At 45.5% G+C, this 72,089-nt stretch overlaps 1 protein-coding gene across 2 annotated transcripts; it reads right to left on the minus strand.

Annotated features, from left to right (window-relative positions):
* Positions 1-7,084: 7,084 nt before the first annotated feature.
* On the minus strand, positions 7,085-49,314 carry DOK5 (docking protein 5). 2 transcript variants are annotated; one of them, XM_084271584.1, is made up of 9 exons: positions 49,205-49,314; positions 29,021-29,128; positions 19,503-19,617; positions 19,283-19,402; positions 18,343-18,532; positions 16,871-17,006; positions 10,978-11,040; positions 10,664-10,784; positions 7,085-7,733 (listed from the first exon to the last, which is right to left on the minus strand). In XM_084271584.1, the coding sequence occupies exons 1-9, from the start codon at positions 49,268-49,270 to the stop codon at positions 7,666-7,668; spliced, it is 987 nt and encodes a 328-aa protein (XP_084127710.1). In that variant the 5' UTR covers positions 49,271-49,314; the 3' UTR covers positions 7,085-7,665. The 2 variants fall into 2 exon arrangements, with proteins under 2 accessions (XP_084127710.1, XP_084127711.1); XM_084271585.1 differs by lacking the exon at positions 10,978-11,040.
* Positions 49,315-72,089: the final 22,775 nt, after the last annotated feature.

Here is a 72,089-nt window from a genome sequence, read left to right on the forward strand (position 1 = left end):
TGTTTCCTGCTAGCAGGTCAGCTGGACAGCTGGACACAAAACTGAAGAATAAAGGTGTTCTTACATCCTGGTGAACTATGCTGTGGTGATCTAGGAAAGAAGAGATTTAGGTTGGGTATTTGGAAAATGTTCTTCAACATAAGAGTGGTGGATCACCAGCATAAGTTGCCCAGAGGCATCATGGAGGCCCCATCCCTGGAGACATTCAAGGTCAGGCTTGATGGGGCTCTGAGCGACCTGATCTAGTGGAGATGTCCCTGCTCACTGCAGGGGTTGGACTAGATGACCTCCAAAGGTCCCTTCCAACCTTACACATTCTATGATCAGTGCACCTGGTTCTGCTACAAATGAAGACACACTTCAGAGACCACTGAGCAGGGAAAGAAATAAAACAAAAGCAATCAGAGAGCGTCAAACCTTCCAAGATAATTAAACTCTAATTAAGCATTCTGTTCTCACTTTGAACCATAGATCACACAATTTAAGTAATTTCCCACAAGGATTTGACAGTCACGTGTGGCAAAGGAAAAGCAACTTTGGATTGATTTTTGTTTCAGTCTGTAAGCAAGTAAATTGAATAATACATGGGATAAACAAATGCTGGAAGTAACAGACCAACCACCCTCTCCCCCCAAAGAAAGTTGAATGGAATTTTGATTTTATATATTGCTGCTTGAGGTGGACCCTGGCCTTGGATCGATCCTTATCGGCTCACTGCAGAAGGTCAGGAAAGGTCTGCTCCAGGAGCAGGTTGTTTTCTTACAAATATTTGCCACCTTTCTGGAAGAGAAGAAAAGATAGATGTGCTAGAGACCTACCATGGCTTTCAGGAAGGAAAATGATTCAACCCCTCTTAAAAATATACATTCTGCTTTTCCTTTGGCTTGATACTGAAAATGCCTTTTATAAAAACACGGATGTCTCAAGAAGAGAGGGAAGAGAATTAGTAAGGACGTGCAGTGAACCCAGGTCAAGGCATGTCCCTTGACAGCGTTTCTAGTAAAGCATCTCTGCCTGGGTGCAGCAAAATCGTTCCTCTTTCCCAGCCACGGGAATGCCACCTGTGCCTTGGAGGGACCACCTGTGTGGGCGAGTCTGGCTCAGTCCCCCCTGGAATGGATGCTTTGGGTAAGAGAGGGAAGGTTTTTCCTTAAGAATTTCCCCTGAGTTTGTATCCAGCCTGTACCTCAGTGCTCTCCAGCCCCGTATGGATGACCGCTGGTCCTCTCCTGGGAAGGATCAGCCTCTGCAGGTGTCCTTTTCACTTGTGTTGGGAGCTGCAGGGTCACAGAATCACTGGGTTGCAAAAGACCTTTAAGATCATCAAGGTCATTTGGTTTAAGGAAGGATGTCACTCTGCTGGGGCTTTTCGTGGACATCACCCATCACAGCAACTCCCTCTCCTCCTCCCTCCCTCCCTCCCTCTGTCCAGGGGAATTGCAGTATCAGAGCTCCTTTAAGCCTACTCCAATACACTTACAAGGCACAAGGACATCGGTTTGGTCTTCATTTTGAGACAAACACATGAAGAAAAGGGCAGGTGACTCACAGGAACCAAGGGGACATTGGAGCAGAGCTCCTGAGCAGCTCCAGCTGCAACAGGTCCCTCTGACTCCTTAACTGCCACAGCTGGCGGAGGAGATATAAATCTCACTTGGCTCCCTTCTCCCTCCCTACCCTGGGGAACAAAGTTCATGTGTTAAACTGGTGCTAAGTGTAGGTACGCTTCCCTTTTACCCAATGTGCCAAAACTGGGGGTCATACATCACTAATAGTGTCTGGCTTTCACCTGAGTTGTTACATGTTTATGGAGAAGTAAGTAATTATGCTACTATTTACTTGGCTTTTATGGACAATATATTCCAAAAGGATGCATTGCCTTCAGCACAAAGGGGTTTCTATATCACTGGGTCTGTGTGCAGTTTAATTCATTATGTAAAATTAAGCACTCTTTGTTCAGTCAAAATGATACAATAAACTATATTAGCAAGTTAATTTCTTTTACTTCTCATAGTCATTTTGTAATTTCTTTTACCCAATGATCTTCAAATTACAGGCAATACCTGATTAGCAGCTTGTATCATACAAGCAAGATTTCATATGATACAAGTAAATGGAGTGTCCACCTCTGTGGTGGAGTATGTTAGACTCTTTAAGTTTGTGGCAGCATATAAAAGTGTAGGACAGGAGGTTAGAGAAAGTCAACCTAGAAAATTGAGAGACAAAATTCAAGCAGTTGCCAGAGTTTAAGTGTGGCTAGGGTGCAATTGTCTTAAAGAAAAAAACCAAAAACCCAAATGCATCTTAACGAGCACAGGTAATTAAGAGTCTCTTTTTTATGTGTCCTTTAAAACATAATTTGTCCAGGAGGACCAGAGGTCGCCTTCACACTATTTTATGTGGTCCTCACTGTACCGTTTCTGAAAACAGCAAGACTGTGACTACAGGTTTGTCCTGGGGACTCCTGCCTGCAAACATCCCCATTTTGAAGTTGTGGGAAATCAAGTGGGAATCCCAGGCTGGACTGGAAATAGAGCCCAAGCCAAAAAACCAGCTCATCCAGACACCACTAGTTTCCTCACCTGAGGATACAGAACCCTGCACCGAGGATGTGCCCTGTACCAGCACCGGACAGACAGGACAATCACCTGCATCCCTTATATTCTCTGCTCAGCTGTGATGAAGTGAGGGTGACTGTGACCTGCTGTCTGGAAGCTGGATCAATAATCCCGCCAAGCAAACAAACATCCCCCAGACCCACCCTGTGCCAACACCTTGGGCAAGATGCGTCAGGAGCTGAGCACGGAGGGGCAGGACTGGTGAACAAGCTTTGGCTTCTCGAAGTGATATAAGCAGCGTGAGAAAACTGTGCAAACCCAGCTGTTTGACAGCTGTATCTGCTGTCTGTAACCCAACAATCTCCATAGATGTGTGAGGGAAGAGATGGAGCATATGGGCTCGATGCCACGGAAAATGTAGGAGAGGCTGAGGAGGGAAGGACCCAGCTGAATGCTCCCTGCCATACTTCTGATTCTGCCTTTTGGTGTTTTCCTCACATTCCCGGGGCTGGAAGAGCAGGAATTCATTTCACCAGAGAGACTATAACTTTTTAGATGGCACAGAGCAAGACGAGCACCGCACGCCTTTTATTTCTAAGAGTTCCAGAGTATTTAAAAGACAGACAGGTGGGAAAATATACACAAACCCAACCACCCTGAAAGTCTCAGCACCTAATTCCCTTTTTTAGGCTTGTCAAGAAATAGAACTAGGCTAAGTACTAAAGAGAAAGCACAACAATAAACTTTTTTCCCTGGCAAGTTTCCTTGCTGGCATTTGTAAATCCACCGAGCAAGTGCAGTGCAATCAATACAGCAGAGGCCCAAGTTCTAATTAGAGCCTTCTGTTTGAAAACAGCTTTTCTTTAAACGCTACGTGGCTAGTGGTAGTGATAGAATATTCCCTAAAAATAAGAAAATGGTTCATTAGTGTTCATGGAAACAGAAGATCAATCTGCCCTTGTGAAAGTTAATGAATACACAGAAATATCACATTGTGACCCCTGATCCCGATGCCTGAGGCAGCAGTATTATTATGCGCTCACCAGAATTGCTCAGCAACAGGACTCAGATACAACTCTTATTGCATTAATTTTATCTGTGTGATTATTTAAATTAATGACATTCTGGCTGCAAGTCACAAACTTCAAGAGATGTTCATCTCCTTAAATATTAACGATGCTTCTTTGCTGTCAGGTGTAAAAAGAAAAAGCAAAACTAAATGCTGACAATTTTAAGAATAAATATTAGCAACAGTACAAGTATGGAAAATAGAATCGTTTCACTTGGACAAATGCTGAAACAACCCACTGAAATGATGACTACCCTCCCTCCCTCAAGGAAGAGAAAGTTGCTTTGTTAAATCTTGGTCAAGCAAAAAGTGTAAGATCTCCTTTATTAAAAAAATAAAAGTTTTGAAACATGATGACAATACCTTGAGGTCTTGAGTGACTTTCAGCAAGTCCTTGTGTGACTCCATCTCACTCTATAAAACAGAAAAGGAGAGGATGTCAGCCAACCCATTCCTCCCAGCAGCACAACGATTTACGATAGTTACACTGCCCTCTGCTATTTTAGATAATGGCATTTGCATTCTGCTACCTGGAATAAGAATGTCTAAAAATGTAATTTGAAATCTTGATATTATGATTCCCCCCCCCCCCCCCCAGAATGCACTTGATTCCAAGATTAGCCTTTTAAGATCATTACCCACCGAGCTCTGCTGCAGTCTGGACCGTCTCCATCTACCCACTGTGCTATTACCAGTTTGCTGCTTCATTCCTGCTCTAAAGATAGAACAACTTTTCTTAGCATGGATTTAAAAAGTGGGGTAAGCAGCTCCATGCTTTCTCTTCCCATCCCTTCTTCTTTTTACCCCTAAAACATCTTCTTCCATCTCTGCAGCTATGGCTTGCAGGTCGGTAACTGCTCTTCTGAAAGGGACCAGTGCGGCCAGCTGAGAAATCGCACAGCGTTCCTTAGAGCTGGATGAATAGGAGAGGTTATGCAGAGCCAAAGACCTGCTCATTTGGAGGACTTTGCAGAACAGTTTTCTGCCTTTGAAAAAGTTGTCTAGGAAGATCTGCGGACATTCGAGAAAGAACAAGGTTGACAGGTATAAAAGGATGTGCTGGATTTCGGTAGAGCAATTGAAACTAGTCCATAAAATTGTCATCCTCCTTACATACAGGACAAGCTCAAAAATGCCTGGTGAAGTCCTGTGAAATTGGAGGGCCTGTGTGTAGGGCAGAGATTGGGGAAAAACACCAGTCCTTGAATCCCATGGTGAGCCTGAGCCCCACATCTCCACAACTGGATCTGCAGCATATTTTCTGAAGTACGTCTCTTCAGAGCATCACTAAGGTGCCCATAGGATTTCCACCCTAATTCTTCATCCGTCTTCACCGGCACATCAGGTTGTGGTTGAGTCACCATTCCTGGATGTATTTAAAAATAGGGAAGATGAGGTGCTTAGGGATATGGTTTAGTATAGGACGGAAACAGCTGAACTTGATGATCTTAAAGGTCTTTTCCAACCTTGTGATTCTATGATTCTGTGATCAGGTACCGCTGGCACACACAATGGCATCCATCATCATATCAGTGTGGTACACATGCAACTTCTTGATATGGTGTCGTAAACACAGAGTAACTCAAAAGCAAAGTTATTTTTAGGCCTTTTTTTCCTCCTTCCCAGGCTGTTTCACTAGAAAGAATAATATCAGAGCTAGGTGATTTACCAACCCTTCATTTAAAGGCCAAGGTTACAGTGGGCTTTTCAGTCGTCTTTGTAATTGGACTGTTCGACCAGAGATAGTTTTACCGTATCAATCACCGCGTGAGTGAAAGGTGAATAAAAGCATTTACTGAACTGTCATCTCCATGATAAAACAACAGATGCTGTCAGCTCTAAAGGGAATACATTAGCAGAAGTAAACCTGAAAGATAAAGACCTATTAGTCACAACATGCCTTTCAATCACTTATTTATGTTAGCAGTTCAACTTTATTTCAAAGCGAACATAATCCTTATTTACAGTGAGTTAAGCTTATCTTTGCACTATGGAGTATCTCAAACAATGATGGCATACTGATTTTATCCCCTTCAGAAACACATTTACCTTCACCACGCTCATCGGTTTGCTCTTCTGAAAGCCACCTCACCTCCAGTTCTGTTAGTACAGCCCTTCTGGATGCAGAAACCCAAGATCTTAGATCTTCCCAGTGTTTTAATTCACAACCAATTAAGTTTTTATTGTACAGGTACTAAGCCCAAACCAGTTGGAAGAGCTCTTACCACAGCGGCTGGTTACTTCAGGACACTGTAACTTGGAAACATCTGCTCCTTCCTTATTCCTGGAGAGAAACTCTGTTTGATAAAGCAAGTAAAGACATTACACAGTGCAGCTCCGGAGCCGAACCACCCCGATGTGTTGGCACCAGAGCAGGGCACGGCTGCTTGCGGTGCCTGAGTGCGTTAGCTCGGGACCAGCCACCGTATGGGATTCCGGCGCAGACCTTGCTTGCCCTGAGCACAGCAGAAGAACTGCTCCAGCTGTCTCAAAAGCTGAACGCTCTTACATCCCCTTATGACATCTGGTTGCTTTGCAGCAGCACGGCCTTGCTGCTGCTTGTTCCAGCTGTAACTTGCTATAGGCCTCACGCCCCATGCTAAAGGGCTGCTGCCTCACTTCCCTGCCCATTACGCCTTCGAGTAGTCAATTAGCCTTGCTTAGAAGTACTTGTCCCTATCATTTGTATTGTAATCTTGTATTCCTGTGTCCTTCCTATCCCATTTTATAGAGCTTTTAATAAGCCCACTGCTTGCTGCTCTGTCCGGCAACTAACCAGGGCACAGAACAGCACACCACTCCAGACCCCCTCCTCCAGCTCTGAACACTGTCAGCATCACCAAGCACAGCTCACTGTAACCATGAGCATCGAGTGAAATCTGCTTTGAGTCATCATGTGGGTCATGATCAACACCATGTCCTCCCAGTCTGCTCTGAAACTTCATCTTCAGAATTAAAAGCCAAGCTTCAGATACTTGCTACTCTTACTCAAGCCATAAGACCATTATCCCCACTAGATGAGAAAATTACCCTGTGCTAACTCATTCCCTACAAATATGAGCAAGTGTACCTCACTCTCTGCAACCCTGCTCCAGCCACTGCATTCTTCTGGGACAGCTGCTGAAGAATGATACATGCCTGGATAAATGCAATTGTCCCAAGCATGGGATCCCAGACTAATATTAAAAATATACAAAAACCATACACCCCTTTAATGCAACAAAACCAAGGCCACGTCCTTACGCTTGTCAGGTGAGCAGGAGCAAGGAGACGATCAGTCTGACTTGCAACCTGACAAGGCACTTGTACTCAGAGCTTGTTAACAAAACCATTTAATTACTCCTCGCCAAGCAGGGTGCTTCGCAGCACTTAGGCCATCACAGCTCTCGTCTGCAGTTGTCCATGAGCCAACAGCAGCCACAAAAAGCACTGTACCATGAATTAAGTGGGACTTTTTTTTATTATTATTATTTTAAACAGTTACAGAGATGGAAATAAATACAGGAATAGAAGATAGGGTGCTTTCAAAAGAAATAAGTCAAGTCTTTATCAGGCTTCAAACAGGAAAAATTGTATCCAATAGCTGCTTAAAACTGGCCACGTTTCAAAGGTCAAGGATTAGGCTAACATAAAGCAAGTAACCCAAGAGAAGCACTACCACAACCGAGGAGACACAGCTGCCATCAGCGAGCACGCTGCTGGAAGAAACAAGAGAGACCCACACGACAGCAGGGAAGTCTCGTGTATTTACAACATACCTATCATACAAAAACATTTGGAAATATTTAGGGAGGGATTTCATCTCTGTCCAGCCATGTGATATAAAACACTGGAGGGTTTGTTGGTTTCGATCCCCTCCCCGATATCTACAGAATAGTTTTCGCTTTTGGCAAAGTTTAAAAAAACCCTTTGTATTGCAAGTGGTTTTACATCCAACCTTGACTCTGCCATGCTTCCATCCTTGCTTGTCATCACCACCATCATCCACTGGGGCAGTTTGTCAGAAGACAAAGAGTTTGTAAAGTTCTTTACAGTCCTTTATCGATGGTCTGACCTGTAGGTTGGAAAAGTGTCTGTGCGATGGAGCTTCACGGGGCTAGAGACATCTTCACCCAGGGAGATGCAAAGAGACAGAACAACACTCAGTGAGACACAGGCACCTTATTCAGCATTTTATAAAGAACTGTGTGAACTACAGTTACATACAGCCTTCCAATTAAACCCACCCCTGCTTAATCTGCTGCTCCATCTCAGAAACACCTCCACTCCAATTTTCTTTCCCAGTTCCTTCAGAACAGAAGGTAGTACAAAGAGCTCTGACTTTGCCTTCTAAACGCAATACACACCTCAGTTCACAGCATCAGCATCGGTCCTTTTCTGTCCTTTAGAAAAGAGGACCAGGGCCTATTCAGAAACCATAAATTCCAACTTTGACAGAAGAATATTTTTTGCATACAAGTTTTCAGGTGCCTCTACCACCAACTGAGCAAAACACTGCTTCATACATACGGAATTTCACAACTCAGGGTAACATTTCTTTCATATATCCTTTCCCAGTAGCAATTGAAGCATTTCAAGATTTTGGGAGCCCAGTCAAGATTTCGGGAGCCCACTCTAACAAGAGGTGCTTGGGGTACCACTGAAGCACTAGCCCCAACTGCAGAATGACACAAGGTTGTCTTTCCCAGCTACGATGCTGGCTGCACGGCTCACTTGTTTAACAAAGACTTTTACCCCTTTCTCCCAACGACAATCCCCTAGGATCCCAGTTTACCAAGCAAGCTATTTTTCTAAATATAAAACAAGCGGTTTGGACCCATAACAGACCCTTTATCTTGTGTCAACTCAATGCTGAATTATTGTTCTAATAAAGCCCTCCACGGCAAAGCACGGTGAGTGCAACCCACTGCTTGGGGCAGGGGGCTGCCAGCATCCCAGTTCCCGTGTGCCACGGGCTGCCATCGCCAGCATCTACCCATCTCCTCCTTTAATAGGGGGGATTTGAAGGGGCGCCCAGGGGCTGCTTTCACCACTCAGCCCCCCCCCCTCGCCGGAACATCTGCGGGGCTTCGCTGGGGCTTTTTATGTGCTGCCTGCCCCCTCTAGTGTTCACAAGAGGAAATCAGGGGAAATACTGGCTTTAGTGATTTGCTGGAAGTGAGAGGAGCAGGGTGGGACACGGCTGCACACGTCAGGGCTGGAAGCACTGGCAGTTGTGAACCACAGCTGGTTAGCTAGGGCATAAATATCTGCCACAGGTCGTTCCTTCAGAAAGTCCTAGTATCCAAGAGGAGGAAAAAAGGAAACAAAAGCCAAAAAAAAAAAAAAAACCAACCCAGAGAGACTCTGGAAGTTTTCCAAACCAGGATATTCTAAAATATCTGTTTAGGGATTCCTGAACTCTTGATGCTGGTAAATAGCACCTCCCTGTCAGTGCTGGGAAGCCCTGCCAGCGACCCATCCCGTACCCTGATGGCCAAGCTGAGCTTCGCTTTCTAATGCCCTGTGGAGAAGGAACCAGCTTCAGTCCATCTTCATCATCCAAGTGTGTCATCCAGCTAGGCTGCTATTTGGTATGCTGTGAAAATAAAGGCTCCTTCTACCAAATACGTGTTTATCCAGTTTCCTGACGGCTCTTGGGAACAAACCCCCATCCTGACCTCACAACTCATCACCAACTCCTGTGCAAACGCCAACTCAGCCAACACACGCAGCTTCGAGGGGCAGAGCATGTGTTGAAATACAAACGGGTGGGTCGGTTGGTCGCTTGGGTCTTAATTCTAAAAACACACCTGGCTACAGAGATGCTGACTTTGGGCCAGCTCCTCAGGGGTACTGAGTGCCTCCAGCTCCTGCACCAGAGATGCTCTGGGAAAGCCGGGCATGAAGCCCCATCAGTGTGTGTGTGAGGTGCTGCAGCTCCCCTGTCTCGGGAGACTTTTCTAAGCGCAGTTTTGGGGCACCCTCTGCAAGACCGGGGTAGCGGCTGCTCATCGCGCTGCCGAGAGCCACCGCCTCCGCACCCCTGCGCGCAGTGACCGCTAGATGTCCCTTGGTGACCACGGAGGGACAGCCGGGTGCGGAGACATCCGGGTACGGTGACAACACCCTTCGTCCCGTCCTCCCCCGTCCCTCTCCGCAGCTCTCCGCAGCCTGGGGAGGATTTCAGGAAGAGGGGAGGGGGCCGAGCTGCCCCTGGGGTGACAGCAAGGGGGGGCTGGAGAAAACATCTGCCCATCTTCAGGCCCCACTGAAGCACCGACGCTGCATCACACCAGTTTTCTAGAACTACTTATTGTGGGGATTTCCTGTTACTTTCCCTAATTCAGCTGGGTTCCAGGACACGGTTGTTTTGGCTGAATGTCAGCAAGTACACAAGGGGAACAGCGAAGACTGCATCATCCTTAGCGTGAGGCAGCACCCAAAGGAGAGGGGAGACAAACGGTTTTAGGTCTGGCAAAACATGGGGTGCCATTAAAAGAGTTTCATAGCAGGAGGGACTGGGCAACCTTGGTAACTTTGACTACCCTAACAGTAATTTCTCTTCATTTACCTAAAAGTGATCAGAAAACTTGTCAAAGGAATGATCCCTCTGGGATGGGAAGTAAGAGCATCTCCTGGTGAATCACAGAATCACAGGATCATAGGGGTTGGAAGGGACCTCCAGAACTCATTGAGTCCAACCCCCTGCCAAAGCAGGGTCCCTAGGACAGGTCGCACAGGTCAGCATCCAGATGGGTCTTGAATATCTCCAAAGAAGGAGATTCCACAACCCCCCTGGGCAGCCTGTCCCAGGGCTCTGTCACCCTCATTGTGAAAAAGTTCTTCCACATATTGGTGCGGATCTTCCTATGTTCCAACCCCTCTGTCCAGTTTTCCACCTTAGGGTGGGATGCACCCTTCTCCCCTTTGACCTGGCAGCAGTGGCAGCGGGCTCAGACCCATCATCAGCTGTCAACAAGATGATGGGTACTGAAACGCTTCAACAATGTCATGGTCGACTCGCACACCGACTCCGTCCACCCCAGCCCCTTACCTTGCAGACCGTAGAGCTGGCCAGTGCTGTGCTGTCGTGTGATGTGCTGCCAGTAGGCACTGCGGGGCAAGGGCACCATGGTGCTGAGGGACACGGCTCGCTCGCTCATTTTCATCTGAAGCTGCAAAGCAGTAAACTGATGTGAAGGGGATGGCTTGAGAACAGCATGACCACTGCTGAGAGCCAGCACAGCCTCTCCCTCCCTCCATCCACACACTTGGCACAAGCAGCAGCAGCTAACTCAGGGGTTACTCTCCATGGGCACACACCACTCGGGTTAGGAGGCCACGCTGCCGATGCACACCAAAGCTCACCTTGGTGCTCCCCTGGTCCTGGGCTAGCACCGCTTCCCCTGAGGGGACTTGTAGCTCAAGCAGCTGAAACAGAAACCGGGGATCAGCAGAAGGTAGGAGAGTGCTGGCGTGTTCCCTCTTTAGCCATGAAGCCATCAGAGGGTCTTCCCAGCAAAGCAAAGACACTTCCCAATGCTAAATAAAGCCTCAGCACACCGAGAACCTGACTGGAGATGTTTCACACAAGTTGTTAGTTTTGAAGCATTTTCTATTCCTCTCCCCTCTCCTACAGCTGAGGAACATGCCAGCCGGATGGCACAGGAGTTCGATGGGAGATAACTGCATCCTTCAGTAGGTTCCCTGACTGAGCAGCATGTCCAGGTAAGCTGAGGGCAGAGCACAGGGGCTGCAGTGCACTGCTGGAAGCCCCATCTCCCACACAGGGCCTTTTTGTACATAGTCACAGCCCCTTCTCAGTGGTACTATACTTAACACATGAATACATGACAACTGACTATTTTAAGGCACTTTTTCCCAATTAAATCAGTAAGATCTATGTGCAAACTGCTAAAAATAATTTGGGTTTTATCACCAGCTTCACAGCACAGCTAAAAACGCTCCTCCCAAAGCTCAGGAAAACATCAGTTCAAACATACTGAGGCTGCACTTAACTCTTCTCGTTTACAGAGAGAGCTTTTTATAAACAGAGCATATTTTACATTTGAGTTTCACAAAACCTGAGGAGAAAGAACCTTTCACAGGCAGGTCAGCATAGTTTGGAGCAACACCAAGCAGGCAAAGGAAGCACAGAATAGAGGTGAGGGCTGGCAGTGTTCAAAGAGTCCCATTTCCCAGTCATTTAGAGGTGCCATCTACCTTCAGCCTCCTCTCTGTACAGTGAGCGTCATGTCTGTGACGTGATGCAAACACAAAACCAAACCCAGATCAACTCCTGGCCTATAAAACACCCACCTCCCTGTCAGCTGGATGTGAATCACCACACCCCGCGCTGTCCCACCCACAGCCTATTCATTACAGCTCCTTCCCAAAAGCCCCCAACACCCTCTGCGATGTCATCACACGCATCTTGGCGCCATGGAAACAAATAATGCTGGGTCTTTTACTGGGAATAAAAATCAGCAGAGCATTGGGAGGATGGAGTCTCCTAGCTGGAGAGAGGTTTTTTTGGTGGTTCCATTTGTTGGCGGGTTGGGTGGCAAGCTATGGCTCTTGTTTGAGCAAGAGTTGGGCTGTTAGGAGGAGTGGGCAAAGCCAACTGAGTATCTTGGGAGAAAGAAAGACACAGCTAGAGAAAGATTAGAGAAAGACAGAGGGAAAAAAAGGCTGTCCCTCCTGAACTCAGTCAGTGGGGGTACACATTACAAACCCCACAGATGGAGATAAGAATTACTGTGGTATGTCCTGAATTCACAGCAGTTCATCAACACACCTCAGACTGCGAGCAAAGGCAGCTTTAATGATGATTGATATCGTTCACACAATTAACCTACTGTATCTCTGTGGCAATGAAAAGAGTAGGAATGACTTGGTAATGACCTGGCTTTATGCTGCAGAAGCAGCTGGCACCGCGAGCAGGTCGAAAGCACTCAGAATTGGTGTGCTGGAGTATGTGTGAGCAGAAGGCTGTGAGCAGAGTGCCTGGCAGGACACACGGCATCACGCATCGCTGACACAACGGTGTTGTTCTGTGTTAATATACAGTAATTTATCAGCCTGAGGGTGCCGAATCTGCAGCCTCTTGCCTTCTTCTGCCCAAGGGAAAAGGATGCTGACACCTGAAAGGAGATCGGGATCCCCAGACCAGTTCTTGCCTGCATGTGTGGCAAGGATGAAGGTAAGCCATGCTTAAACAAAAGAAGCAGTGGAGATGCAAGAAAAACTTGCATGAGAGGCACTGTCTGCTATATAAATTAAACATCAAAACACCAAAACCAAGTGAAACCCAAACCAATTATTGCACTTGAAAGCACACTCTTGGCAACACTGCCTCAAGCCAGGTGTGACATGGCTCCAGGAGAGAAGGAGAAGGGAGAAGGAGAAGGGAGAAGGAAAAGGAGGAGAAAAAGTAAGATTTAACATTTGCCCAGTTCAGTTGGTTCCTCAGGCAGGACAATGAAATGTCCAAACATTTTGCAGAACAACTTGCACCAAGTAAACCTCGGTCTTGGGAGCACCAGTTAGAGAAGATTGCGCTCAGTGTGTTTGGGAGGGAATTTTCTTCTCAATGAAGCAAATCTACGTGATCAATCACACTCCACTAGAACAAGAACTGCTTAAGAAACACTTGCTACACTCATTACAGCAGAACTACAGAATGGTGAACTAAATAAAAACAGCCCCAGGAATCAGAGGGAACTTCTGTACCACTGACATTTGCATACTATCCATCTCACATTAATTCTCAATATTCTTCTCTTATTTCAAAATAAGCACCAAGACTAAATTATGGATCCCTATGGAAACATCCAGAGGTGACAGCAGGCTCCAGCTGGGATGCTTGCACTTCAGAGGGTTGTAGTGCAAAGCAAGAGGGGAGTAAGAGTCAGGGAAGGCTGCTGGTGAACGGGCTGATAGACCTTCCCCTGGGAAGTTCCTCGTTACTACTTCAGCGAGATGTCAAGTTGTAATGTCTTTTCTTTTTTAAAGCAACCTGACGTGAGAATGGGCATAAATGACAGCAGTCAAGTCACAGCACTGCTCCCTGTGACAGTTTTCATGGCAACCACACACTCACAGAAATATAACTTGAATGGAGATTTTTCTTTCCATTGTCTGGCAGCGCAGAAGCGAAAGGAAAGAGCCAGTTGGGTGAGATGAGTTACCCAAATGGCCAGAAAGGCTCCACGCCTCGCTAAGCAAAGCCAGCTCTTTCATCCCTCTCAGAGAGAAAAGGGAGAGATCTTTGCAGTCACTGGGAAGGAAAATAAATGAAACCCACTTGAGGAAGCATCACAGGCTCTGGTCAGCATATGCTCAGACCAGCATCAGCAGCACATTACCAGAAGTGTCAGGGGGAGGCTCCCAGCCCAGGAACCACCATCACATCAATTTTCCACGTGCATTTCAAGAGCCAGAGCCAGTTATAGTCACGAACTGAACCAACATGCTGTAATATAAAGAGAATGACTGCTAGGGAGGTGACAGACACATTATAGCCCACGTTCACAACAGTACTTGGCAGCTTTATTTCGCTCTATCAGCATAGGACATTCAACTCTTTTTTTTCCCCTTCTTTTTCCACAGGTCCTAGGAGCCCTCAGGTAGCTTAACACCATCATCCCCTCAGGCTGGGATAATCACTTCACTGGCATAGCAGTGGTCAGGATCACAGGAGCAAACAGACAACATTCAGCATAGACTTAATCTCTCAGTGTCACCATCTCCTACTTTCTACCTTAATTTGCCCTTTCTGTAAATAACAGCTCGAGCTTCACCAATATGAAAATTCACGCAGGGTCAATAATTCCAGGAGATAGAAGCAATATAGACAGCTGAGCATGAAGTGCAAGCATCTCAGATGAGCTCCTCATTGAAGCATCCAGAAGCAGGAGAAAATACTGGGGAAAATCGATCGATCTGAACAGAGATGTATTTTACAAATATCTTGTAATCAGCAAAATAAGCCACCAGAGTTCTACACCAATATAATGATCCCCTGCCTAAACTCCTAAATCTGACTACCCCTGAACCACGGGGAAGCCATCAAGCCTCACTGAGTCTTTTGGAACCAGACAACGTTTCTACGGCAGACTCAGGCACCTCATATTCGGGGGCATATGGACACATCGGAAACAATTACATTCTGCTACTAAATTACAAGACTTTTGGGTAGCCAGGAACACGTTCTTCTCCCCCACTTAGCACTCCAAGGTCTATAAAATTAGATTTAGGGGTTGTGGTTGGACGCAGTGTTCATGAAAAAGCTTTTAGTGGTTGTGCAGCTGCTCTCTATTGAAATCTATAGCAACTGTGCATCTGGTGAGTCTACTGGCACTTGTAAGATGGAAATTTTACAGCACAGCATCAGGCATCATCTATTAAAGATGCTATTACATAGATGTAAAACCACCAAGCACGAAGCTGCCTGGAAGCCCATTCACTGTCATTACTGAGCTTACCTCTGCTTTCTGAAAGCGAAGTTATGCTCTCAACAGGTTACTCGATCACTTCTGATCCCAGTGTGCTACAAATGCTTGCTTGTTATGCTGACTTAGCCTAGGTTAATTTTAATCTGATTAATATAGTTAAGACACAGGACAGAGACTGTCTGAGAAAGGCTCCAGGCTGGGACTTCATCCTCAGACACACAGCAGTGTCCCATGGGCTTTACAGAAGTGGCCACACCATAATGAAACCAGCCAGAAGTTAACAGAGTAACTTCAACTGAAAACTGGTATATCACACTACACTAGTGTGAAATAAATACATCCATGAATACAACACTAACGAGCCTTTTTCCTGTTGAAAGTAAAGACATTGCATGACCCATAATGCTAGAAACAGACTCAAATTTTCCTCCCTTTCCCATTTCAGTTATCCCACCTGCTCCACAAACGACAGAATTACTCATCCACCTGTGTGCTCAGTTGAAGCACTCACTTATCCAGTCCCTAAGACTGGCTGGGACACTGGGAAGTGTTTCCTATTGCTCCTCTCATCCTTATTTCTCCTCTTCATTGGACTGTTACTAAGATAAATAACTTCCCTGTCACGCATTTGGCTTCCGTTCTGTCTGAAGTCCAAGAAAGCGGAAGAATAAAAGAAACACAAGTATTTATGACAATTTGTTCCCTTCCTCATTCCCTCAACATCCACTCTCATTCTTAAGTTTTCAGAAGCAGGAATGGCATTTTCTGTTTCATTCCAGGTGGGTCATACAGTTAATACTGGGGTAATTCATCACTACAACTCACCCCTAAAACCAAGAATTACTGAAATGATTAGATGTGGATAACAGCAGTGCTCATGCATAGAATATGGGGAAGACAGAAGTCTGCAGATTACATAAACCAACGGCTACTGCCTGGAACAAGGATGAGGTTTATAGCCAGGCTCTTCCACAGATGTCCATACTGGGAACGTAAGGCATTTCAGCAGGCCTGCTATCTTCAGGATACTGATTTTACTCTCAAAGCCAGCCTGTGAGTCTTGGGATGTAAAGATCAAGTGTGATATGGGGTGAACAGAACCTTTTCACTCCACAGGTTTTATTTAAAAAAGAGAAAAGCTGGCAAGGCCCTGGAACACATTAGGTGCAAGTGCCATCAAACTGCCTTCCTCAGACATCATGCTTTTGGAGAAGCCACGCTGCCTGTTCTCAATCCATATGCTAGTTTTAGACCTTACACTATTTCCTACCAGTCATGTGTGTCATAAAACAAGTTTTAGACACCAAAAGCACTTGTGGAAAACAGACATTCACTGAGACACCAGACAAACATCTAGTCCTCCCCCACAGTTTCATCTGAACCATATGACTCTTTCCAAATCATCCCCGGAGTGCAGACATCAATTAGCAAAGGGAAAACTGAGCATGAGCCACAACATTTTGCAAATAGATTGATGAGAAATGCTTCCAAACAAACTCGTGAGGCTGATTAATCAAAGGGACCCAATGCGAACCTGCACTGACAGGAGCTTATGGTCTCTGTATTAATTCACACTTATCAATAGCTTTGCAAACACCAAAACCAAGGACTGTAAGTTTCTCTGTTCTTTCAATTCTTGAAAGGTTACAGACACTGCCCTAAATATTAAAATCCAGCAGAACTTCATAAAAGCAGTAGGAAACTTGCTCACTATCTGTGAGATAGTCACATCTAAAGTCACATTGGAGAAACCTATTGTCTGTTGGTACCCAGTGCCAAGTAACAAGCTTAAGGAGCAGCCATACCATTGAATTCTTCACACTCTGCAGCAAGCGCTCATGTTGTTCTGCTATGGCCAAAGCAGCTGAGTGAACCTTCTGATAGATGGCTTCCCCATCTCTGGTCTGAAAGATGAACAGTCCTTCTCCTGTGTCACACATCCTGCCAAAGCAAGCACAGGGGGGGATCCAAGGGTGAGGTTTAAGTTAACAGATCCCCATGAACGTGCAAAAGTTGCCCATGCTGCTCTGGAGATGCTCTCAGACAAGCCATAAGAAAACAAAGGCTGTTGAAATACAGAACAAAGTTATCTAAAAGTCTTTAGGTACAGGTCTTACCAGCCCTAGTTCAGTCTATTTTAGTCTGTATTTGTACTGCTCTCGCTAAACAGGGACTCAGCCAAGTACCACTGATCTGTCCTCAGTGCTTAAGCTCCAGAGACTTCATGCGCAAGACCCAGATTTTTAATATTTAGACCCCATCTAGAATCTGTGCCAGGTCAGATTAATTTGTCTGCCCTTTTCAAACTTTTAACACTACCTTTAATTAGTTTTGTGGAGTTTTATCTTCCACTTGAAGCAATAAATACGTATCCTCAGCATCCCAGCTGCACTGTCTTATCACGGCTAATGCATGACCAGCTAAATAAGAACGTATCCTTCCCCACCCCAGAGGACTAAATTCTGCAGTAATGGGGAGGATAAACATTTAAACGCCTCTTCCCTTTCCAGATAAGTTAATTGTATGATCTGTGTCCCTTTTACTATTGTAATTCTTTAATGTGCCTGTCTAAAGTAATGCATTCGCATCCTTTAGAAAGGGCTCGATAGTTTAGCTTAATAAACAAGAGCTCCAACCTCAGCCACACAAAGACTTGGGCTCACTGAGACTGAGCTGCAGGGAGCAATACAGAAGAGCAGCTCTAAGCCAAGGAATTGCATTCCAATTTCTTATAAATCCACTGGTCCAGCAGAAGGAAAACAGGAATATAATCAGGGGAGAGCAGAAGCCTCTTCTCCAGTATTTCAGTTTGCTTTTGGGAAACAGCGTGGCACTCACTGCTCTCAACTTCCACCTCCACACGACTCTGCACCCAAAGGCCCACATCCCACAGACCCCAGAATTATGCTCATCCCTTCTTCTCAGACATGTCCATCCAAGCCCCTGGCTCACACTCAGCTTTACTCCAGAGCAACCTACGCTGCCAGCCTCCACCCTGCAACCCCAGGGACACCCCAACTCTCCCACCCCTGCCCTCAGGCATTTTATTTGGCAACTGCTTCCATTCAGGCTGCAACCAGGGATTAAGAGGGATTTTTTTAGCTTTTATATTTGTTTTCAACCTTCTTTTAAATTCTTTTTTTTTTTAGCAGAGGGTACAGACTAACCTCTAGTCTGAAAACAAGCTCTCGTGTCCTTCAACCACCTTTGCAAGGGGTCCAGAGCACCACCCAGCACCACCCAGGAAAGCAACGCAACGCGGCAAACACACACCTACCTCCCTGCTTCAAAGGTGAACCAAGATGGGTCCCGCCCGTAGCGTCGGAGGGCACTTAATGGCCAAGAGATGAGTTTTACTCTGGGATTCTGGATGTCCCAAAGACAGATATTCTCAAATGTTATCTGCAAGGTACATTCCCCATGCACATCTAAATTAGGGGATGGCATCAAATACACATTGAATCTCTCTGGGAGAAAAACAAAAGGTTAGTCTAAAATCCCTGCCCATTAAATGTGCAAGACATCAAAGGAATTTGCTATTTTCCATCTCTAATACAAGATCTTATTTCCACTTAGAACAAATAATTCAAAACCAGTCTCAATTCCTTCCAGTAACCCAATGAACTCCATGTTCAGGGCAGTCAGAACCCTGCACTCGAAAGGCACCAAATATTTGTGCGTGCACCCAGACACTGGTGAGAGCTGTGCCCCCATAATCCTGACATTTGCAAACAATTAATAAAACTGTGTGCACGAATAAATACAGAGCGACTGCATTTATGCATGGAATTAGTTCATTTGCATAGGAAAGTGAAGTAGCCATGGGCTCAGGTTTTGCATGCAATTCCCATTATTTATTATTTGCTTTACAGTGCTGCCAAAGAGCCTCGGTCATAGACTGTAACCATTGTACAGAAACCACACAACAAAAGATAGTCCCCAGCTCCACGAGCAGCTAACTTGTCTGAGAAAGAAAAGTGCTGTTCCCAAATGTTCCCAGTTACCTCACTTATTATCACTGCTAGGGATTAAAGGAAAAAAAAAAACAAAGCAAGCAAGAAACCCCTCCAAGCAAACAAAACCCACCCCACAAACTGGAAGGGGGGCTTGGAAAAATGATTTTACTCCAATTTATTTCTCATATTGATATGCATCTTCCAAAAGACTTTAAAATAATAGAATTAAGGATTTTAGAAGATCAACATTTGTGTACCTACCACTCTGCTCCCTCTCTACTCCAGATGCCAACAAGTCAGGCTCTCCAAGGCTAATGTCATTAATCCGTGTCCCAAGACACTCCATCTGCAGCACCTTGCACCACTCATCTGCCTCAAGCTCTGTATAAATGCCCAGAAAATCTGTGTGTAGGTAAAACACGTTTATAATTCCACAATTAATGCTCTTATGTCTCGCAATGCACGTTGCCAGTTTACCCACCTGACTCACAAGCAAAGGTTTTGGATGTGTCATCACTAAAATAAATCCCAACCGCGTGCTTCTTGGTGCTTTTCGGCAGTCGCAATATGTTCTTCACGTTATTGAGCTCTGTGACCTGGAAAAAAATAAAACCAAACCCACAGTTTGGAGTTTTAATTAGGAGCTTGAAAAGACATATATCTGTTATTGACTGGGGAAGGAGAGGAAAGAATTATAGCAGGTTGCAAAGAGCAGAGGAAAGGAGAGAGAGTATGAATGTGTCTATGATCGCTCTTCAAGAAATCCAGCCTTGACACAATTCACCTTAGACCCCAGATGATGAAGCAGCCACATCCTCCAGCTCTCTCTGAGCTTCAGTGCATCACCATCTACAACCACCATTTTAGCCAAGGGGCAGGTAGAACCAAAGCTCACTCCAGCTTGAGAAATATTGACTGCAAGGACACAAGAAAGACCAACCTGATGTAACAGAAGCAGAGAGAGGCCAAAATCTAAAGGCTTCACCCATTCGAAGGGGCAAGTCCAGATCAGTACAGTTTTCATTGTGCAGAACAAGACTCTAAGAATGGTGAAAAGCTGCTCTAAAAAGTATTTTCTGGTGGAAGGTTTAGGGTTTGTTAGAATGGTCCACTTAAAAAAAAGTCACAGTTTTAGTTATTAGAAAGCTTTTTAGCTTTGAAGACTCACAGACCTGTAAACACAGCTTTCTGTTGCTTGGTTGCCAACAACTGATTGGGAAGTTAGTTTTCAGGCCAAAAAAATAAACATGTATCTGTTACCTTCTACATGGCTCCAGCAAACACATACTACAATTGCCTCACATCTCTAGCATTCACGTTTCACCCTCACAACCTAAGTAACACTCCTCAACTCGACCAAGGAGGAACTCTTCATCATTTAAACTCCTCTCAATACAGAGGCTAACACCCAAACAGGGAATGAGCAGGTTATGTTTAAATACTCATTATCAGAAGACATTTCGCTGGTTCTTTGATGTGGTAGGGGTTGAAGAGAGAGGGAAAGAAGGGGGATTTAAGAGGGATGCTCCCAAAGCCGCACAGCCTAACAGTGTCACCACGTCAGTCTTGTTAGTTTTGTGGAACAGTCTCATGTCAAACTGTGTCAGTGCTAAACAAAGAAATGCAGCAATTCTCTTGCTGGGGAAGTATGAAGAGTTATCAGTGTTTCAGGGTCCAGCAACAGAATCCGTTGCTGTAAAGCATCCTGGGTTCACCAGCACACCCACTGCATCCAGCCCTCCAGCCCTCTGTCACTTTACTGACGCCAATTTATTGCTGCTTCTATCAAGGGACAACCCCCAGAACGTCATGTCTCCAGGCAAGACCCCTGAATAGGTAATCCTGTGTGAACAGAAGGAGCAAAGAGCACTTGGTGGGCAACGTCTCCCAAAAATAGGAACAATAGGTCCAATATCCAGAAATTCATTCTCTGGGCAGTAGCAGAAGGAAACAATGGAAAGAACACACATGGGGACCACACACACCAAACCTTCTGTACTACTGCCAAATGTAGGACTCGGGTTTTTCTACCTTCCAGGTTCAAAATTTTGAGAAGTGTCAAAACCAAGACTTCCTAATTGTGCTTAGTTTTGTATGAGCTTTTTTTTTTTACTCTTCCAGGAAGCCCTGCGATGGAAGCACATCCCCTGCTGCTAACTAGACACCGACAAACTCATTGTTAAATATGACAAATCTGTCAGAACCGATTCCCATCGTGCTCAGCACATGACAGGTCAAGCACAAATTGCCAGCTGCCAAGTTTAACTCTCATCTATTTTTCTCATGTGCCAAGAGAAGATTCAAATGCAAGAGGGGGAAAAAGAAAAAGTGTCAGACTTTTTCATTCAGGGCAGTGACTGCCTGGATGGCTGTACAGAGCACGTGTACATCTTCTGCACGTGCTGAGGGAGCTTTGCACCTATGAGTACAAGAGTCAGTGGAAGCAGAACACAGCCATTCATGTTGGTGAAGAACCGTTTAGCTATCTAGGGTTTGTCCAGATGGAAAACTCATTTCTTAACATCAGGCACATCACACTCCTGCTGCTGGACAGCCCGGCAGCTGTCTCTGCCACAATGAATTCTGAGGATGCTGTGACAGGGTTCAGTGAGATCAGGAACGGGTTATACTAGCCATCGACCTTCTACATCTCACCTTCACCACTCCCAGCATCCCCATGACCACACTTTACCCCCTACACTGTCAGGTTTTAATCTCATCAGGGCTGCAAGCACAGCCTGATCCCCTGCCTGAGCTTCTGAGGTCTCTGCACCCCGGTACAGAGTTCCATCACCCATTTCCTCACACCTAGCAGCCGCAGCCAGGTAGTGCGACCTTCTTTCTTTAGGCCTCCCAGTCGAGACATGATTTACCAAAACTTCCAAGGCAGCTCCTCCTTCATCCTCTGGCCCAGCACAGAGACCTCACTTCTCCTCCCCCCTGACAGTCCCCACAGTGGGCTGGACGGAGCCATGCAAAACTCAGGGTGTCGGATGGTGCGGGGTGACCTGGTCTCATGACAGTGTAACTCACAACTCCCATGTTCCCCTTCAGAAACAGCTAAATAAGCAAAAAGCATGAATATAAAGACACTGGAGTCCTGGAGCTAAGAACAGCAATATATTTCTTCTTCTCATAAACTCCTCTCCAAAGCCAGTTAGTTACCGCAGTAAAGTATTTCTCTGTAATCTCAAATGCAGAGTAATGTGTTCCAATAGAGATTTTACAAGAGTCAGCTCATGCTTGAAATCCTAAAGTTTGTCCTTCTGAGCAGAAAAATCTGTTTTCATTTGGATATACCTTCCCCCACAATTCCTTTTTATTACCGTGCTCCTCCTGAGCACACGGTGTCACAAAGACGACAACACAGATCATCTACAACATTATTTATCTTTCTCTGTGTTGTCTTCCCAGTATTCACAGTGCTCTTGTTTGCTTTCCTGAGGTATCAACCAGCAGTTTATTCACCTCTCTAAGCCAACATGGGAGGATGAAGATGGAGAGCACACGAGTGTGCTGCTTACCTGGGCGCTAGTGCAAGGGCAACTGATCCTGATGGGCTTTTCCCTGGTTCTGCAGTATGGGTGTACAGGGAAGGGAGGAAGGAAAGAGGGTATGGAGATGGGGTGAAGACAAACTACTTAACTCAAAAGGATCATTTTCTTTCATGCATTATAAAGCCCTTTCCTAAGCCCCTGCCTCGCCACTTTGCCCCCACCCCTGAACGCTATATGATGGGAGGAGGGACAAGACAGGGACCCAGTGTAAGTCACCCTGTGCCCTGTGTGAGTGCCTGCACTGCAATCACAGCAGCTGTGTCCCAAAAACATCCCCCAGAGCCCTGGCTCACAGCCTGGTCAAGTAACATAGTAGGGGAATTCACCCCTTGGGTGGTATCTTGGAGAAACACTGAAATCAATAGTATTGTGTCACTCATTTCACTGATCATCGAATCCTTTGTAACTCATGTTTTAGCTCTGAACTGGGAGGGGGGGAAAGGGTATTTATAGTTGGAGAAATGCTTGCTACAATATTTGGCAGCTCCTGAGTGATTTTGTGCTGTGCTTGATTGCTCTCATGTAATGGCATTTCACAGAGCGGTCTGAGAGTCTGCCCGGGCATCAGAAGGTTTCCTGATGGTGTTTGCCTCTATGGAGCCACAAATGCTGACACCAAAGCATCTCCCTTTGAAGAGTGACAGGCAGGTAGCCCCCAGTTCCCACCCAACCCCAGTGCAAATGTCTAGAGCAATACGCACACACTCTGGTCTCCTCCCAGCCGGTTTCAGACTGAGCTTTTCCTTGGTACCAGACCTAGCAGACACAGGGAGAGTAATAGATGGACAAAATCTGGCACTCAGGGACTCTCCCTGAAGTCAGCGGCACAAGTGGTGGCAGGCAAAAGAGCCCCTTGGCTTCAGCCTGTGCATCTTCTGTCCTGGGCACAACCTTGTGGCACAGGATTCCTGGGTCTGGCAGCAAGACACTGGACACACAGGTGCCCTCTCTTCCCTTCTGGGGTTGAACGGCTGAAGTTGCCTTCAGCTTTCGGAGGTTAAGAGGTACCCCAGCACGGCAAGGGAAGGGTCGGCTTAAGCAGGGAGCCAATCCTGCAGCCCAGGCTCAGCCGGAGCAAGAAGCTGCCTACAGACCCTTGGGTGTCTGACCCATTCTGGCACCCAGCAAGGTGCTTCAGAATGCCAGCGCCTCCCTGGGTGCCCCCACAGCTTTCCTGCTGCTCTCCTGGCGCAACAGACGGTTCAGGCTGTCTGGCACGTACGCCCCAAATTCACACTGAAGAAGTGGCAGGCTGCTAACATCCCTCTACCACGCTTTTGGCAAGGAGTCAGGAGCCAGCACCAAACACCTGCAAATATTTGAGGCTGAAGTTCTCTCTCTCTCTCTCTCTCTCTCTCTCGTGTTTTTGGGCATTTTTAAAATAACTCTCTTCCTGCCAGGCTCTGACAAACCAGTGTTTTCATGGTTCATTTAATTCATGTCTATTTTCTTGTCTGAGATTAATAAGTAATGTGCATTTATATTATTATTAGCAATGGAATAGGCTGCTCAGGGGTGTGTGGAGTCTCCTTCTCTGGAGATATTCCAGACCTGTCCGGACGCCAACCTGTGTGACCTGTCCTAGGGAACATGCTTTGGCAGGAGGGTGGGACTCGATGATCTCTCAAGCTCTCAAACACCGGTATGCTTTCAGCACCGGCACAAGAAAGGGTGTTTTCTGCCCGCTCCACTGCCACATTCAGTGGTTTTCAAGTATCTTGTGTTTCAATCTTAATCAAACACTTCAAACTTCTGTCCTGGCTCCTGAAAACTCCCTGTATGAGGAGTGCAGGTCAAACACTTCCCAGGACACAGCGGGGGAACGTTTAATGGAAAATGATGATGCTGCATTTCCAGCCCAGTCCTCCTTAGTAATTTAGATACATACAGGCAAACCTTGGATATGTACATAACATGCTAAAACTCTGCATTGTTTTTAAATATTAATTACAAAATATAAACCCGTGTCTCTGAATGAAGCCTCCGGGCATGCCCCTATCTCCTTTACTCCAGTGGGAAAACCCATCAGTTGCCGGTCTTCCCTGCTCACACATGGACTAGAACCCCATTCTGCTCATTCCAGGACACTAAAGCTGGGAACAACGGCCAGATTTAGCTTCAGAGCCTTGGTTTCTCCTTGCTCCTTCCCTCACAGGTGTGTTTGTCCATGTGAGAGGGCACGTACGTGCCCTAGGGACTCACAGCGAGCCTTGTATACCAAAAAGAGATACCAAAATGCCCCAAGAAGTTACTTTACATCTTTTAAAGCCTCTATCTAGACATTTCATTCATAGTAAGTGATAATATTCATTAAAATAAATGTTTAACAGCCAGTTATTAGCAGAGTGGTCATACTTTAAACATTTAATTTGCTACCAATACAGTTTTGCATTAGCAAGACTGGAAAACAATTACAAATTACACAATTCAATTTTCCAAATGGATTATTCCATAACTAGGCAGAAAGACTGTTTAAATTACTTCTGCTGTTTCAGGGCGTGATTAATACAATCGGATTAAAACTTAGATTCCCTCGAGGAATCAGTATATTCCTGTCAGCAGTATGCAATTAGTTGGGTTTGTGGGGGAATATTAAGGATCCTTCTGGCACGCTGCAAAGTCAAAAGTCACTGGGAGAAATAAGAATTTCTTCCTTCTCCAATTTTATGTTATTAAAGCATATGGTAATCTGTGGTTGATTATTTACATTTACCAAGTGAGAACTAGACAGCTACCTGAAGGGTAACTCTCTGCACAGATTCTGTAGCCTGGATCCTAATTATTTTCTCTCCCTTGCGGGACCAGATGAATTAAGTGGGCAATTTGCTTTGTGTATGCAAATTTCCAGCTCACTTCATAAGCTACAGACTGCTCTCAGGTGACCTGTATTTTAGGACACTTTAACCTTTCCATGTTGAAAAAGCCAGATTAAAAAGCACTGAAAGGTCAGTACTGTATGAAAAGAGTACTTATTTCTTTCGTTGTTTTAAACTGAGCAGAGAGGACATCAAACCACAGCCTCTGGTGCAAGGCAGCAGCAGATGACATGTGGGTCACTCCAGTGGGAACAAAAGGGGCAGAATGACCACTGAGACACCTCAACAACCCCATGAGTCACCCAGACTTGGGCTGGGAAAAGGAAAGACTGCACTGGGATGAAGGTGCTGAGGACATGCTGTGTGGCCTCAGTCCACGGCGACTGGTACCACCACGGTGCAGCAGCCAAACGCCATGGACAGACTTTCCACTAGTAAGTCAAAGTAACATTTGCACTTCAATTCACCATAGAGAGGAAAAAAAAATAAATAAATAAAGAAAGAAAGAAAAAAAAAGAGCAACCAAATGAAACTACTTAACGCTTCGGTGAAGGAAGTAGGTGCTATTGAAAAATTAGCTCCATTCATCATTTCCCTTTTTCCTACCCTTTACAGTTTTCTGATGGATTAAACCTTCCCTGAGATGGATAGGGCGAGCAGGGGCTCCTCATCTTTCTGGATTTTGCTGCTGCTCACGGCAGCGTTCGAGCACCACCTCAGAACCCAGCTGGGAAGTGACCGGCTGCATTTCTGACCCATCAGTAATCGGCAAGCACAGTTTTCCCCTTACAGCATCATCCACCAGCCCCGTGATGCCTTCGCCCTTCGATTCATTAGCACAAGCGTTTGACACGCCGATGCCTGCCACACTAAAGGGGCCGGCGGGGCTCCTCATTTGCAGGATTAACTTTATTGTCAGAGACAGCAGAAGCAGCATCCAGTCCAGGAGTGACAGCACAGAAAAGCCTTTACACACCATCAAGCTGTTATCACCACAGCTGCTCCTGCTGACCACGTGTACATCAAGACAACAGCAACGACTGCCCTGGGCTTACAGATAATGTTTTGAGTACCAAAGTTCTGTTACTATTATTCAAAAAAAAACCCAGATGACAAGTAGTGCACCTTGAAGACTCTGCCATGTTGTTTTTTTGTTGGTGTGGGATTTTTTTATTAATAATTATGCTTTCTATAAGAGTCAGATCAACTCCAGAGCAGTCTACAGCAGCAATGACACGTTCTTTTTCAACACCTCCCGTTTAATACTGCATCATTCACCACCTCAGAATTTCACACATTTACAAAGCTGACTTTAAAATAAGAAACTCATTTTTACCCACCTGTGCTCTTTGTAAGTTAACATGCTTTAGTCAGCAAATGCTATTTAATATTCATTAGCTTCCTTTCAGTAAGGTTCATTAAAAATAAACAGGACCCATCAACTTGCAGGGCTGACAACTGGAAGACGACTACAGACTCGTTTACCATCACAGGGATAAACGGGGGGGGCAACACAGAGCCTGCTGTGGAACAGCAGCCCTGCAGAAGCAACAGCTCCCTGTCCTGGGGTCAAAATGGCTTATTGTAGTGAGTGCTGCATCACTGCAGAGGGGCAAGCAAGAGCTGATGGTGATGCTCCCAGGGTAGCTCTCCCCACAGCAGTGCGATCAATGCCTGGTGCCCAGTCTGTCTGTGCCCAGGGGCTCACTCAAGCTCATTCTCAGCATCCAGGCTGGCATGGTGCTGGGAAGAGAGATGTCTCCATGTTATACAGGGCAGCAGGTGTTCTGGCAGAACCTTTAGCATTGCACCCTGCTGTTTGAGTCTACCTGCCTGGGATGTCTGTCACGGGTCCAGCCCCATTGCTTAACTCTGCACACTGGCAGGTTGGAAAAGGCTCAGGGTGACAGGAGCAGGTGTCGAGCTCACCAGGTCCAAGATGCCCAAAAGCTACAGAAGCTCAGATCAATCGTCTTGGGTATATCGAGCTTAAGATTCAGACCCCACTTGCCCTCCAAAGCAGTCCCCATTCAATCTACCAGCTGAGTCCTGGTGGAACCAGTGCTTTCGGGAGTACACACTGCATTCAAATGGGGTTTACGTCCCTGAAGGACAAAACATTTCTTCATCCTGCTCTAAATTTAGCTAAATTCTGACAAAACCCCCCACAAAGTATCAGTGTAAGGTGTCTTACTGCTATGACAATGTTTCTCAAAACTTCAGCCAAGACCAGGGTTTCCTTTAACGCCTGTAACTATAAATATTACAGATCCAATTACATACAGTTACAGCTTTCAAATGCAGAAAGCACGAACTCTGCCGCTACTGAAGTCAACAGTTGGTTGAACCAGTAGTTCAAGTAACGGTTAACTATGGACTAAGCTTGACTTAAATCCCTGCAAGCCAGTGAGACTTTCTGTGGTGCCTCAGTCTGCAGATCCAGACGTGGGAAATGCCATTAGGTTACACACAGGACAGGTTAGTGCTAAGAGGAGAAAGAAGCACATTCAATTCAGCCTCCTCAAAGATTTCATACCCATTACCTAGCGGGAACTCCAAGTCAGCAGGTATGGCTGCTGTACTGCATTAACTAACAGATTTGCATCAATAATTGACAGAGACAGACTTGTATCAATACAACATTCCCCATAAAGTTGGAAATTGTCTTATAGACACTGTGCAACCCTCACACACATCAAACCGGGGTGGGGGGGAGGAAAAAACGCACTTCTTACTTTCAAAAGATGCTTAATATCAATGTGAACAAACTGTTTCTGGGCATGACTGACTACAAATAGCCACAGGTTTTATGACCCATCAATTACAAGTTGTGTGGCATGTAGACAGACAAGTCTGAATTCAGATTCAGCGTTCCCTCAAGATTTCCTCCTAAACGCACGTCAAAGTGAGTAAGTGCAGATCAGCCTCACGCTGAGCTGTGCTCGCTGACTCCCAGGAATTTATGCACATAATTCTTAATCTTCTAATATATTAAGCTTTTGCCAACAATGATTATAAATTAAAAGGTTTCTTGTTTTCATCTCCGTGCCCAGGAGAATTACACATGTAAATTCTCAGATGAATATGAAATATGCACATAACTCCGGAGAAGAGATCAGAGGGAAAAACTTCATTCTTTTAATAACAGTGAATTTAGCAAAGGTTTTCACATCACCACTGCAAGAAACACTCACATGTTGCCCTTCATATCTGTAGCAGTCTCCCATCTCCCACAGACACAAAGTCCTAGTGAAATGGGAACCTCTAAGAACCCAGCTTGTTGGAGTCACTCATTACCTTGCACGGTTACCACAGTAATTACTCAGAGTAGTTAGTCACTGCAAAGTATTTCAGCTCTGCTTGTAAAGGGCTGAGGAAAGCAGCACACATCTTCTCTAAAAATAAAGTTGTTTTCCATTAGCTTCACAAGATGTTTGCTACAAAGCAGACGGTAGAAAACCTTGTCTGCCTCTACTTTCCTGAATGAATGAACATACAAGTGGGTCTCAGACCTCGATAGTAAAAAAAATTTCCAGTTTTCAGGCCAATAAATACATGATAACTTCAGATTTTATTCTTGATCACATGTAGAAACACGGAGAAATAACTGTATTACCAAGGCTTACCTTGTGATAGCATCTAAAGTAAGCAGCTCGTTCATCTGAGAATTTCTCCAACCTCTTCGGCCCTTTGCTTGAAGCTTTTTTGAATACTAACCAGCATCTCTGGTAAATCTAGAAACACAAGAGAATAAACTTGGCATCTGCAATGACTCGAATATCACTAATATTTGCATAGAAGTTCAACTCGTAAATCAGCTCTTGCTCTGGAGCTCAAATTAATGGCTCTTGGTAGCTTAGACAAAAAATAAAAAAACCCAAGTTAATGGACAGTTACATCCTATTTCTTTTGAATTATGATACAGTCAGAAACTCTGATGACAGTGCATGCTGGCATGGAACGGCTGCGATTGTGCTTGCAAAGGGAGGGCTCTTTTTAAACAAAGTGACACCCTTCTCCCCACGCATCAGCCACTGGCTCCAGTCTTGCATGCTCAGGGCAGGCATGAAGGAAGTTTGAGCCGACAGGTTCCAGTGGATCTTCTACCACACAGGTAAGAGAGAAAACCATACGTGTATCTTCGGTGTATAAGGGTAAATGAGGATACACTCCGGAGAAGGAACAGAATTACTGGGTAATGGAAAAGACAGATCATTTAACTGCAGAACCCAGGACCACTCCAGCAACTGGCATTCTGCCTTCAAGGTCCAGTTGAATTGAAATTCAAGTCACTCAGGGCAGACAGACTGCAGGCAGAGTGGCTGAAAAGCCACCTTTCCATCTGCAGCATTAAGCCACTTCCTCTCTCACACTTCTGGCCCCATTTCTTGCAGTCTTCCCAGCCATTCTCTAGCTGTGGTGCACTTTCAACCCCCTTCTTACATTCAAAACTGTAAGTCCCTGTTTAGGCAACGTACTGGCTGCAGAGAAGGAAGAGTTATAGGCTTTGCCAACTGTGCCCAGCCTGCGTTTCATCAGTAATTCCAAAACAACACCTGGCAAGTTGGAAACAAGGCAAAACCACCACTAAAATTAGTGTGACTCCAAAAGGGAAAAAAACCCCAAACCTGATCAGTTGTTATCAAGCAGTTCACAGCTCTGGCAGAGCTCCAGCCCAGCACAAATTCACTAGAATGATCAGTGACAAGACCCATCCAAACATCTCCCTGCCTCCACCAGAGCCAGAGCCCACCAGGTAACCAGCAGCCACGGCAACTCCATCCTTTGAATCCCTGATGGGTTTCTAACCAATGTCTTCAGCACAACATCCATGAAAAGTAGCTATAACTTTATTTTTGTGCCCCAAAATGACTGCTAGTTGACTAGCTGAGCCTCTTTTACCGGCTTTTAGCTGTCTCTATGAAGATGTTCAGGGAACCACCTTATTCTCCCTCAGCTTTATGATTCTGCCTCACACGTGGGGCGCTCCAGCTCCCATCCCACTTGGCTGCAGAGCACTGAGCATACGGACAGGCTGCTCCGATGCCAGGCACCAGCTGAACCTACCAAGATTTTCTTCCAATTTTCCAGCTTATTGGCCGCTCAGCCTGTTCGGTTTGATGCGAGGGTGTGAAGGGAATTGTGCAGGAAGCACTAGACACTGATCAAAATGCGAGCTTACCCCCCAAAAGGGGAATTCAGACACACACCCACTGCTCATGGAAGAGACCTTCTACATTTGGCTTTGGAGAATCTTGTGTGGCCGGCCAACCTCATAACACCTGAGAAGAAAAAAATCTCCAAAACAGCATGAAGAATTTGGGGCAGAACAGGACAGTAACACTCTTCTACAAATAATGATGGAAGTTTTGCTCTGCCTCCAGCTGGGCACCGATCCAGGACAGTTATCACCCTTCCAAATGCCACGGGAAGTGTAAGTACTATTAACAGTCAACTCCAGCCAAGCATGGTGCATGGTTAGAAGAAGTTGGTGCTACTCAATTTATTACTGTAGTTCAACAATGACTAATCCAAGGCTCATTCTTGGATTTAGATCAGAATCAGGGTACAGCCAGGGGGAAAAAAACCCCAACCAAACACAAAACCAAACCAAAAAACCCTTGTTACATATAAGTACCTCCAAGGATGTAAAAGCCAGATCAGCCTACAATATAAATCCTGGTTTTGAGTCTTGGTTCCGCTCCTGTATCACAATAATTCTGTAACAAGAGTCCCAGGGTTGGAACAGATGATGCCAGTACCTCAGGGAAACATCACCATGACCCACATGGCTACACGTGTAAAGAGCCAACAGCCTTCATGACCCTAACTTGAGCAAACTGGAGGAGAGTCAGGTCATGAAAGTCCCTCCCTTGATCTTCCTCCTCCTTCTGCATGAGCTGGTCATCCCTCTCCTCTTAGGGAATCTCTAGTCAGAAAGATTCTACCATAGTAGTAGTTTAAAGTAGAATAAAGTTGTTTTGAATGGGTACTGTTATCACAGTCACATTCCTATGCTCCCATGACATGTATATCCCACAAGACAACACCCAGCACTCATCTTAAGCGAGCACAAACAGCATGATACCCTAAACCTCTAGCAATAAAGTGATAAAAAGGGGGGGTTGGACTAGATGACCTTTAAAGGTCCCTTCCAACCCAAACCATTCTACAAGTCTATAAATAACAGATTTGGCAGCATCTGCCCAGGAGCATAGAAAGCCCTTCAACACAGCCGACGCACAGAAGAGATGATGTCGTGCCCAAGACAGATGTATCTGTAGACCCTGTTACAAGCTACAGTACAGAGCAAGTAATTAGGTCTTTGGTGCCACCATGATCTCGTACGTGTCTCAGATTTGTCAGTATTGCTTCAGGTTGAAGACAGCACGCGAGCTGTTTATGTTGTTACAGCTGCTGTGACAGCAGCAACAGGAACCAGCCCCAAATGCTCTTTGGTGCCTACTCCATCACGAATACTTAGCTCACTTATCCCTCAGATCAACATTTTCACTACTACTCCACGAATAGGAATTAGTTGAAAGAACTGCTGTAATTACTTCCACTCCAAACACTTGTGCTGACAGTGATTAGATAATCCAAACAGCAAATCAGGATCTGATGTGCTGAGAGAGAACAGTAATAGCTGTCATTTGCATAGCACCTAAATGTACAAAGCTCTCCCTGGGAGATGTTCCCAGAAAGCCTAACTCAAATTTTGAGTATCAAAAATTAGCATCTACCTCCTCTGGTCTGTCCTGGAGATTCCAGCTGCTAACAGCCCATCAAGCCAGCACCAAACAACACAGAACCAGAGGAAAACAACACAACTGTTTATGAAGTGGATCATCTGAAACCCATATAGGTGATCCAACATGCATGTCCAAGGTCACGTCAAAACAGTTCTATTTTGGGCTCCAAGGGTCAGCTGATATAAATCATTACCACCACCCAAGTCAAAGAAGGAGCGACTTCAAAGGAATGATGCAATCTGAGTATTCGGATTCCTGCCTCTCACTGCTGTGCCTTCGACAGGCAGGGCAGTTCAGCCCTGCACGCTCCTTCTCATGCTGGAAACCGTGCTGTGGAGCTGCCAGCCTCAGCTGGGACCAGCCAGCATTGCACTGAGAGAAAGTGGAAACATTTCTTTTGAACTTCCCAGGATTCATGGTTTGAGAACCGTCTCAGAGAGGGAAACAGGAATCAGAGGCTGGTGTCCTACGTGATGTCCCAAAGCCCTGGTCCACCCTGGAAAGGGGTGTGGGGAGGGAGGGCTGTCCGGCTTCACCACCTCCCACCCAGCTGATCAGAAAAGCAAGATGACTAAGAGCTAGATCCTCAGATGCTGAAAATGTCACTCTTCATTTATGGAGCACAAGCTCTTCCACACGAGACACAAACATCTGAATTAGGAAGTAAAATTTACATTTCAGTCCAAAGCAAGTTTGCCCCTCAATAGTTTTTTTTCAGCAACTGATCTAAAAAAACATCTGGAAACAGCCAAATATTTAGGCCTTGGAAGGGGGAGGCTGATTTTCATTTCTGGAGGTAGGGGGGGTAAAACTGGTTATATTTTTAAACTAAGACACATGGCTTCCCCTACATCATGGCAAAGCAAACCTGCTTGACTGCAGGACTGAACAACCCCACCCCATAACTCTTACTTAAGAGGGATATCAAGAAGACAGAGAAAAGTCTTATCTGGCAAATTTCTCCTTTGCAAAGAAGCTGTGAGCCCTCCACAAAAGCCGCCCTGTTTTGTTCCCATATTGAGTTTTTCTGCTCTCTGCCCCAAACCAGAGAATTCCAGTGACCTGCACTCACAGGGACACTGAACCTCACATTGAATAAACTGGGCCTTTTTAGAAGCAGTGGCCAAAAGAATGGCTGTGTGCCCTGGGATGAGCACCAGAAAGCCTGGGCTATTGCCAGAACTTGCCGTTTGTGACTCTGATAACCTCTAGAAACAGATACTCTCCGTAACGGCATAGCACAGCGGCACACGGGATTTCTCACAGCATGTCCTAAACTTTGCTTTTTTGCAGGAAAAAACACTGCTGATTTATCCCAGAGTGATAGCTGGCTCACCCATTGAAGTACCTCAGTCACAAATGGAAAATTGAGGGGTTTTGCTCAGCTTTGCCAGGGAGCCTCTGGCAGGCTGGACTTCAGGTAGACGGTCCCCTCCGACAGCGTGCTGCTCCCACTGGAAATCAGCCAGGCAGCGCTAAGTGCCTGCATCTCACCTCTCCTCCTCAGCAAAGTGCCTCATTATGTCACTTCTGACACAAAAGGTGGTAAAGAGCCCTGAAACAGAATTCTTAGCCAGAAGGAAATTTAAGAGGAGACTGGACCTAGAGTTTTGCTTTGCCCCTAGAAAAATGAATTGTTGCCAGGACAGGCAGATTGCAGCTCCTTCATTTAACCCTACATGTCCCTCGGACGCAGATGAAGCTGCAGATCACCATCAGACTGCTGCTTCTTCCTGAAAAAAACAGAGGGCTGCTTTCTAGTGAAGAGGTCTAGGTATCAGCGAGTGTGGTGACACCTTATGTACCCCACTGAGTGGGACCGGGTGGCTCAGGTGAAGACCCCATCATTTCCCACAGAATGGAAGTACTCAATCCGAGCACGTTTCTTCTGTAAGGTCATGGCTTGCCTCTGCTTTTCCAGCCTGGCTTTGTCCCTTGCCTGCCGCAGCCCCACACCAGCAGCTGCGTTCAGCTCTATTTCATTCTGACAACACACAACGGAAGCACAAAACGATTACAAGTAGATGGATTTCTAGAAAGAATCACGTAGCTGTAAGCATATCTGAGCTGGTACTGAAATGTGTTTAGCATGACTTAAATGGTGCGCAGAAATGCAGGCTGGATCACTGGCTCTGTAAAATAAGCAGCAAAGTTGTCCACATGTTGTCTGTAAAGATATCGCTGCACTTGGCAACAAGACAATTTGGCTTTCCCAGAATACCCATTTAATGCGAGTGTGTTATGAGTAAGTGATATTGCATTATTCATTGTGATCAGGTTATAATGACTACATAAATCAAAGTTGGTTTACATCAAGCTATCTTCTTCTCTGGGGGACTGAAGAAATTAATCTAGATTTCTCCTTCCCCCGAGAAACACATTTGTGGAGAGATAAACCTCACTCCTTCCTCTCATTTGGTGTGCATCCTCAGGAACAATATTTTACACAAAGAAGTCACCCACAGCTGCTAACGGGAAGCGAAGCTGTCACCCTGCCTCTGCGCCTGTTCAGAATGCACAGCATTGCTCAGGACTGCAAAGTTATTGAGTTACAAACCCAGCTCTGGCACTGGCCAGAACTTGCTGCAAGACCTGTGCACAAAGATGCTTAGTAGGTAGTTATGAATCTGTACACCTTTTACTCTTAGACTTACTAATGTGAGGCACAACAGATGCCTACTGCTCTCAAGCATGAGGCATTTTAATCTTCAAAAACTCTTTCTTTCTACCCATCGCCTCCCAACTGGAATTGCATCAACCAGAAGTGGGGTTTTCATTAATGGTGCAGGCTCAGAACTCAAAGCCATTCCTCCACCCTTAGTTTAAAACACCAAACAGCTGGATTTCAGCCTACAGATACTTTCCCAAGTGCCACATGAGTGGCACACATGGCAACTTCATTCTAAATCTTTTTTGTCAGGGGCTTTGGGGTTGGTTGGGGTTTTTTTGATCCTTCATTATTACATGGGACTCATTCCACAGACAAGATTCACAAAATATCATCAGCAACTGAAAGTCCACATGCTGTGCCCCAAAGCACATTGTCTGAGCCACGGCAGGGTGCTGAGGGGCATAATCTAAGCACAGCCAGTAAATGGATTGGCTCACCCAAGATTACCCAACAGTAGAGCCTTTGTTTTATTTAGCATTATTTTATGCTCTGTGGACATGGATGCTGGCAGGGAAACACAAGCAGCATCTTACAGGTTTTGCTGTGCTACATATGTCATTGGTTCAGACACGCAACAAAAATGATGCTGCTGCCGGCACAGGTCACTTCTAGCAGATTTTAAGATGGAATGGGCTCATTGAAAGACAAGAAGGGATTTGTTGATACATTCCAGACTGGTAGAAGATCATTAAAAAAAAAATTTAAAATAAATAAATAAAGGGACAGCCAGGAGCTTACAAGTGCTCTTTACTGCAACTGCCAGTGAAGTAGTTTCGAAGCAATGCACCCCTTCAGATTGCTGATGCACTCAGCAGCTCTAAGGCTAGAGTTCAGAGGCATCTTAATTACAGATCCTGGCCAGATGATGAAGCACATTACCCGTGAAATCTCCCTGACATACAATCTTTTGAGGGCTTTGGAAGGACACTATGGTTCAGCCTAGGCAGTGCAGAGAAGCCACTGGATTTGGGGGAACACCTAAATCAACATTCTGCACCCTGAGGGGCAGGGAAAGGGCTCCAGGAGCACAGGACACCCAGGAGGCTGGTGCATCCAACACAGCAGTGGTAGCTGCTAATGCAAAATGCTGTTAAGAAGACAAGACTGGGATTTAGGGCTTGCTCATCCCCACAAGTGTTCTGCCAAGGACTTGTTTCTGCCCCTTGTCTGCTCAGCACGTGGTGCCTTGAACCTTCATTGGCTCCTTAACACAGCTCATGGGACAGAATAAATTACCCTGAGTAAGGAACTACACAGGAGCTGGAAGGGATAAGCAGCCATGTTGTTTAATGTGGCAGAGGGCAATGTAGAGCTTGAGCCCACTTTTTAGTTTCTCTAATCACTGTCTAGAATTTCAGGACCTAAAAGACAGGAAAGGTAAGATTTTAACTTCCACCCTCCCCTACTGCAAAAATGACAAGTTGGATGCAGTATCACTAGAAAAGGAGCATTACCTGCAATATCCTTCCACTTACAGGCCCTTCTTTATGGGCTTACAGCCTTCAAAGAATAGGGCTGCTGGTTTGGTGGGGTTTCTTTAAAGCCATTCACAGAAAAGGTTCTAATTCTGGGCTGCATTAGGCCATTAGAGGGGAGAGCTTCCAAGTGCTGAGAAGCATTTACAGCAGAAATCCTCTCCTGCTAGTGACAATTTTTTAAAAAGTCAGATTGGAGCTAAGTATCTGATTTGGGTCCTTGAACATCTGCTGGGCTTTATATGTGGGAACAGTTAATTCCAGGCATGAAACTGGACAGGAGCAAAATCAGCCTAGGACTCATCACTACTGAAGGAAGAGAAAAAAATATACTAAAGACTTCATCACAGACTGAAAAGCAAGTCTGTGTGAGCAGCTGAGGCTGGCTGAGCTGCGCAGAGTGTGGCTGGGGCTGCTCTGTCCTGCTGGGTCGGGCCATTGCCAGGGTCCAGAAAATTAACACAAATTAGTACTGTATCGGTTCGGGAACTGCCGAAGGGCTTGAAATCACAGCGATGAATTATGGCTGGGAATTACTCTTTTTTTTTGTCATGAGGTATTTGACTTGGTTACTTTAATTGCATGGGCTATAGGGGGAAAATGGCATTGATACAGCTCATTAACAGTTCATGGAGCTCACTAATTAGTACATCAGATGCACGAGGCTGCAGCACACACATGCGCTGCTAACCCATGATAACAGCCGCAAGCGGCTTTAGGAACAAGGCAAGCTCTGCTGCTACAGCGTGGGGGAGGGATGCTCTCCTGAACCCACCTGTCTGAAGGCACAGAGGGGTACCTCAGAGCCCACAACCATTTACAAGAGATGCATTTCAGAGCTGGGCTTGTAATTTTGAGAGTACATGCAATAAGACAAGAAAAGGCAGAAAGCACACACGAATCCCAGAATCCCGAGTCGGAAGGGACTCACAAGGATCATCAAGTCCAACTGCTGGCTCCATGCAGGGCCAGCCAAGTCAGAGTATGAGTGAGGACAATCTCAGTAGAGTTCGTCCTACAGCAGTATCTGCCAGCATCCAAAGCCAGACATGGGAGAAGAGCATCAGTTTCTCTCCTGCAGCGTATGAAACAATCTAGCAGTACCTGTTGCCACTTGCCCACCTGTTAAACTTGGTTAATGATGCTTGTTACGAGCTGCTGGGAGAGCCAAGGATGACAAATGCCCTGCAAGCCCACAGCTAACAGATGGGTAAGACTGCCCATTTCTGGCCTGCTGACACTCTTTGCCATTCACCATTAATTTAACCACAAGCTCTGGAAAGCATCACGGGCTTCATTAACGAACACATTCCCTCCTGTCCCTACAGACACCCTCCAGACGCCTGAAGTAAGTCTCAAGGTTAGCCCACCGTACTGTCCCAACACAACGTAAACTTCTCTTATCCCCTTTTTCTTCCAGTAATGACATCAAGGCTACAAAGTGGGGGTCATTCTCACCACCTCTTGAGCTTGGAGCAGTTTTAAAACCAAAGCAAATTTGCATGAAGGAGCAAATAATGCTACCAAGTGAGATGCTGCAAGCCAGGCTTCACCAAAGTACAGTGCTTAGTTAGAAGTGATGGAATTACAGCCCATTAAATCACAAAAACAAGCGCTCAGCACTGCCTGACAGGATTGCAGCAAAGAACCGATGTCCATTGCTGGGGAGAAGTCCACAGCAGTCAGAGTGTGTTTCCCTTTCCAAGCACCTTGGTGCCCTGGCTTCAGAGCGATAACCCTCGGGTGCGCGCAAAAGGACCCACAGCAGCACAGAGCCCACAGGGACGTAAGCTGTGGACAGACTCCATCCCGGGTATCACTGCTGAGCCTGCTCATAAGCGCTCCACAGCTCTGCCAGAACCTTCAATGCCACCGACCAGAAGAAGCGTGTCACCGGTTTGTCCAACACTCTAAAAAACTAAATTCAGTCAGTTTTCTAGTAAAGGTTTTTCTTTGTTTATTGCTTTTGTTTTGTTTTGGTTTGGGAGATGAACTAAGACTGACTTAATGAAACACAGATTTAAACAAAGATTCCAGATCCCTGGGTAGACCTCAGCTGCCCACTGGCCCTTGCCATCTTCTTGCATTTGCTTAGACTACTCTAAACATTCATTCAGACAGACAAACCCAACTTCTATCCATTCCTCAGGCCCCTGCAGTGTAGCACTGGTTAAAGGAGGAGTTCAAGAGTTCGTTCACATTTAGGTAGACTCCATCCTCAAGAAAGTATAAATGCTGCATAAAAAACCATCTAGGAAACCTTAGCAGAACATTGTCCTCATTTGCATCACTTCATTTAATGCAGAACAGCCACCTGTATTTTCCCAGAAGCACCATGCCAAGAGTACGCCACTCAGTGATGCGCAGTGAATCCAGTACAACCAGCTAACATCCATCCTCACCAGTGCAGACATCAGCAGGAGCACTACAGTGAATTTCTCCTTTGGTGACCACAGGGCATCGATAGTTCCCCAGATAAACACTTCTCAGCAAGTAACAGGACAACATCTCCTACATTAATGTTACTGGGGAGAAATGTCAATGCAGTGAAATCAGTGGTATTTGGAATTGAGGCAGGTTACATGATTTTCAGTAAAAGGGAAAAAAAAAAACCCCACTATTCTTTCCAATAGCTTGAACTTTCACTGCTATCTCTGACAGCCCTTGATGAAGTCAGACAAGAAGATAATAGGAACAGTCCATCAGCTTCCGTGGTATAGCTAAAACTACACAAACATCAAATTAAGGTGTCAGTCTCAGGTGCAGACCTCACATCTCTTTCTTCCAAGTGTTTCCACCAACACTACGAAATGTTAATTTATCGCTGATCGAACCTCAGGGCAACGGCCATACGCAGCAGGAGGACAATTACCTGCACACTGTAACGAAGCAGTGATGAAAGGGCATCAAAATCATGAAAGACTAAATTCCACCCAATTGTAATTAGCTTTTCTTTTCCTTTTGCTGCCTTGGCTTTTCTCTTCTATGCCTTGGCACATCCCATCATGCGTGCAGCAGGCAGCATCGTCACCGCCAGACTTCTGTCCTCGCAAAGGAAGAGAGAACCCACAACTGGCAGGAGACAAGGGAAGTGTTTGGGATCAAAGCAGAGGAAAAAGGGTGCTGTGCACAGGTTTGCATTTGACTCATTAAAATGAAGACTTCTTTAGAGCAAAATAGGAAGTGGGGAAGAACTGCTCGGTTACTAATTAACAGAGTTTATGGAAAGAGGCAAATCTGAGGTCTTGTTTTGGTTAACCTAAGACCATCTTCCAGAGGAGAACGTGGAAGGTAATGTACCAGAAAACATATGCTGGAAAGCACAAGGAAAGCTGTTCCTGCTCCCAAAAAGGTCCAGCAACAAACCAGGAATTTCATCTGCATAATCTTCTACATTCTACTTCTTGGAGAAAAACCAGAATGGTTTTTAGGCTTGTTTTGGGGGATTTTGGTGGGTATTTTTTGGAATGAAATTATGTTTCTCCACATGCAATCCTGAAGATCAGATTTGCCTATTTTTAAGACAGACAAACCTCCAGATTCCCCAGCTCAGTTTAGAACCATGGCTTGGGCTGTGAGTGATAACCAAAACAAAAACCTGGATGCTGCCCCAAAATGAAACTCAGATAGGAAACGTGGTGTGATGTAAACTGGGGACCATGGGAAAGAGAGCAGACTCTTGCTTCTTCATCCTGTTTTCACAAAAATTAAGATGCCTTAAACCCATCACATGAGTTGCAAAACCTCCCTTAAACTCCTGAATACCGTACTAAGCACCCTGGTCCTCTAACACATATATCACACAAGGTGAGCAGCTCTCAAAGGACATGCACCACTCACTCTCCCCAATTCAACTTCTTTGCTACAAGGATCTTTGCCTTAAGTCCAGAGGTAACCCTGTCACGACACCTACTGACTTGGACGCAAATCTCATTCAACTTTGCTCCAGATGACACCCAAGGGGGGTTTGCTCATGGGCTGGCAGACGAATGTCAGCACCAGACAGAGCTGCGTTAGGTCCCAAATGACATTTACTGGCATTCCAGTACCACTCCCTCACCAACTCAAGGACAAAAGCTCAGGCTTTCTAAGCAATCTCCTGGATCCCATCCCTGCTGTCACAAGTTCCAAGCAATAAGAAATCTTAATATCTGTGAATATGTTCCAACACCTTATTTAACGGCTTTCTAAAAATAAGGCTATCCAATGGGCTTAATATCTTGCAGGTTGAAGTTGGTACATAAGAAATCTGTTCCGTTTTTCTCTGTGCTTCCAGACTGAAAGGAGCTGCATAGGTGAACACGAGAGTTTTATTAATAAAGCTGCTTCAAATGTAGATACAGGCAGACAACTTTTCCCTCTCCTCCCCACCCCCAGCCTTACATCATTCTTGTTTCCAGTTTTCACAGCTCATACTCTAAACTCCCCATATTAACTTTCTGGCACGCTTCTTCCAGCACCAATTTCTTCAACCATATGGTTCGAGTCCTGCAGATTGTCTCTCCCCCATTTTACCTCTCCTCCCACAAGGTTTCACAGAAACAGTGCTATGCAAAACTTGTAAAAGTACATGTCATTTTAAATGTTCGATGCCGATCTTCTCAATGAAGGTTCTCCAGAAGTGAGTTTAATTAAAATCAGGAGCAGAAAGCCCTGGAAGCTTCACCTCCTTTCAGCTTTTGACAATTGAAAATTTCCACTGAAGTTAAAAAAAAAAGGGGGGGGGAGGTTGAAGTGGACAAGTCCAAAACTTGATCCAAAAGTTCTTCCAAACTTCTAAGCATGAATCACAGCTTTTCCCATTTAGCCCTGCAGCAAGCATGAATGCCACACTTCCTGAAGACCAGCCTACAGCACAAAATCCTCTTATTTCCCCCTCAAACCCTGCACATGGCTACTGTCCAACTTGTAAACTCTCATGCAAGCCTCAAATAGGCAAGAGATTAACATCCCCCTAACTCTGGCTGTACGTTTAAACATTGGGGGTACAGCATCAATAAAGAAAGAAGTGGCAGTCCAGAAACCCAGGAACGATTCTTTCATTGAGTTTTTCAATGAATCCAGGAATCACAGAATCACAGAATCGTAGGGTTTGGAAGGGACCTCCAGAGATCATTGGGTCCAACCCCCGAATATGTGTCTGAGTGTATATGATATATGACTATTGAGTACTGCTCTCGTTACTCCACTTAACCACGCATTTCCTAGAAACACACACCTAGTTACACAGCCATGCAGATGTCAGGTCCCTCCCCTGTCACAATCCAAAGACCAAACTATTACAAATTCCTACTATGGGGTGGGCCAGAAGGTCCCAGTTCTGCCTTGGAGGGCACCGCTTACACCACATTCCTTCACGCTGATGTGATTAAGAGTTTTTGAGCTACTCAGACCCATCAGCAAAGCAAATTGACACGCACAGATGTAGTTTCTGTCCTCGACAAGGTTAATACTAAAGAAGGAACAAGCCTCCTGTTGTAGTTCCAGCCGTTGCACCTTTCAGAAGAGACCCAGTCGCTGTTGTCTACTAATCTTTTTCTTCTGAAAAGATTTGGCTGAATTTGGTTAAGCTGGTTCAGAACCACATCCTGAACCCACACAAATTTCTTCTACTGCACACTAACATGACCCTTGCACCAACAAGATGGGTGGCACAGATAAAGCTGCTTTCAGAAGCACAGCTTCTGGTTTTACTCCTTCCCACCACCCCAAGAAGTCACGTCCTACTCAGCAGCCACATTTCCAGTAACGTTCAGCACTTGCACAAGGCCGCCCTTGTAATGAGAAATCATTTTATCATGCCCAAGTTGATTTGGAGAGGTGCAAAAAAATCAAATTATGCTCCCCCATGAGCAAAGGCAAAGCCAGTGAGGAGGAAATGCCGCATTCCCAGGCACACACTGTCCCCAGCACAGCCAGGAATGTGCCTTGCAAAAGGAGTCACTGGAAGGAAGAGGTCTGGACTGAGCTTAGCTCATCTTTATCTCTTGGAATAGAATCATAGAATGGCATGGGTTGGAAGTGACCCCAAGGATCATAGAGCTCCAACCGCCCTGCCACAGGCAGGGCCACCAACCTCAGGCCTGGTTCTACACAAGGTTGCCCAGGACCCCATCCAACCTGGCCTTGAACACCCCCAGGGATGGGGCATCCATTACTTCTCTGGGCAGCCTGTTCCAGCACCTCACCACTCTTTCTGTAGAAAACTTCCCCCCAATATCTAATCTAAACCTTCCTTCCTTTAGTTTTAAAACATTCCCCCTTGTCCTGCCATTGTCTATCTTTTTTAAAAGTTGAATCCCCTCCTGCTGATAAGCTCCCTTCAGGTACTGGAAGGCTGTAACGAGGTCCTCCCACCTTGCTAGACATGGACAGAAGTTTCTTCAGCTTTAAGGAAGGTCCTGAAAGCTGTCATTTAAAACTCCGTTCTACACATTTGTTTCCAGGAGATCTAGACCCTGATACTGACAGAAGCCACCCAGGTAGGACTGCAGGAACACAGCAGATGCTGGATAACCCCATGCTTGCCTTGCCTGAAACCCTGGAGGACACTAGCTGATCTCTGTGTCCTCAGGAGACTCCCATGGGTGAACACAAGTGCCATCAGAACTGCACTTTGGGCTTCAGCTGCTAAGACCCCGCTAACCCTCACGTTGAGCGCTCAGATCTTTGCCTTGGACCCAGCCCAAATTTCCGTGGAGGACCCACTCTAATAGACAGATGAGGCCGATCATTCCTTGCATAACAAGGAGGTGCCTCCAACAGATGGGGTTACAGACAACCCCAAGAGCAGGCTGTGCAGAGCACGGATTTAATTAGAAGTGTTGTTAAACAGATACGACTGCAAGAACAGCGCTGTGCCTCGCCTCCCGAGCGCAAAGTGGAAGATACCTCATGAGACAGGATTCTGCAGAAAAAGAACCTGTCAGCAGCGTTTCCTTTGCCAGACAGAGGCACGAGAAACAGATTGCTAGGTAAAAAAATTCCACTTTACCCATCTCTTCCTCTCCGTAAGCTTTATCCTCCGACAGCAGATCTCCAAGTCTCTGCAGAGACCTGCATTTGTAGGAACAGACACTTCGCTGTTAGCACAGCTCCATTAAAGCCAATGGATCCTCCCAAATGAGAGTTTTTAATAGCCTGTAATAATTTGATAGTAATACAAACTTGTGGAGCAGACTCACAGACCTTCACGTGCTGGAAATGCCTTCATAAAATCGTGGCAATAATAAAATAATTCAGGCTGCCTGTTAATAACATCCGATTTTGAGAGTTACACATGTTATTTTCAGTGTTCAGACTGTTCTTCTGGGCTGTAAACACCCGGTGTATCTAGTTAGCACCGGTGTGTGCTCTAGAAAGATAAATACTTTGCAAGGCTTCTCTAACAAACAGCCAATTGCCAGGGCTATTTGTTTTAACTACTCCTGTCATGCAGAAACAGTAATCTATGTATATTAATTCAGCAGCATATGCTGTCCTACACTTTTCTAATTTTAATAACCCTGCCTTTCATAAAGGAAGAAAAACTTTATCCTCTTCTAGAATACAGGTCACCTTAATTTTCATATGCAAATTATTTCAGCATTCCTGATTCTGCTTTTAGTTCCAAAAATCTTGTAGCATCTTCTTGAGCTCTCTATGAAAACATGTGTTTCATTCGACATCTGGGAGAGCCAAACTTGTTTCACAGCTCCAATTCTGGTGTCATCACCGTGAATTTAAGAGGCAGACACCCCAAAGTAACGTGCTGTGAAGAGCCAGGGGACAGAGAACAACATCACAGAGAAGTGTTTGCTGAAGCAAAAAGCATCGCAGCCCCTACACTTTTGTAGGCAACACACTGCCCATTCAGGGGTTCAACCCTAATTCATCCCTTATTTCAGTCGGGATTTGTAACAATTACAGCACAGATTTCTCATATCAAAGCTCTTCCAGAATAAAGACATCAATCAGCAAAACAGATAAAGGTTGCTTCAGCATTGGGAAGTTTGGGAGTCAGAGTCCATGAGAGCGCAAACTGCTGTAGGTGGCTCCACGTCTATCTTTAAGCCTTAACGTTTAAAAGATGCTGTCAGTCTTTGCTGTTGGATGGTCCCTGGAAGATTGTCCCATAACACCATCACCCCACGCTGCCTAGGCAGAGCTTTGAACCACCTTGGCCCACAGCAGGTCAAGCATCACAGGACACAGAAGGAAGCTCACCCTTTGCTACACCGTTACACTGAGGAGTTTAAAAGGGATGAGAAATGTGAATGCAACAGAAACACCTGCACACAAGCCAGATGTGCTCACAGTAGGCAAAGTCTGGGACAGATTACAGGCATCATCCGTATGTTTGGAATGCCATTTTACCCTCCTGAAAAGCAGCAATGTTTAAGCCACCACAGCCATACCCTCTACCAATACCGAATCTCCAAGCAAGCCAGAGGGAACATTTTGGGAATACAAAGTTTCCTAGTCAGTCAGGTACTGTGCAGAGCCAAAGCAGACCCTGCAAGGCTTCCCATAGTTGTGGACATAAACAACTCCTCAAGAGACCCATATCTGCTCGCCACCAGCACATCTCAGCTGGTTCTCTGAAGCCCTTCTGCTTGGTCAGCACTATTTTGCTTTCAGCTGCAGACAGCTCAGGGCAGTTGCTGTTCATCGAAGAGATTGTTTCCCTCTGACACCAACAGTAGTTCATCACTCAATGCAACAAGACACTCCAAGTGTGTTACTGGCATACCAGAAACCAGGGGCTGACAGCTCACCCCAGGGCATCTTGCTCCAGCAGTCTCCCATACATCAAGAGGCCAGGACAAGCCAAATGCCTGCACACTCCATAGGGTCTTCCAATGGGAACAGCATCACCTTCAAAGCCTGCACAGGATGGTAGCCAGCACCCTGCTGGTGCCAAGCCATCAGCATTCCCAACACTGCTGCCTGCATCCTGAGGAACAGGCTTTGGGAATGTTGCCCACCTTCACTTCGAGCCCCCAGGACCTTCTTATGCCTCCACCATGGCCTACACCTACTTCTGCTGCTCACATCAGAACGTGGCATCCAGCAAACCCAAACTGAGGAGTGGACATGGGAAGGGTAAGCTGAGCCTTAAGGCTGGGTGTTGAATCTATGTGTTGGACTGCAACAACATGCAGGACCAGGAGACCCCTTCCCGCAAGGGGAGATGGACTGGCTGCACTTTGAAGATGACTTTGAGGTGCCTCTTTCCTTTCAAAGCTCTTCAGACTCAAAGGCCATCTCTTTCCAACGCTCCTGGGATGATTTTAAATTCCAGGTCGAGCTGATCCAACCGACAACGAAGACCCAAGTGCGGTCACCAACAGCTCACATCCACCCTTCCTTACGATGGAAACATAGGAACCAGCCTCTTCTTAACTGAAAGAAAACACCCCAGAGCACATCCCCCCTCAGAAAACTCCCTTCTGTATTGGAGAACAAGCCCTGACACGGCTCCTCTGTTTCATGGGCAGGCATCAAGCACTTTCAGAGGAAGAAGAAAGGTGACAGTGAGCACCCAGCCCAACCGAGCACGTTCCTTCCTTCCCAAACTGACCCAGTGGTGACCAGTGGAGGCTGATGGGAGTGCTGCTCATGGAGCAAAGCTGGGTTTGTATTAAGGGCCCCTGGCAGGGTGTGTTTTAACACTGCCAGCAGCTTCCAGCACACTGCATCCTCACTGGCATGATGGGGGGGGGGGACGACCATCGCCTGGGGAATTCTTTTTCTCCCTATAAGGATGGAAAGAACAGGGAAGGGTGTGCTTTCCCCTGAATATATTTGGCTCTGCAGAAGACACATGTGATACAAATGTTGCTATGGAAACTATTCTATTAAATAATATTAAATTAAATTTGCATATTTAAAGTGGGCAAAAACAGTCCAGGTACAAAACTAATTAGGCAAAATTCAATCTTGGGATTACATAGCAGGGCCTATCAGAGCTGTCATTTCCCTTCTGAAAGAGGTTTGGTTTTGAGCAAGCTGCTTTTCTGCACCCCTTTCTCTCCAAATGTAGCACCCACCCGCACCCCAGTTATTCAGAAAAGTCATTTCTTGAGATAATTTGTAGATACAAGATCTGTTCCTAGTTCCCTTGGTGATGGAATTACCATAGCATTACAGAGAAAAACCCAGGAGCTGAATTCAGCCTGAAAAGACAATGCGCTGATTACAGCGGTGCCACCATAACACTGGGATGTATTTTAGGAACTCCCACTTGCATCTCACCACTCAGAGCACTGAAATCCTTCTGAATTAAACAGCAGTCCTACACAGGGCTGGAGAAGGCTTGTCCTTCCTGATGCATGCAGAGTACAGGACAGTACTTGGAAAGTTGGTATTTTAAGGTCTAAAGTATTTTTCTCCCCTCCCATCTCCAGCTGTCCTGCAGCCCTCCCCAAGGCAGCTACCAGAAAACAAGCTGCCTGCGTAGCTCCAGCCCCTCTGCACAAGCCAAGCTCATGGAAGCCCCTGTGTAAGACCGAATTCAAGCTCCTGCCAAAGGCAGGTGTTGGCCCCAGGTGCTCAGCCAGCCTCCAAGCCTGCCCTGCACATGCACACCCACACCAGGGACCAGGATTCCGAGAGGAGAAAGGACACGTTTTAGCCGGGGCCACGTACGAGAGGTGGGTGCTCAGAGCTGCGCCGCTTGTCCTGCATTTAAAACCTCTGGTTAATCGTAATTACCCACTTCTACTCGGGTGCTGTAAATCAGGGCACCAGGCTTTTAAGCAGCTTATAGAAAATGCAAGTTACAGGAAGAAATCCGCAGCCGTGTTCCAACCATCTCTCCTTAAGTAATGGGCCAAGACCGTAAATTCAAAAGTAGAAGGAGAGGAAAGCATTACTGCTGATGGAAATACTTATTTCTGAACAAATGGAGCAGCAAGATTTGAATAGGTCACTTCTCCCTCGTAGCACAGCCTCCATCGCCAGATCTAAAGCTGTGACAGCCACAGCACAGCAGCCACCCCCCTCCCCGCCCTCCCCACATCCTCTGCAGCGCTGGAAAGCCATCGGGACAGCACACCCGGAGCCAAGGGCAGCCTGGGGTGACCGACTCAGGGCACTTCATTTGAACAAATCTGCAGCCCTGGGACTTTGCTCAGACTTCTTCACAACAGCACTCACCACCCCATCACCCCTTTCACACTTCCCAGCCATTGCTAGGGATGCAAACCTACAGAACTAGAAGGAACAAGATCTAATACGGAAACTGTCTTTTCAAAGAAAACATCTCACGTTCCTTCCAACGACACAATGTCATTCCCTGGTTTTGCCTTTGTTTTCCCATTCGACTGTCAATCGCGTTTCTGCTGAGAGGGCACTGAACGCTTCCCCACCACCCCCACCCACCTCCTTCAAAGGACTCTGGAAAGCCTTCGGAAAGGCAGGTCGGAGGCACGTACAGAACTGACGCCTCTTGAGTTAGATGCACCTTATTCACCAGCACAGGATGGAAAGATGTGTCAAAGTTTAATCTGACTCTTCATTTATGTTGGAACAAGATGAGTACTAAGATACGTTTATTCAGTAATGGAAGGACAGGTAGGATACGCTAATTCTGCTCTGTTTACTACAAGTTCTCTCCTAATGACATTATTTCCATCTGTCACAGGACCAGGTGGCTCTTACAGAGTGAGCAATGCCTGCAAGCCCAGGTAGGAGGAAAACAGCCTCCTGCAATACTTCCAAATGTTTTCCAGTTTCCAAACAAGCCAGGGAGAGGCAAGTTATCAAAACTGTAGAGAAGCCATTGAACATGAATGCAGCAAATTAATGAAACTGTAACTGTAATAAGCCAGCAAAAGCTTCCAGGTGACCGCACACCCAGTCTCCCCCAGTGATGCAAAACTCAGGCTATGAACAATTCTGAATTGCCAACCCACCAGTGCTCAGTAAACACAAGAAATGAGTTGTGTTCCTGTCCTGAGAGGCAGGCACATCAATTAAAGCATTTTATATACCCAAAGCCCCCCCCCTCCAGTTTGCATCCCCCTTAGGCCATGTTGGCTGGCTCCGGGAGGCTTGGAGCACACCAGTCCCATTGCTGGGAGGGCTCTAGGAGCAGCAGCCCACCAACCGTTGGAACAGACCAGGCTTTAGGAGAGCATATGCCAAACAAGGTGCCACAGGGACCTGGACCTGTGTAGTACCTACCACCGAAATTAGGAACGCCCCATGGCAGTAAAAGAACAGGCTTAAAATAAGTTTAAGATTAAACAAGGCGCTGAAGGGGGCTCTGGAGATCTTAATTTTGTGCCACTCAATGGCAATGAACTTCAAAGCCCTGGAGACACCACAGCTCTTCACCGGTCCCACACAAGACCTTAAGGACCTGACTTTTAGCAGCCCCTTCCCCGGGACCTCTCTCAGTCCCATCCCCTCCCCAAAGTTCCCCCGCACCCCCAGATGCCCAGCCCGGAGGGCTCGGACATCCACGGCCCCGCCTTCTTCCCGGACACCCTCTTCCTCCCCCGGGTCGGAGCCCTCCGCTCATCCCGGCCCGAAGTTGCCGGGGGCTGCCCGGCTCCGGGCGCTGCTCCCAGGGAGCTCTCCCGAAGGGCAGAGCCGGGAGGTGGAAGCAGCACAGCCTTCCCGGCAGGCAGCATCCCCACCTCCCTACGGGAGAGGACGGAAAAGGCATGCACATATACGTGCGTGTGTACAGACACAATGCGTGTGTGTCTATACGTGCATTCAGGTGCCTTTCTTCTTCTCCCCCCTACACCCCGATTTTTTCGTTCCGTGTCTCTCCGGCGGATCAACCCGCTGAGCTCAGTTTGCAAAAAGCAGAGGACAAAGGAGGGGAAGAAAAAGCAAAGAACAAAAAAGGGGGGCGAGGGGAGGGAGATGTGGGGAAAGCCCCATGGCAGGTGCCCCTCGGGCGACCCCCTCACTCACCCCCAGCCGCCTGCTCCGGATGCGCACGTAGCCCTGCTTCACGATGTCGTTGAAATTGGAGGCCATCCTTCCCCGGGAAAGTTGGCGGCGGCCGGCGCCGCTCAGCCAGCCCGCATGGCGCGCAGCAGGCTCCGAGCCGCGCCCCGCTCCGCACCGCCCCGCGGAGCGCCCCGGCCGTGGGAAGGGCCGACGGCAGCGCCCGCCCCCCGCAGCCTCCCCGGCACACCCGTCCTGCCGTCCCGGGAGGGGTCCCGGCTCCCCGGCCTCGGTGAGGAGCAACCCCCAGCGCCCACCATCGCGGGCTCCGAGCTGCCGAAACGCCCCGGGCGGGGACGGGCGGGGGTCGCAGCTGGGGGTTAATCAGATCTGCCCCGTCCTGCGGAGGGGATGGGGGCTGACCTGTGGCTTTCCCCAGGAAAGCGGGGTCTGCAGAAAGTCTGTGGGGTGGAAGCCTGCCCCGTGGCACAGCTCCAGGATCTCGACAGGCTGGTAACTGGAGCTGCCGTCCCGCCGCGCTCCCCGTGTCCTGGAAATGTCACACCAGCATACGCTGCATTCTCAAGGCAACGTGTGGTGTCCTGGCTCTGGGCCTTGGGGTTGCCCTCTGCATCCCCCGAGATCTCCTCTTCCAAGAACATGTGACTATGGCCAACTCTGCTGGCAAGCCCAGAGGAGGGGGGCTCTCATGACCCCTCTCACTCGACACGGGTTACCTGTTAAGGGTTTGCTATAAATACGATGTCCTGGAAAGAGGGACCGTTCATCTCTTCATAGCATCTTTAAATAGCACCACAAATATAGGCGGTCTGAGGAGGAGGTCAGCCAGATTGATGACTTTGACTTTGAGAATTACCATGCTGTGGAAATTATAAAGGGGGTAGGGCAAGGAGGAAGGCAGAGCAGAGGATCTGTTCAGCCCAGGGCCACATGGATGCCATGCCTGGTTTTATTCAGTTGTTCAATGGCTACAAAACCCCCCTATGATAAAACCAGCCCCTTTCCAGTTTAAATATGTAGCTCCTTCATTTTAGGAGCAGCCAGAAGTGATGGTGGCTGCTCCACGGTGGTAACAACATGGTGCTTCAGTTCTTATTGAAGAGGTGATTATGCTTTGCAAGGCTTTACGAAATATTAATTGATGGAGTGGATTACAGAGATGGAGTGTAGGACTCTCTAGCTGAAGGGCTAACTCACTCTGGATGGAGGAGACAAGCCTGCAGTCCTCCCCTCAGAACTTTATGCTTCCCTCTCCTTTTCAAGGAGCTGTTTTACAGGCAGCACAAAACAGAGCAGCTGCAGCTAGAAACAACAGCTCCCACACCCATGCACCCAAACCCGATGGAAATGGGAAGAACATCAAGAGACCAGCCCATCCTCCAGGGTAACAGGACCCTAAAGGGACACAGAAGCTGCAGCAAGGAGCCAATGCTTTGTAATACACAAAACCACCCGGTAACAAACCTCTGTTGTTGTACAGGCCCAAGAACGCTGTCAGCACCATTCTGAGGCACCATTAGACTCCACTGCTGGTGAAGAACTGGAGAAGTTAAGACACCCAGCCTGCTTCATCCTGTGTACAAGTGTGCATTCAGCAAGGAAACATATTGCACAATCTCAAGCACCATGAAAACACCAATGCTGGAAGCACAGAGTAGATTCTATATCCAGGGGAGAAAAAAAAAAACAAGAGTGAGCTTATTTTGGTTTCAAAGACATTTGTAGCAGGAAACAAATTACAGAGCCACTTTAGATGTCTTTTCAACAAGTTTAGACGTTTCTTCTAATCCCTTCCAGTACCTGTAAACACCTACCACTGATTTCATTAGCCACTAGCACATTCTGGCAGGTAAACACATTCCTAAGAGCTTTGCTAAGTAAAGGTGGATTTAAGCCTGTGCTTATTCTTTGATGAATTAGGATATTAGTGTCCACTTACGTTTTCACTTTGAACAACATAAATCCCTTATACGGGCTATGGTTCAAAGAGAAAATGTGTTTTAATTCCCACGTGTGCAATACGTTCCAAGAATGTGCCAGAAAATCTCATTGTTCAGGTTTTCAACCCAATACTATCACTAGAAAAAACCTTGTTTACCAGGTTTCAATGCCGATGCAAATGTGTGCTCGCATTGTTTTGACAGGAGTCCTCCTTTCATTTCCCTAGGGGCCCATTGACCATTTGCACTCCCCGGAAGGAAATGCTGCACGTGTTTGTCTATATTCAAACCTGCATAAAACCTTTTTAATAAGCTTTCATTGAAATGCAAATTCTTTTCCTTTTAATGGCGATGTTATTGCTATTATTTCTTATGAAGATACGAGTCAAGGGTCACTTTGAAGCACTAGCCTGCTGTTAATAATTTAAGTGGATTATTGTTACATTCTAATCTCATAATAACTATCGCTGTAGTGCCCTACAATGAGCTCATTGGCTTTTAGGGCTCTGGAAACGGAAATCACTGTTATATGTTTTCACTGCAAACGTGGGGATCAGTTGGTTTTTTCCAAAATGCCATACTGACATTTGAAAAAGAAGTTACATTCACCTTATTATATTTGCAGCATGTCATCCCCTGTGTCCGTGATATTATTTCATCACAGTCTGGAGGCAAAATGTGACAAACACCTCCGAGGCTTCCCAAGTTAAAGAATAAGAAAACCACAGAGGCCATTTTAAGGAAGCAATATTTTCCCTGGAAGTTATTTCCTTGAACAGATGGAGCTCCAGTCAAACATTTCCTGACAAAAAAATTTCCTCATTTGATCACCCTGAAATGATTTTCTGGAAATGGATAGCATACATCAATATTTTTTTATGAAAAGCTGCCATAATATTTTGTCTCTGTAAGGTCAAGATGCCAAGATTTTTCCACTATTGTTTTGATTTTTCCAAGTAGTTTTGAAATTATAACATCACCATGAAGTGTTCTGACCTTATCAAGTACTTCTGGGCTACTGGAATGTGGTATTTCAAACACAGGATCTCCATGGAGAGCTCTTTGGCATTCCTATGTCTAATTTTGTTTTGGCGCGAGATAAATTTGTGACATTTCATTCTGATTTCTGCAATAGGAATTCTGAATCTGGACTAGTTCTAGCTGCAAGGAAATGCAAGAGATAATGAATGAATGAAAGAATTCCATGCGTTTAAAAAAACCCTCCCAACTCTTCTGTGCTCCCGCAAACCTTGATGTCCCTCACTGTCTTTTTTGCAAAGCCAAAGTGGCAGTGCTGCCTCAGATCATCCAGCCAGCCAGCCATACTGAATTATGGAAAAATTAAAAAAAAACAACAACAAAAAAAGGAAGTTTATTCTGGGTTTGCTTCTTTCACAATGCGCAGGTTTGATTTGTTTTGCCTTACAATTGTCTCTTGTTCTCCCACTGGTGCTAACACAACACCGTAGGCTGGATCCACGGCACGGAGCTGCTCAGAAATTCTCTTCCTTCCCCACTCCCCTGTCATCCTGCTAATTGATTTTGAGCAAGTGAATTCTGCAGAAACGAAGATTTCTTTTCTCTTCTCTGCCTTTACAACTTCGTCTGCATCTGTGTTCCTAATACAGCAGTAAAGCTGACAGCATGATGACCGGCACTGCCGGGCTTCAGGAGTAGTGTGTTGGGTCACAGAATTTAGGAAACCTTTGTAAAATTTGGGCTAGACTCTGAGGGAGCTTACCTGGTGAAGTGAGGGCAGGAGCCTCGGCTAAAACATCCTTATTCGCTCCAGGGATTCTGGAATACATTAGGTATAAAATTGCATTAGTGAAATGCACACAGAACTTACTGGCAGAATTACTATGCAGATGTCAGTCAGTGCCAAAACATGAAAATTCATGAGACTGAGCAGTTAACTTTAAAAAAAAACCCTACCACAACAGAATGTCGGCATAGAGCTACTTGCACAGCAAACAGGGAAGTGCCTGCCAGCATAAGCCACTGATAATCAATATTTAATGAAAATAAATAATCTATTAACCAGGCTAACATGTCATTTTGCACAGTAATATCGTGGTATCAGGCACTAAAATTACCTCGCCTCTCCACGATTCATCCAAATAATTTTGCTTCATGGAGACCAAGGTGGTGAGAGGCAGAGAAGATAGCAGGGAGGGGAGCAGCAAATGAAATGCATCCTTTCTCCAGAAACTCTGGTTCTGATTTGTAATATCTTGTCCCTAACAGAATTACTGTCAACACAGTGAATGTAAGATAGAAATAAATACATGCTAACTGAATCTGCAAGTGAAGTGAAGCCAGGTACCATCAGCAGCTGAAAAGCACAGCCTTCGTTTTGTTGCTCTGTATTGCTGTGACAGTTACAAGCATTTAAGTAACTTTTTTCATCCTCCCTCTCCTCCAGACATACATCAAGGGACTTTCTGCATCTGCCGAACATGGCCGGAGGGATTAAGCAGGACCGAGTGGTGGGTCAGAAGGTCACCTTCCATCCTCCCCTTTCCTACAGGTAATCATCAGAGCCTGCAGTGCATCAAAGCACAGCTCTGGGACAGGCAGCTCGCTCTGATCTTTGGCTGTGACAGCACAGGAGCAATAGAGCCTGTGCAGTCATGGTTTCCCTGACTGCCTGTTTGATATTTCCCATCTGAGCCAGCACAAGAACAGTAAACCCAGAGTAGGTCCCAAAATATGCATCTGTGGTCTTCACCAAACTGTGAGCAGGCATTGCAGTGGTGCAAAGACTCAGAGCTCAGGAGTACGTGGAGCTGTATTATGTCACGGGCACGCGAAAGACTCATTCATGTTTCTCAGCCATGTGTTTGGACTTGGTGGTGTTGCTTGTGTAGGTGTATTGCTTGTGTAGGTTTATTCCACTGCACGACGTAGCGCAGTTGTTGTCAGGGCTGGCTCAGCTACACCACACAGCAGGCTGAATGGTCCCTCCAAGACACCCTTCAGAGCAGGACCTACCTCCATCCCTCCTGGGAGGAAGAGCACAGACAAGCCCACTAATGGGGATCTCAAGCTTTGAGTTGCCAACGTCAAGATATGAGTGAGATTTAGCAGACAAAGGTGTGGAGATCATACCAAGAAGGACGAGTTTGCCTGTTTTATCCTCACAGAGGAACCTGGCAGGGGGAGTACTCATGGTAATATGGAGAATATATCTTTAATATATATTACATATATCTAAAAATATATATTACATATATATATTATATATGTGTTAGATAATATGGAGAATATAAGTATTCATGATAGCATGGAGATATTTAAGCGAGGACTTATACTTAATGGCATCTGAAGACTTTCATGACATTCTGGAGGAACCTCATCCTTGTCTTTGGTAGTGCCTATGATGGTGTGGGGCTGCTACCACCACTCCGGCTGCAGCATGCCCATCAGTGCTGCAACAGAACGGCTAGTTGCTATTACAATGTATCCAAACATAAGTTACTGTTACCACATTGCAAGGAAAAGCAACACCAAAGTTTTGCTTGAAACCCAAGAGTTAAAGCTTTCACCTGAAAATTCAAATAGAAGCTTCTTTACATTACATCACCCTTTTAAACGTGAGCAGTTGTCTCTAAATTAGGCTTCAATATATATATTTATAGATGTTCCAATACCGATTGATTTCGGTACAATTCCTTTTCTGCTGCTTTGCCCTAAATACTCATTACTGAGCCGATGTCAAGCTAATTTGATGTCTGTGTTAACAATATGTCTACAAGGCAAATTCTTATCTCGACTCGGTGCATATTTAAGCATTTATTGCTGCATGTCTACTGAAAATTTATGCCTGAAAGTTTTTTGATCTTTTTGTTGCTGTTAAATGAGTTAGAAAGAAGTATATATTCTAATTATAGTATTTGCAGATGGCGCTTGGAAAAGATTTCCAATAGTGTCAGCTTACTATGTGGAGTTGGATAATATGTGCTGCCTTACACCTTCAGTAGATTCAGGGGCTGGATTTTAACATTTCATTGTGCAGGGTCAGATTTGCATGAAGCAGGCACCTGAATAGACTGGCTGAACATGAAAACAACCACCGTTACCCATCACAGCAAGACTTGCAGTAGGGAAAAGCTAAAGCTCCCAACACCCTGCACCCTGGAGCTGCTGAACAGGGACGGTGCGAAGGGTGGGGGTTGTTCCCTGTGTCCTTCTCCCAACACGTCAGTCCCTTTGTAATGAGGTGGTGCAAGAAGACTTGTGCTTTCTGATGCACTGAAAGCCTACAGCAAGTTACTGCCCTTCAGAAGCAAGACTAGTTACTAGGGAGGAAGGATGGCTGAATCACAGCTGTTAGGTCATGTTGAGGTTTTTGTCCACCAGAACCCCCAGGTCCCTCTCAGCAGGGCTGTTCTCCAGGAGCTCTTCTCCCAGTCTGTATCTAGGTCTGGGATTCATTCAGCCCAAGTGCAAGACCTTACACTTTGCAGTGTTGAACCTCATCAGGTTCACCCAGACCCACCTTTCCAGCCTGTCACAATCCCCCTGGATGGCTTCCTTTCCCTCTGCTGTGTCAACCACACCTCTCAGCTTGGTATCATCTGTGACACCTGTGGCTTTCTTTGGGAGACAGCAATTACTTGCTGCATTTCACTGTGAAGCTGAAGCCCCAAGGAAGATTTAAGGGGATCTCTCTGGGTTCAGCCACAGTGCTTCCCAATCTCCCTTCCTAAACCATGCCAGCAAGGCTGTTCCACAAATGGGAAAGGATTTCTCAGATTTCCGAGGGTCTTGGTTGGAAACAGTGTGAGAATTTACATCACGTGCTTACACCTCCTGACAGCTGCAAATATTGCTGCTGTTTGGTATTTTGAGGGGGAGATTCCAGCCCAGGAATTGCCTAACACAGGGGAAGCTTGCCAAAAGGTTAAGTTCAATTGTATGGCAGATCACTCAAAAGCCATGCAAAAAAGACAGGGCTTTTCCTAATGCATCAGTAAAAATCTTTGTTTACTATTAGCCAGAGTTTAACAAGTTTTCTAAGAAAACCACCATAAATGGTTCCATCTGGCTGTACCAGGTGGAATTTACGGACCTTTCTCATGCAGCTACTTCCCTGAGGAACTGAGAAGAATGACTTAACGCCCAATTATCCCTGATTTTCATGCAATTTACACAGAAAATATTGTAAATTGCATCTCTCATGTAAATTATTTCAAATGAGTATTCATTAACACAGGTGACTTTGCTTGCCAAGGCTCAGCTGGCTCTGGGGACTCATCGGTTGTCTTAAATGGTGCCTACACACACTGATGAGCAGGAACAGAGAGGAGGAGAACAGCACAGCCACAAACACACAAAGAGTGCTCATTCATAAGCAGAACCAACAAAGACAACATGAGCAAGACACGCTGCCCAGAGTTAATAAGTCTCATCAGCAGTTTCCTGACCGTTTGCCTTTGCTTCCTTTCCAATAATTAAACGTTAGGTTAATTCAGATTTAACTTTGCCATTGCTCATGCCCAGACTCATCCATCTCACTTTATGTTAGCGTTCTTGCAGTAAGTAGTTTATGACACATTTGATGCACACACAAATCCAAACCACACTTAATTTTCCTTTACCCAGGCTGTACTGATTGTTCCTCAAAGGGGTGACTTGGGGGATTGCTGTGCAGCAGTTCCCATCTGCTTCTGCCCATCCTGGTGGTTACTCAGCTTCACATTAAGCTTTTCCCATACGTTTCAGTAACTCTTTGGAGAAACAGGGAATCAGATAGAAGGATTCCACATACATTTTATGAACAAACTCAACTTGAATTCTGTCTTCAAGTACTGAAACTCAAACTGTAGTCATGGGGTGTCCGCCTGTATGTGTTAATGCCCTCAAGCTCAAAAAGCTGTCTTTTTCTGAACAGAAGAGGGGCAGGGAATAAATTATAAATTGTGGAAAAAAATTAAAATTGTAACTAATTCTGCTCTAACATTTCCTGCCCCTTTCGATTGTCAGAGCCTGAAGGAGGAGAGATGAACTGGCAACACGTTCTGCACTGCAGAATCTCTGAGCATCGCTTTTGTGGCCCTGAAACCACTTGTGTGCATTGAGCTTTTCCAAGGAGCTTAAGGAAACCCAACTTTTAATGAATTTTCGGCGGTATTTGGACGCCTGCCTCCCTTGGTTTCCTCAGAGGGCCCCTTTATTGCATTTTGAAGTAGGTTTTTTGCGACACATGTGGGAGCGCTCAGGGTTTGCCCCTTGCGTGATGGGCACTTGAGAGGCTTTAGGAAGGGCCACAGGCTGCAATCTAGAGGGCAGAGAGCAAACGTGCTTTGGAGACATGGATGTCTCTGGGGCTTTGGCACCGGTTAAAGCACACACCTGACCGTGAAGCATCTTTGTTCTTAAGGCAGGCGCCATGCTACCCTCGCCCTTCCCCTGCATCCCCTGGACTTCATTCGGGTGAGACATGGGAAAGGATTTGTTTCTCTCCTGCAAATTTCTTCTGGGTCATTTTTGGCCAAGAACACTGAAACGGTGCAGCCCTGACTCACCAGGAGCCTTACCTGGGAACCAAATTTAAAGCAGTTCCTTAACAATGTTATAAATTAATGGTCTTACTCATGTGATGTTTGCTATGTGCTCAGGCAATGGCTGCTCCAGGGCTTAATTCCCTGAATGACGGATGAGTAATTGCAAGGCCTCTGTTTCTCACTCTATCAATAACACTAGTTTTGGGTTTTTTTTCTGGAGAAACCAGTGTCTTCTCATTGTAACTTTATTACAAGCTTTTGGTTGGAGCCTCAGTAAATCTAAACTGGCAGAATTTCATTCCCTTCCCCTGAATGATGCCAGTTTGCACTAGCAAATGCGTCGGTCTTCATCTTTAGTCATGGAAGCTTTCCTCCAATCCCAAACACATCCCGCAAACTCAAGATGTCAAGTAATCGACCGCAATTAACCTTTTACTGGAGGAGTTAACAGAAGACCTAAAATCTTCCTACAGAAGGTGTGGCCACCAGTAACAACATACAGGCTGTCAGGACAGTTCCTCTGCCCGTCAACAAGTTTTTTGCCAGCTTCCTAGTAGAGCAATCCACCAAATAACATGTTTTTCTGGCAGCTCAGTCCCTCTTTTCTGAAGGTCCTGCAACTACACATAGGGCCAGTAGTGTGTTTGAGGAAAATACAGGTAAATCATCTCACACAGATCTGTCTGTGGCTTGTGTGAGCTCCTAGGGCAGGGCAGGTCCCATTGCACGGCTGGGCTGGTGTGAGTGGATCCTACAACTCCTCAGTTAACTGAAGAGCCAGCCTGGTACAAGGGATAGATCAGTAAAGGCTGATGAGCTTTATTGAAAGAAAACTCTTAATTCCCAGCTGTGGTTCAGTTTGGGATAGCAGAAGTAATGCTTATATTTAGTCATGGAAATAAATAATGCATGAGTGTTACCATGGCATTTTAGCAGCATTTGGGTCTGAAACAGGCGCTGCTGTCATCCCTTCTCGATCTGTTCAAGCCTTATACTTTGTGACAGTTCATTTCCTTAACATTAAACTTTAACCAAATGTTATTTCCCTTTATGAAAATCAGTGGTTTCTATTAGACTTGCTTGGGGTAGATTGGCTAAAAAGCATTTATGTGTCGTCCGAGAGCTACATCACGTTTTCTTCATTTCAAACTGGAGAAGGAATGTTTGCCAATAAACAAAATGTATAATTACTGATCTAATTGCACGTATTGTCTATAAAAGCGCCCACCAATTGGCTGCTCCATGAGGAAAACACATACCTACAATTACTAGTTTCAAAGGTCCGGTTGGGGGATTGGAACATGCAAGCAGTCGGTGATTTAGTTGAATGGAATTACTCAGTGACGCTCCCCAGGAGCTTCTTTTCCCCACACCTACTTTATCTTCAATCAAGAAACATGACCATACTGCACTGTTTACAGCCCATTGAAAACAATGGTAGAATAAAATATATATAGAGAGGAATCTGTGAACCCTTTTTAGATATGCTCAGGTATTGTTGCCACCTCTCAAGACTGGATTGCAAATGTGAAAACTTGAATGGGTTTAAAGCCCCAGACCCTTGTTTCATTCTATATTTTTTGTAAGTCTGACAATCCTTTTCTAGGAATTTTAATTTCAGAATAGGAACCTGACCCTGAATAACAGCTTGGTTTGAACCACCTTCTAGTTACCGCAGTCAGAATGCGTATAACTGGAGTTTTGATTTTGGTTTTCACAGTTTTGCACTGGGTATATCTAAGCCCAGACAACCTCAGTGAACCCAAAAAACATTTTGCAACTGATTCACTACAATTTCTAGACATTTTTTGCCAGTACCTTGATTTCTAGAAGAAAGACCAAAAAATTACGATATATATTTATACTGATTTCACTTAGGCTCTTTTTGAGGACTTTCAGTTAATGCTACCAGCGAAGCCAGATGACAAACTGATCTGGAGTGTACTCAGTCACACTGAACTTCAGCAGAAGCACCCTCAGCATCAGTTACATACTCTTCTGTATAAGACACCGTGGACTTTTTGGTCTAAATTCCTAAACTAATCCAGAAGGACAATCATCCTTCCACTCCACAAGTCGCCGCAGAGGAGATAAGCGAGCATACAAGATGATTAGAAGAAAGGCTCTAAAATATCCTTGTAAAATAAGCTTCTAAGGCTTTGATGTTACGTTACCTGCCAGTGAGAGGTTTCCCAAATGTTACAGAACACAAACAATCATACTTTGGAACCAAAAGGCATGGGACTCAACTCTGCGAGCACTTCTTCAGCCCCCAATGACTGAGCCAGCGTGGAACATGGTTTCCAACCTTTATGGAAGCACAGACCATCCATCTGCAATCTTACCCTGTTAGGAAGGTGAAAAGCCATTGAACGATCCAATCCGTGTGCAGATAACAGGGATCCACAAAGCCAGGAAAACCTGCTGCCTTTCATTTCCCAAACAGCCATTTCCACACAGAAGCAGCTCTTCGAGCAACAAAACCCGTTTCCACAGAAGAATGTCACACTACAACTTGTGTGTGTGCACACATATGGGAACTAAAGAGTTCCTTGTAACTCTGTGTAAAGAATTGAGTTGGGAAATATTCTTGCAGATGAAGAGATGAAAGGGAGATAGGAATAAAGTAAAAGCTCAAGAATGACACTTAACACATACAAAAAATATAAATTAAATCAACCTGTGTGAACTTTGTGATATTTCTAAGGACATTTGACCAAGAAGGCTGTTCCAAACTAATGAACTAGAACAAAAATCCAGTATGATGATGCTAAAAAGCAGCTCCTAAAGCCACAAATAAGATCAAAAGGAGGTGTCAGGTTTATTAAAAAGGTCTGCTTAATTGAAATTGAATAACTGCAAATGGCATGGCAGCAGAGCATCTCAGTTAGAGATCTCATGTGGCTAACAGTAATTACAAAATATGTGAAAAATTAACTCAAAGCAAGTGAGATTGTATGACAGGCAGATAAGAGCAAACGTTACACTTCTGCTTACAACTCCCAAGTCCTTCACTGAGCCGCCTGGCTTGATATCCACTGGCATCGTGGATCTGAGCAATTTTCATGGCCTTTGGTAAGATTAAGAATTAGAAAAATAAAGTAATCACAGCATCATATTAGCTCTTCTCATTCATTCCCCATCACTGTCATTCCTGGCCACACCAGTGACTGCTGTTTGTTCTAATCACACACAGGGAGAAACCCCCAAATCTGCTGTGTGGACACAAACAGTGCCCGTCAGTTCCATCGCACTCCTCCTACTTGCTCTATCTCTGAGCAAAACACATGCTTAGCCACTTACTGAAGCTTAACCCAAGGAAGCAATTAAAAGAAAAACTTAATGAAGCAGTGCGCTAACGAGATGGACTCAGTCTATTGCAGCAACTACCATGCAAGGACAAGCAGCAGAAGTGTCCACACCCAGTTCTGGGTCCCACTCAATATCCGCCCAGTTTGTGGTGGGAGCATGGGCTGCAGGGGGACACACAACTGCTCTGCCTGTGGTGTGTTGCCACAGCCCCCTGCTCAGGGACTCATTGGTTTCGGGTGCAAATGGGTGGTCTCACCCTGACCCCAGGAAAAGCCCCACAGCCAGTAACTGAGCTGCTCAGGAGGTCAAGGCTGGCAGCAGCATGCTCACAGCCCCCCACCCCCATGCTGCCAGCCCCCCAAGTGCAGATGGAGTTAGGGGGAGAGAAGATCTATCACCATCTCTAGTATTCCAGAGATTACTGAACAGGGCTCGCAGGAGCTCAACTGTCTGGGGCTCCCTTTTATTTGTGATCAGGTTCACCACGTTTCCTTTAAACAGAGTCACCCCAGCAGCATTATTTATTAACCTCAGTTCTTCTCCTGACCTCACCACATTAAACTCAGTACAAATCCCAGCTGAAATGCTGTTGCTCTTTTGTGGTCTGAAGAAGCCCTCTCCTGATGTCTGCACAGCACTTCATCTGAAGGCGAGAACTGGAAAGAGGGAACACCCAGGACCTGTCATCACCATGCAAGCAAGGTCCATGGTGACCCCAGAGTCTGCAGAGGGGAAAGAGAACACACACACCCTCTGTCCAGCACACCATGAGGCCTGGGTGGCAATATCTCACAAGGGAGATGTGCTGTTTCATGCTTCAGAGCACATTTGACTGCAAGAAACACCCTGCATGTATCACTGCCAGCTAGGGAGCACAAGACAGTTGAGAGCACCTCATGTGCTGAGAAATGCCTGTCTGCACAACTACATGCAGAGGTCTGTGCAGTAACTACACTATCCTTTGCATCACGCCAAGGCCCCATGATACTTCTGCCATGTAGGTGAACTGCTGGGGGCTTGGTTGGGTTGTTTCTCTTCAATTTACTGGTACTAAAATGCTAAGTCACTTCTTTAGTACACTTTCACCATGTTGGCATTATCACAGTCCTGCAAGTGCCACTGCCAAGTGGATAAGGAGCCTTAGGAGCATGACACTGAGCCCAGACAACGGCTGCTGGAGCCTCTCACCTCTTCCTAACAGCTACAGGGAGAAAGTAGAGCAGCTTTGCGATAGGAAAATGATCCAACACACACTCAGAGTTTAATGGGATTTGCAGCAAACCTGCAATTCATCGAATAAAAGAGAAAACAGTAAGACAAAGAGCTTCATCCATCTCCTCACTGATAAGGCTGGAAGTCAGTGAAAGCCCAGTTCCCGTTGGGGAATTAACAAGATTCGAGTGATCAACATCCTTGGTGTTCAAGAGCACCTTATAAATGAGAGATCAGGAGGAAAAGATGCTAATGATCACAGAGATGGCCATATTTTATTTAGCTAAATGGCTATTTGCATTTCCCCTGTAGGCAAGTAAAAGCCAAACGTGTCAGACTATTTTTCCTATGTAAATGTAAGTAAACACACATATGCATCAAGTGGATAAATATGACCTCTCGGATCCCCCTCGTGCAATCATTCTTCCAAATGAGGCCATTACCAAATAAAAACATTCCTTTAGCTTTGCTCCAGATCTCCACCTATGACTGCAGAGGCATTCCTGTCGCTGTGTTCAGCACAGGAGCTTACATCTGCTCAGAAGTCAAAGGTGACACAGAACCTGGAAGACGCCTCAATGCAGCATCTGCGCTTCCACACCATTTTTATTCAGCATTTTGAACCAAAACCACAGACGTCACGCAGGATGGATGATGTGCAATAGGGTGATTTAACCCTGAAAGCTGAATTTCCTGGAGAGGTTTAAAAATGGTGCAATTAGGAAAGACTGTCACAAGATGATTAATACCACAAGGTACCCATCATTTCTTTTAGTCATACCAGAGCAGCCCATTAATTTGAAATCTGCACGGTCACAAGTGTCACTTGCTCCCACATTTATCCATGGGGCCCAAGGAGCAGTCTTTATAGGGAAATCGATGCTAAGTATTGTTGTGAATACCTTCAGACTAATCAAAAGCACAGGTGACGTGAAGGGGGAGGAGGATTTCATTAAAGTTAACAAATTATTGGTGTGGCATGATGGTACAATGTTAAATGGATGTCACAGCACAGACAGCTCATGTTTTAAAAAATGCTCATTACATTTTGCCCTGGAGGAATGATTTATGTGATTAGGATGTTTTCTTCATCTAACCTCTCTCCCTGTCTTCAAGTTTTCTCCTGCCAACCATCTTTATTATGCTGGAGCACCCCAATGCAATATTTATAGCAATAGCCACATCTCTAGGAAGTTACAAAAGAAGTGGCCAACATTAAAAGGGCCTCAAATTAATCATAGAATCATAGAATATACTGAGTTGGAAGGGACCCCTAAGGATCATTAGGTCCAACTCCTAACATTATACCTTAACGATAGCTCCCCATGCACATTTTAGGACAGAATTCTGCCTTGCTTTCATGAATTGTGGTTACACCTCACCAATATGACCCAAGATGCATAAAGACAACAAAATTATTACACCACTCAGTCTTAAAAATGTTGGAAGCATCGACTTAAAATCTCTCCATGCCACACTGCTGATAGGTCACACAGACCAGCACTGTAATAATGCTCCATTCCTGTAACACTGTGTCTGACCTACCTCCCTGTTTACTTAAGGACCATCAATGGATACCTGATTTCATGCACTTAAAGAAATTCCTCTCAAGCCAAATCCATTTCAGGGTGTCACTGTGACTTCAATCACAAGGGTTTGAAACCACAACCTGGTGCCACATTCCTTTGATGAACACATATATGAATATGTATCAGGAACCCAGCTCTTGCCTTTTGGGCCAAAGATGCTCATTGTGCAGTTGTCCAACACCAGCATCCCATTCCGGTTCTGAAAAACCAGTACAGCAGCATCTACCATCATATTCTTGGGAGTTTCAGAGAATAGAGAGACTGTATAATTAACAAGCCAGCACCCTGCAACTACCCTGAGGCAACGTGGAAGCTAAAAATGACTGAAGAAATGCAAGGAGTGGCAGAAGGACTTGTTATGTTCATTCAAATAATGAATTTCCTTCAAAGAACTGTTGTCTTAGTAACCCACTCAGAGCAAAAACCTTTCCATAAGTCAGCACAGTCACAGCAGCATCCGCACACCAACACGTGGGTGCATCCTGTGTAAGGACCCAGGTTCTCCAGAAACACCTGGCACAAGTTATCCTGGAATTTAGCTAGTGCAGAACTTGATGGAACAAAAGAAATTTGCTTTGCCCCCCAGGTGCCCTATTTCCCAAGGGGAGGCAAAGAATATAAAGCTGTCAGGCCAGTTGAAGATACCTTGTCAGTGCAAAGACAGTGCAGAGAAGGTGCCTGAGCTTTCCTTCTCATTTCTCAGAGGGTCACCCAGTGCAGAGAGCCTGATTTGCTCGGGAGGCTGAGCAGGGCTGGCCACCAGCCCCCAGTGATGCTGCCTCTTCCCAAACACCACTAGTGCTGGAGAGCAAGAGACCTTCCTGGGTGAAACAGGACAAAACCCAGGTGTGGGAGAACATTTGCTGTTACCCTGTTTGAAAGGATTTTTAGTGTTATGCATTTAGAGCCATGAATGGTATCAAAATGTTAAATAAAATAAGGAAGCATGTTCAAGATATGAACAGTGCAAGAGCTGCCTGTCATGGCAATGTGCTTTGCAATTACAATTTGTTAAAAATACATACTTTCCCCCAGGCTAAACCATCTGCAGTAATTCAACTTACCTTCATGGATATTTACAGGGGAAAAAAAAAAAGATAAAAAATCCCTCCAATTGAAAAATTTGGAGGTTGTAGAGAGGTGGACGATGGTCTCTTCAGCAAGGTGACAGGAGATGGGACAAGGGGAAATGGCCTTAGGCAGGTTCAGGTTGGATGTGAGGGAAAAGTTCTTCCCTGAAAGAGTTGTGGTGCTGTGGAACAGGCTGCCCAGGGAGGGGGCTGAGTCACCACCCCAGGTGGATGTGGTGCTCAGGGATATGGGTTACTAGAGGACAGGTATGGTTGGACTCTGTCAAAAGTCTTTTCAAGCCTTGTAATTCTGTGAAAAACTAATCTTAAACATTCTTTTACAACCCCCACTGTTATTGTAAGGGAGCAATTAATGTACCAAATAGAAAGATTTAACTGGAGTGCTCAAAATGATCCCTTATAAACAAGCTTTGGTAAACACATCTGTATTTCACTGGGTTGCCCTGCAAAGAGTGGAGAGCTCTGGAAGTGACTGCACAACAAATCTCTACAGTACCACTTTGTTCTGCCGCTGACCTGACATATCAGTGCAGGAGCCAGTAATGAATTCCAGATCATCAATGATCCCTTGCTGGAACCTGAAACACGTTCCCAAACGATGAGGGTGGTGATGCTGAAGTTCAGTTGGCTTTAGTGGTTTAAATGCAAAAGAAAGTTAATTAGTCATAAAAAAAATTGTAGGCTATAAATGTGGCACCCCAATTTATATTCAAGCCCAATGACTTCTGGTCTGAAATAGAAAGCAGAGCAATTAGCCAGCAGAGGCGTTAACTGCTTGGGTTATTTAGTATATAATGAGCAAACCGCATCCACCCGCCACTTTACTTTGCAACACTGTTTTTCATTTACTTTTAATGCATTCAAAACGTTAGGTTTTGTTTACCATTATGGTGATTAACAACAGGGAAACCCAATCAAACTCTGCTCTTGGCTCCTTTACAAGGCCAGAAAAGTCATTGTAGGAACATTGTTTGGCACACCACAATTTCGGAATTTAAACCACAAGCCATTGAGTAAAGTAGTAATGGAATGGAAATAATTTTATATTTGTGTTTCTTTTTGTGCTACTTGGAACAACTGGAAGTGAGCTTAATTGGAGTCCAGTCTACCTGTAGTTAGTTGTCCTGATTGCAAAAAATCCTCAGCCAGAACAGACAAGTTTTAAAACTCAGTGTAAATTGGGCTTGTATTTTTAAAACTCCTCATTTAAAAAAAAAATGTATTTGTTCACAACAGTAGCCACAGTTATGAAGAAAGAAGTTCTAAGAACTAGTAACTATCTGTCATTTCTGTCATGACTTTGCCAGGTGTAATTTTTTCCCCTCTCACATAGATGTGATACTTGCAGAGTTGATGCAGGATCTGACCCAGGTGGAACAGGTTGCAGAGCTTTGGCAATCACCAAACCCAAAAGGATAAGAAAGGCAGCAGCAAAGGTGAAGTTAAGTCTCAGACTTTCTCACATAGAAACTTCTGCTGGTGAAATACAGACCCTCACACAAGGGCTGGCTTTGTCTGCAGGTACTTAACCTCCCCCAAGTCTTCCTTTGATCTCACAGAACTCTGCAGCAGGTCAGCTACTCTGCAAGTAGCCTTCCTCTATCACACTATGATAATATAAGTTTCAGGATGACTTTAAAAAAGACCCCTCCACCCTCTGAACTCTAAGTTTCTATAAATCAAGTCCAACACCTCCACCTCTCCAGCACAAGTTTTTAATACTATTTCCTGAAACATTCCAACAGTTTTTTTCTCTTATAGCAAGAAAATCTACTTGTGTAGAAATACTTTGTTTCATTTTCTTTCATTACATGGATTTCAGGCCAGCCCCATCCATGCAGACCACAGGCACCAAATTAAGGCATTGCTTCCACAGCACCCCATGGCTCATAGCATCAGCTGGGCAATACCCAGCTTTTGTTGAAGCCCTTCTCAGTTGACACAACACAGCCACAGTCAGGATGTGGTATTACACAGCAGCCACTTACCAGGCAACTGGAACTAGGGCTGAGCAGAGCCATGGACAGTTGTGCTTCTCAGTGCAATGACAAGTAGGAGGACAAGGAGTTTTCTGCATCCCTGGTCTGGTTAGTTCCAGCTACAAACATACCAGTTCAGACCCACTGCACCATCAGAACTCCCTCGCAGTATCCCTCACACAAATGGGAGCAATGCCCTGCTCAAGAGAATAGTGAACTGAAGGCAAAGAGTTTTGCCTACTGGTTTCTAAAGCTGTCAAATGAAGACCTAAGCATTTATTTACAAAACTGTCAAGTGAAGGCAGAAATGACAACTGAAATATATTTTATTATACCTGTACATGCTGAGTCCAGGGTTTGCTGCTCACGTCAAGGGTACATGTTCAAGGGAGCTCACAATGTGTTTATCCCAAGGGGCCTTTGGGGGCTGGACAGATTCCCTTCTGAAGGCAGCCAGAACAGGAAGGCTGAACATTCTCTTCAAAGCGCATGGCCAGTGCTTGTTGACCCACTATGCATTTGACTTCAGGTCTTTCAAAACATAAATAAGCAACTCAAATACCTGCAGCTAACAGGACACGTGGAAAGGAAACATTTATCTTCACTGAGGGGAAGGCACAAGCGACCGACGCTGCAGCGTGTGACACGCACCAGGGAAAGAGCAGGTTCGTAGCCTGGAGTGCAGCTGCTGAACAAGGACACTGAAAACAAACCACCTCCACTGGCAGCATCCTTCCAGAGGAACAGCCATCACCAGACCACAGCAGGACATCACACACATGGAATAACACCTTAAAGAAACGTCTGAGATATTCAGGGCAGGGAACTTCCAAATCCTAGCTCAAGTGATTTACCCTAATTTGAATTGCATTACTTTGCTCCCTCTCTGAATATTAATTGGGATTTTTGACAGATAGGTCTGCTGTCAGTGAGATGAAAGATATGCCTGTCAGCTAATGTTTACAAGGCAGTCTTCACGCTCAGAAATAAAATTAAAACTATTACCACACCACCAGTTTCAAGCCAAACTTAGTACCATACCAAACACTTTGCAATTAAACTGCATTAGAAGAAAATAATCAAAGAGCCCTTCACCTTGACTAGAACAGGAGTTTTTAAGCCTCCACATGTTGCCCAGCCACACTCACACCACAGGTTTGGAAGTGAATTCACCAAAACATTCACATGTTGTAAGCTCCCTCATTCAGAGCCAGGTTCTTACTCCAAACCTACCAGGATGCTTTGTTTGGATCAGCTGGAGATACAGCACAGGGCGACCTTGTCATCTTCTGGAGGTGACAAACCATGGCTTGCTCTAGGCACACATGGCACCCTGAATTGTTCTCTATTTTTGCCCCATCTTTTCCCCAGCAGAAATAGCCAGATGATCTGACTGTCCCTTCCCTAAAAGGCCCCCCCTCTACCAGTGAGACACACCAGCAACAGCAACCTGAGGCATCCTCTGGCTTCCTCACCTGCTGCCACTTTTGCACCCAGGAGAGTGAGTGGGAGATCCTGGGCTCCAGCCCAATGGGGATGGGACCCAAACTGTGCCCACCCCTCTCAAGAGATTTCCTCAGTGTCCAACCATCACCTTCAGCCCAGGGAAAAGATGGGGGGGCACTGCATGGGATCTCAGTGCCCCTCAAGAGCAAGAAATGGTCCCATAAGTTATTTTGGGACAGCGTGCCTGGGCCCAGCAAGTAATTGGATGAGACAGGAGAAGCCTGAGGCAGTTTTCTGGGCCCATCTGAAGCACTAAGACAAAAATAAAACAGGGTGATTTGCAAAACTGATTTATCTTGCAAATAGTGCACATCAGCTTCAAACATTTGTCAGCCGTGACTCACTCCATGGTGACAGGTAGGAAGGTCAATGCTTCCTTCTTCCTGAACAGAGCAGACTGGGGCTGCTAACACAAAATCAGTTTTCCAATTACTGGCTTAGCAAATAAGGATCAGCTTTATCCCATCTTTAGCTTGAATAAAAACCAAGGCCAATGGGAATAATGAATTGGGTTTTCAATGCCCTAGAAAAATTAACTATTTCATCTCTGTTAAAAAGGATGCAGGATTAAATGGGCAAGGCAGGGGCAGCAGAGAATCACAGAATCATAGGGAGTGGAAAGGACCTCTAGAGCTTATCAAGTCCAGCCCCCCTGTCAAAGCAGGATCTCTAGGACAAGTCACACAGGTTGGCATCCAGACAGGGCTGGCATATCTCCAGAGAAGGACAACATGACATGGGAAACCTGAAGTTAGTAAGTGATCTTTTTGGGGAGGTCCAGCAGAGTTTGTCCATGGGGAAAGCTAAAATAAGTAATCCACTTCAGTTCACAGGTATAAAAGCTTCTTCAGAGGCAGATTGCACTTCATAAAGGATTAACAACCAGTATCCAAAATATTATTTTAGTGGGAAGAATTCAGTGCAGGGGTTTTTAGTATGTTTGTGCCCCTCTTCCTGCTTTCAGGCACAAAACAAGTACACCATGCACAGGGTTAGCTGTTGTATTTCACTCATTTCTTCCTGACCTCCTTTATCCCAACAAAAAAGCATGAATTCCCCATGCTCTGGTACAAAAATACCATTTTCCCAGCATCATAGGACCTCTTGGTACTCCATACACTCAAAAGGAACTATGCATTGGTGCCTATCAGCCTTTTTAAGCACTCTGAAGGGATTAGGGGCTCAGAAAACAGGCCAGACCACAGGACAACACCATTAACAGCTGTTAATTCTGTTCTAAACCCCATTTGTTTTGAAATATCACAGTTTGGATATTTTCCTGGAGGCAGACAGGCAGAAGAAGGTGGAATCCAAGTTGCTTCTGCCAGTACAGTGCCTGTCTCATGCATTTTCAGCAGCCAGCATAGGAATGAGTTCATTTTGAATTGAAATTAGCTTATTATAATTTTTTTTTTTTATTACTGGCTCCTGCCCAAGTGAGGAAGTGCTTTCTAATATTCAGAACATGCTGTACGATTCATTTCTTTACAAACAATTTCGGAAAAATATTGTGATCAGAGAATTATATTCTACTTTTCATTAATTTAGGCTAGTAACAGAAGTTTGCAAAAACACAGAAGGAAACTCACTGATTCTGCTGAAGTTGTTCCATGAGATTTGCATTCATCACACTACCTGTAATACTGCAGCAGTAATTAATACGGTGGTTCTTTATGAACCTGTTTGCTCTGCTTTAGTTAAGCTATGCTAGCATCGTCATAAAACACACGCCTGAGCATTTAAAAGAACACCATCATAAAAATCTGGCTCTGTGCTGCCATGTAGCCTAGATGAGCTTCTGACTAAAGAAATCAGAATTTAAGTTGTGGAGGGGGTAATTCCACTGATGGAACAGCAAAACCAGTGAGAAAACTGCTGGGCATGGAAGGAAGAGGATGGCAAATAGATGAGGAAGGCTCCCACAGTCACTAGCAGCTCCAGCATCTCCCCGTGAATGATTTATGAGCTCCCAAGCAGCCTTCACTGAATCCCATGTCTCAAACATGCCAGAGCAGCTGCTTGTAGATGTAACCAGGCTTTGCATGTGATAAATAACAAAGCCTTTAGGTAGCACCACACATGAGCAGTTCCTTTGAACCAAGGCTGTTGTATGAGGGGCAGAGGCTGTGACAGCTTTGTTTCACCTGGCTGGAGAGGGATGACCTAAGAGAGGCAGAAATGGCAGCTTTCCCAAGTCTCAGCCCATCAGGATTCAAATTCCTGGTTTCCCTTGGACTGTCACAAAGATCAGAAGGAGAAAAAGGAACATAGAGGATGAGACCGTGGAGTTTGGAGGAGGCTGTGCTGGCTTGGCTTCACACAGGTCTGTGACACCAAAGGACAGAGATCATTTCAGGATGAGTACACTACTCGTGTGGCTCAGGACACCACCAAGAATGAGCAGAAGTCCTTTGGCTTATTCCACCAAGAGGAAGGGACAGGATCCAAGCAGATTTCCCACAGACCTGACAAAATCATGGACTAAACACAACCGCAGCAGCCAACTGCCAAAGAAGGTGAGAGTTCCTGCTGCTCCCAGACTGAACATACGTGTGAGCAGTAGGAAGCCTCCTTGAGCTTAATGCCTGTGCTGCTGCTCAGCCCAAAGAGCCAGATATTGAAAGGGGATTGGTTCTGATCCATTCTTGGTTTTCACTCAGTACAAGGTCCTTCAGCTGCAATTCATGTCAATTCATGCTGTGACAGCTTTAGAACAACTGCGACTGTAAATAATGTGGTGTTTTGTTCCATTTGGATGAGCTTGCAGAAGGGGACTGTCTCATTGCTTTGGTTATTGGCAGCCCGTAGGATGAAATGAACCTTAATTTTTTAATGAAGGAGCAACCCTGCCAAAAGAGTAAACAAAGAGAAGCGCAGAGATGGTTATTTCCCAGGCTGACTCCTCACTGATGGCAAATTTCTAAGCAACTTCACCATTTTCTTAAATCCAGAGAGGCAAGATCTCACCATTTGCCAGGTGGCAAGAATTGAACAGGGCTGTTCCCTTTCCTCCCTCTGGCACTGCCTCTTCCCTTCTTACCAGTTTGTATCACAATATGTTGCTTCTCTAGCTTTCTCTCCTCATGAACAGAGAAAAGGGCTAACACATCCTGCATTTCCTGCCTCACAAGAAGCCAAGACTTGAATCAGAGATGTGGATGTGCTCAGACCAAGCATGGATTTCCATTTCTTCTCCACATCTAGAACCCCCCTCATGTTTTACAAACCTGGACACAGCTTATGCCAGAACTGTGACCCCCCAGAGCTGTTTTGTTGCATCCAAGTGAGAGATTAAAAGAAAATCAAAAATCGCTCATGGCTGGATCAGCATCGCAATGAGATAATGACCTAACTTTTTCCAGGGGACAATTAAAAGAATATTTAATTAGATTTTAAAAAATGATAATTATATTCAATTATTTTAGTGAAAGTCATCTGAAGCAGATAGTCTAAATTAAGCTATCAGAAATGCAAATGGCTGAAAGCACAATGGGACATGTGGGGGAAAATCATGTTATCTTGGTACCACACATCATCTTGTGAAACGCAACCAACATAAGATGAAAATAGATCCCTTCATAGGCTTTACATTGAAACTGTCAGAATTAGGGAAGATCTGTGAAAGATATTGCACTGTATCACTCTTTCCTACTCTCAATATCTAACAAGTCTTTTCTTTCCATATTTATCTGATAATTATGGAATAACTAGGAAAGCTCATGTGTGCATGATGCACAGGAGAAGCATACA

This window comes from Gallinula chloropus (genome assembly GCF_964237585.1).
Source record: "Gallinula chloropus genome assembly, chromosome: 16".
Classification (NCBI taxonomy): domain Eukaryota; kingdom Metazoa; phylum Chordata; class Aves; order Gruiformes; family Rallidae; genus Gallinula; species Gallinula chloropus.

Coding starts and splice junctions, on each gene's coding strand:
- DOK5 (XM_084271584.1), bottom strand. CDS start 49,270: ATGGCCTCCAATTTCAACGACATCGTGAAGCAGGGCTACGTGCGCATC. Junction 17,007..18,342: donor TTCACCTTTGAAGCAGGGAG/GTAGGTGTGTGT, acceptor TTGCTTTGGCAG/GATGTGTGACACAGGAGAAG. Junction 10,785..10,977: donor AGGACCAGGGGAGCACCAAG/GTGAGCTTTGGT, acceptor ACTGCTTTGCAG/CTTCAGATGAAAATGAGCGA.